Consider the following 72,089-nt stretch of genomic DNA (forward strand, 5'->3'; position numbering starts at 1 on the left):
CTGACGAGGAGTAAGAGAGATCAGACCAATTTGCAGCGTGGTAAGTGTCCATAACGTTACTTTATTTGCAAGAACACTAAACTACAAAATAACAACGTGAAAGAACGAAACAAACAAAACAGTCTGGTGTGGCACAAACACTAACACGGAAAACACAATCACCAACAACTCAAAAGTGAAAGCAGGCTACCTAAGTATGGTTCTCAATCAGGAACAATGATTGACAGCTGCCTCTGATTGAGAACCATACCAGGCCAAACACAGAAATCCCAAATCATAGAAAAAGGAACATAGACAACCCACCCAACTCACGCCCTGACCATACTAAAACAAAGACATAACAAAAGAACTAAGGTCAGAACATGACAAATAGATAATAAACAAAAGTGAAATAAACAGGAAAAAAATGACAGTAAACATTACACTCACAAAAGTTCCAAGCAATTTCAAATGTCATATTATGTCTATATACAGTGCTGCAACGATGTGCAAATAATTAAAGTACAAAATGGAAAATAAATAAACATAAATATGGGTTGTAATTTAGAATGGTATTTGTTCTTCACTGGTTGCCCTTTTCTTGTGGCAACAGGTCACAAATCTTGCTGATGTGATGGCACACTGGTATTTCACCAAATAGATATGGGATTTGTTTTCAAATTCTTTGTGGGTCTGTGTAACCTGAGGGAAATATGTGTCTAATATAGTCATACATTTGGCAGGAGGTTAAGAAGTGCAGCTCAGTTTCCACCTCTCTCTCTCTCTCTCTATCTCTAATGTTTCTCTCCAATTGAGTCCATGTAGTATTTTATCACGATTGTGGCAAATGGTCCATTCCAACATCCATTTGTCAAGAGTAACAACTTTTCTGGTGCCCCTGACCTTTTCAAAGCTAAAGCCTCCAATAACGGGGGCCGGCAGTATGGGAAACATATCACACTGTTAAGAGGTCATTCTTCAGACCAGAGTTTTTAGTGTTTATTTTAGCCTGGGATTTCAACCTCTGTATTTGTAGCTTATTGCCCTCGCTAGTCTCCTTACCCAAACAGAATGACCAGTTTGAGTCCCACATGTCCGTGATCGAGGCACTACAGACACTTCCAAACAAAGTAGAGCCAACAGAAGATACGTGTGTACACAGAATGAACACAGCCGTTTTTCAGACAGACACCCTTTCTATGGGGCTGTTTTTCATGCTCTGCTTTTGAACAGCACAGTGGTCCCTCCCTACAAAACACTTCTGGGTAACAATGAGTCAATTGGTTCCTGGTGGACTGGTGGGCTGGTGGGCTGGCCTGAAGGCTTAGGTCGTGGCTATAGTATGACTTGATTCAGCCTGCAGAACAGGTTTTCAGTAGTGAGGCCTAATGCAAGGACAAGTTCACCCAATTACTATGCATTAATAACTGTGGTAGTGACATAGTAGTTGCATAGGTGTTACTACGTAATTACATGGTAACAAGGTTGTAGCGCTATCAGTTAATATGAACCTTTGTCAAATCCATTAAAGGGAAGTCATACTGAAAAATATTATCCTGTCTCCTTATTTCTCCTGGTCAGCCTGATGTCTGCAAAGGTTGTTACATTGTAATTATAAAGGTTATACCCTACTGGGTTTCACTTCACATTAAGTTGCTTTCTCCTGGGTAGGTACATGATAACTACAAGTATATCCTATGCAACTACATTGTCCTTACATTGCACTTGATTCGGTATAGCATTTGAGCCAGGTCAGAACATAGAAATAAACCAATTGAAAATGACCGGTAGTTAATGACAGTGTGTGCCTTGTTGCAATTGTTCTTATTCTAGCCTACTTATCAAGCCTGGTATTACACCTGGATTCGATGGGAGTGGCACCTTGTGTAACAAGGTCAGATATTGGTTAGAGTTATTAACATGGTAATTCACAGGTGACCTTCAAACATTTAATTACAAAACATTAGTTACATAGTGGAACAAGAACATGTGTAATAACATCAGTAATTACACATGTGGAATAACCGTCAGCAAGTGGATGCGTAATTACACATGTGGAATAACCTTCAGCATTGGATGTGTAATTACACATTCCTTGTTCCAATTGTGCAACAACTGCAACCATATGACCATGTAATTACACAGTAACACCTGTGTAGTTACATAGCAATAGGAGCAACAATGTAAAGTGTTACCTAAAATATATCATTGTAAGTCGCTCTGGATAAGATGTAAATGTACTTAAATGTAAATGTAATATCAAAACCGGTTTTCCTACATCTATGAGCTGAAATGACCTTAGATTTGCTAATCTGTCTGTTGTACATGGCCTTCTAAATGCATTTAACTCTGCAACGCTGGTCATATTGAATTTCAAGGTTACCTAAGTGGCCCAGGCGTTGCAAAGGCCAACTTAGTAAGGGCTCAATGGTTCCAAAGGACCGGAAAATATTAACCCTTTGAGGTTGTTTGCCCCATGAGAAGAGAGTGAAGGAGCACACAGACATCCACTTAGAGAAAAGGGGGAAATGAGTAGGGGAAGTCTTTTCTGCTACTTGTTGTGTCCATGTGTCATCCATTGCACCGCTATGTCAAGCGCATAACGGGATTTCCGGACAGGAATTATCCTCACACGTTGTGCGGTAGTACTGGGGGTAATACTCTTTCAGCTGAACTCAAAGCCAGAAAATAAATAATAAATCAAAAACTAAACTGGGGGCATGTCTAGGTGTCTTTCCTTACTTCAAACTTACTTCAACAGGTTTCCGTGGATGGATTCTGAGGATGGAAAATGTCATTACTTTGAGATCCACTTGCTTTGTTTTGATTTAAAAGCAAAGAGACAGTTTTAACATAGATCGGTGACTGTGGGTTGCTACTCACCATGTAATTCTGGGTAGGGGATTTTTTAAAAGTTAAAACCTTTATTGAAATGGAAACAATTAGCCGACCACCGTGGCTCTACCTTGATATTTAAATACACATGAAGTAGCAAAATGGACAAGAGCCAGGAGACCAGTTTATTTAGTATATGCCGTTATATAGAGTATGTGTATATATATTCTTCTTACAGGCTCAGTTTTAGTATTCCACAAAGTCAAGCATCACAGATCTGGCCAGTTTGGGTGATGGAAACGAGAGGGAAATGCTTAATAGGAATGGAAATGCATGCAAACTATACCATATATTTGTGTATTTTTCACATGTACGGAAGAGAAGACCTTTTGCAATTCTACAACCGGCCTTTTTATCAATTTTTCAGAAACAAACTGTGATGTGGTAGTAATAATTAAAGGGATAGTACAGCGATTTTACATATTCCAATATGGATTGCATTCACTCCTTGTCGCTTAACTATGACTTTAGAAGTAAGGTAGAGTAAGTATGACATTACATTTTAACATTTGAATGTGGGAAAAGGAGGTGTGGTGCACTGAAGACGCGCTCCAGGCCTGTTTGTCAGACTCTTTGTTTCTCCCTGGCTGTACCATCACTACCCCCTTCACTCAAGGTACTGTATACTGCCTTTCTAGCCCACTGCCTCAACTCCCTTTCCATCGAACGGAACCAACTACCATCTCCATCAAATACTTTTCTATTGCCATTGTCACACCCTGATCTGTTTCACCTGTCTTTGTGCTTGTCTCCACCCCCTTCCAGGTGTCGCCTGTTGCCAGTTTGTTTTGTTCGTCAAGCCTACCAGCGTTTTCCCCTTGCTCCGGTCTGTTTCTAGTTTCTAGTTTTCCCGGTTTTGACCATTCTGCTTGCCCTGACCCTGAGCCTGCCTGCCGTTCTGTACTTTGTCACACAACACAGGATTATTGACCTCTGCCTGCCCTGACCCTGAGCCTGCCTGCCGTTCTGTACTTTGTCACACAACACAGGATTATTGACCTCTGCCTGCCCTGACCCTGAGACTGCCTGCCGTTCTATACCTTTTGGACTCTGATATGGATTAATGACCTCTGCCTGCCCTTCACCTGTTGTTTTGCCTGACCCCTGTTCTAGTAATAAACTTTCGTTACTTTGACACTGTCTGCATTTGGGTCTTCCCTCAAACGTGATAGACATTTTTTTTTAAACAATAAATACATCTCTGACTTTCTTGTGACATCTCTGTCACATTTTTTAAATGTATGTACTGTGTGTCGTGTTTAGGGTTTCTGCATTGCCAAGACTCGAGGGAGTTGTAAGGGTTGATATGTTAGCCGGGACCAGAACTATACGTTGTATAATTAAGCAATAAGGCCCGTGGCGGTGTGATATATGGCCTACAGTATATACCATGACTAAGGGTTGTTCTTACGCATGACACATCACGGAGTGCCTGGATACAGCCCTTGGTATATAGGCCATAAACAACTAACCCCTGAGGTGCCTTATTGCTTTTATAAACCGGTTGCCAACACAGTAAGGCAACGAGCTTCACATCTAAATAGAAAATGTTGCTTTAATAAATAAATTCAGAATAATTACATTCTGACAGAAAAAGTAGTCCGGACAAAAGTCTCATTGCTTGAATGGTTGCTATGCAACAACCACAGGCTATCTAGCAAGCTTACATTTAATGTATGCAAAAACAATACATTAGAGACACTTCTTGTGTGACTAACACATTCAAATGATTTATTAATGTTGATCTGAATGTTGCCATTTATTGTGCACAAATTATTTTTTCTCTCTCCATGTTATCATTTGTTGTTGGCTTGCCCAGGCTATGTTGTCATTTGTTGTTGGCTTGCCCAGGCCATGTTGTCATTTGTTGTTGGCTTGCCCAGGCCATGTTGTCATTTGTTGTTGGCTTGCCCAGGCCATGTTGTCATTTGTTGTTGGCTTGCCCAGGCCATTTTGTCATTTGTTGTTGGCTTGCCCAGGCCATGTTGTCATTTGTTGTTGGCTTGCCCAGGCCATTTTGTCATTTGTTGTCGGCTTGCCCAGGCCATATTGTCATTTGTTGTTGGCTTGCCCAGGCCATATTGTCATTTGTTGTTGGCTTGCCCAGGCCATGTTGTCATTTGTTGTTGGCCATGCCATTTTGTCATTTGTTGTCGGCTTGCCCAGGCCATATTGTCATTTGTTGTTGGCTTGCCCAGGCCATGTTGTCATTTGTTGTTGGCTTGCCCAGGCCATATTGTCATTTGTTGTCGGCTTGCCCAGGCCATTTTGTCATTTGTTGTTGGCTTGCCCAGGCCATGTTGTCATTTGTTGTTGGCTTGCCCAGGCCATGTTGTCATTTGTTGTTGGCTTGCCCAGGCCATTTTGTCATTTGTTGTCGGCTTGCCCAGGCCATATTGTCATTTGTTGTTGGCTTGCCCAGGCCATGTTGTCATTTGTTGTTGGCTTGCCCAGGCCATGTTGTCATTTGTTGTCGGCTTGCCCAGGCCATTTTGTTGTTTGTTGTTGGCTTGCCCATGCCATGTTGTCGTTTGTTGTTGGCTTGCCCATGCCATGTTGTCGTTTGTTGGTTCCATGCTGCTGGAAATGCATGCCGTTCTTTTAGCTTGGGGAGCTGCTGTGTTGTCAGAGAACAGTGCTCCACCGCTTCCAGATTTGGCCTCCAATAACTTTGAAGAGAGGTTTTGAATCTGTGTCCTGTGACAGACAGTATTTCTCGCCTCTAGTCCAGCATTCGACAGTTCTTCAGACACTTTGTTGCCTGTTGCGAATTCAGTGTCCTTCTGTATACTCCATGTCAGACTGAGAGGGGGGTCGTTGATATGTCGGTTCAAACCAGCTCTGAGTCCAGCGTAGGTGCTAATCCCATATTCTTCGCCATTCATGTTTCTCACTGAACAATAAAAGTCTCATAGAATGGTGTTCAGCTCCATTTTTGTTGTATTCCCAAACTCACAATGTGTCCCTTTTTCTGCACACCAGTCCGTGAAGCAGGTACGTGCCCACCTTGTTTGTTTCACAATGTTCTTTTCTTTTTGATTTCTCTCAAGTTCATCTAAACGCTTTTTTTCCTACATCGACATGTCAAACTATTGTTGATGTAGCCATTTTATTGAGGTGAAAAGGCGCAGTGACGTCAAGGTGAAAAGCCTGAACGCCATAGTCATGGTATACATTCTCACATACACACGGCTAAATTATGTTTTAGCCAATTAGCATCCAGTACCCAAACTACCCGGTTGATAATGACAACCAAATACATATGATAACATTTGTGAAAGTTACTCGGTCAGTGGTTTTGGGTAACGACAGTGGTCAGGACCTGTCGTAGGAAGTGTTCTCAAAATACCCAGCTGCCCCGATGCTCAGTGAGACCAAATTAATGTGGGAGACTGCCTAGCTCTCTCCAACAATAGGCGTGGATTACGCGGCATGATGTAGTGGGTCTGTGACTGTTATTTCAGGGAAGCCAGAACACTTGAATCAGCAAATTCCACAGTGACTGAATGAGGTGGATGTGTTGGAGATAGGCTGTGGTCGTGAGCCTCTTTGACTGCATCATCAGTTGGGGATCTAGACTGAAAAGCACAGCAGTTTGCGCCTCATCATGTTTATCTTTGGCATTCTAAACAGTTAAGTTCAAATCAAATCAAATTTTATTTGTCACATACACATGGTTAGCAGATGTTAATGCGAGTGTAGCGAAATGCTTGTGTTTCTAGTTCTGACAATGCAGTGATAACCAACAAGTAATCTAACTAACAATTCCAAAACTACTGTCTTATACACAGTGTAAGGGGATAAAGAATATGTACATAAGGATATATGAATGAGTGATGGTACAGTGCAGCATACAGTAGATGGTATCGAGTACAGTATATACATATGAGATGAGTATGTAGACAAAGTAAACAAAGTGGCATAGTTAAAGTGGCTAGTGATACATGTATTACATAAGGATGCAGTCGATGATGTAGAGTACAGTATATACGTATGCATATGAGATGAATAATGTAGGGTAAGTAACATTATATAAGGTAGCATTGTTTAAAGTGGCTAGTGATATATGTGTGTTGGCAGCAGCCACTCAATGTTAGTGGTGGCTGTTTAACAGTCTGATGGCCTTGAGATAGAAGCTGTTTTTCAGTCTCTCGGCCCCAGCTTTGATGCACCTGTACTGACCTCGCCTTCTGGATGATAGCGGGGTAAACAGGCAGTGGCTCGGGTGGTTGATGTCCTTGATGATCTTTATGGCCTTCCTGTAACATCGGGTGGTGTAGGTGTCCTGGAGGGCAGGTAGTTTGCCCCCGGTGATGCGTTGTGCAGACCTCACTACCCTCTGGAGAGCCTTACGGTTGAGGGTGGAGCAGTTGCCGTACCAGGCGGTGATACAGCCCGCCAGGATGCTCTCGATTGTGCATCTGTAGAAGTTTGTGAGTGCTTTTGGTGACAAGCCAAATTTCTTCAGCCTCCTCAGGGTCAGGGCAGGCAGAGGTCTTCACGACGCTGTCAGTGTGAGTGGACCAAAAAAGTTATTTAGTCTGCCTGGGAGCAAGACATCCTGGTCCGTGACTGGGCTGGGTTTCTTCTTGTAGTCCGTGATTGACTGTAGACCCTGCCACATGCCTCTTGTGTCTGAGCCGTTGAATTGAGATTCTACTTTGTCTCTGTACTGATGCTTAGCTTGTTTAATAGCCTTGCGGAGGGAATAGTTACACTGTTTGTATTCGGTCATGTTTCCGGTCACCTTGCCCTGATTAAAAGCAGTGGTTCGCGCTTTCAGTTTCACGCGAATGCTGCCATCAATCCACTGTTAAAGTGATAGCTCAGGGATTTTACATATTTAGATATGACTGCTTTCAAGGTAGGGAAACAAATATCTAAATGTGTAAAATTACTGAACTATCCCTTTAAGATTACTGAACTATCCCTTTAAGATAGTGGTCACAGTGTTATTACAGTTAAAGAGCCAACAACTTCCACGCATCTGTCAACTTTTTGCAGGCCTACATACAGTAGCTAGCCAGTAAACACATCACTACCACACAACATTGTTCAATGTTGACTCAAAGTTGTGGGCCTCAACATGCCATTGCTACTTTTTAATAACCCTTGGACAACTTTTGTGTTGCGCTGCATGAAAACTGGTCATTGGTTGCTACTGCTCCCTACTGTATGTAATTCCCGGAGAGGGAGAGTGTGAATCACTTGTCTCCACATCCCTGACATTAAACACACGTGATGAGAACACAAAGAACACAATATTCACGTGTTATTTATTTGTGCACAGATGAATGTATACATAGTATACAAATGCAGCGGATGAAAGAGCAAGTCTTTTGCTGTACATAATGCAAAAGAAAATGAAACAATTCCAATTCCAAAGAATACCGGAACCATCTTTTAGATGGAAGATGTGGTTCCTCCGAACCAAGACAAAATAAACAACAGAATGGTATCATGGGAGTGGATTCTGTGCTAGGAAAGTACCTTTTCATTGACAGTGGGTCTAAATGAAATATAGAGCAAAACAAAAAGCCTTTTGTCACTTTCTTATGCATTGTAATAAAACAATTATTACATAACAATGTAACACAGGCTTTATTAGAAAAGTCAGTAGAGAGGACAAAGTTTCAGAAATTGCATGGCTGATGATGTGACATGGTCTTGTAAAGTTCCTATGATAATTTACCAGCAGTGCATTGAAATAGCTGAACTGAACACACTGCAACTAATAGTATTTACTTGAAACTCAAATTCTCAAATGACCATCATGCAAAAGGGGGACAAGGAAGAATATCAGCATCCACTCTACTGCAAGAGGTAAGAAAGCTATGCTATGTCAAGTTCACGTAGTGAATCTGAGATGTGTCTCTTGCAGTACAAAGGCTTTCCTCATATTCAGTATCCTCATTTCTTTGGCGAAACATGACTGCAATTTGAGCGTTGTGAAATTTGCACTGTTCAAGACACAACGTTAAGAGGAAAATGATGCATTGCACAATATAAGTACATTATTTCTTGAAACAAATCATTAGTTATATAGTACATACAGTGCGTTTGATTCTCTATGTCTATATATACACATATTGTTTCTTTCTCTTAAAATGTTGAATAGTTTGTCCAAATTTGCACTGCTTTATTGCATCACTGGATGGATTCAAATCCGATTCATAATTGCTTTTATAATTGCCATTTGCTGATCATCTTTTCAAGTGTATAGGATATTTCATTAACAATGTTTAATTATCATATGAGAAATATTACTATCAACTGTTTAATCATGGAAACTGACAAAGGTATATTGTAGGGTTTTAACAAGACTTTAGCAAATAGTTCAGATTACAATTGTATTTTTTTTTAATTTAAAATGATATTTAATTTATGTCAATGTACCTAAATAGATGAACAATTTACAATGTTAATAAAATTCCATTGTAAATACAAAAATATCATTTGAAACTAGTGCATGGACCAAACAGGTCTTATATTTTGCAGATACAGTACTGCATTTCACATTTCAATAAGATTATTACAGGAAAAGATGGGGATGGTGAATCACAGATGAAAGATGTTCTCTGTTTCAGGTGTTTCAGATGTTTCAGATGTTTCAGATGTCAATAAATCAAAGATAGCTAACATACTGCTCCATAATCCAGTTGCTGATTTGAAGGTGATTGAGTGTCTGGTGTCAAATACAGCAAGTCTATAGACCTCCTGTATGTAGACCATACCTAGACCAGTGCTGTGTGTGCATTTGTGTTTTACTCTTTGTCTCACTAGAGGTAGAATGGCTGTGGCTGTGTCCAACATCGTTCTTGCCTACTAAAAGAACTAAAAGAATAAACGATGTATTAACCTTACCACATATGGTTCAGAACACACTGTTTGTTAAAAATATTTGCAGTAACCAACAGATATCAACATACTAGGCTCATCCATACTGAGAGGGTATCATCTAATGAGTAGGCGGGGTTGTTCCCTGCCTTTAGTTCATTTTGGTACAGCCCCTCCCCTTTTCTGTTTATCAGCTGTTGTCAAACTCACGTGGATCTAATAAACACGATCATCTTCCTCAATAGTGTACAGCGAACTAATATTAGATTAAAAGCCAAAAGAAGTCCTGGCATTAAAAACACTCAATATTAGAAATTTCCCATACAATAAAACATTATATTTTTCGCATACTCAAAAACCCTACTACTTAGGACACAAGTACGAGTATTCAGGCACTGCCAGTAACTCCAACTCAACTGAAATGGTCCCACATTTTGTATCTCTACCACTTTCTTTCCCTTCGCTGTTTCAAATACCAACAATGCCATGCACTACGGGAGTTTGTCAGAGCCCAATAGGACAGCGAATGGGTTTTCTTTTCAAGAGCATCACTGGAACAACACAAAGAATCAGCAGACATAGAACTTCTCTAACACAGCTGCGCTGTGCAGAAATCTAGTTCCTGTGGCTTCTTCATGCCAGAGCAGTGCTCTCTGGGTAGGTGCATGCCAGTCTGAGTGGTGCAACGCAGCGGCCGCCGCTTGAAGCCCCTCCCACATGTCTTGGAGCACGACGACCACTGGCCTATGTCCCACATGGGACAGGGGTCCCCACATACCCTGGTGGCAGCCGGCCTCTGTAAGCTGTCACAGTCCGTGGCTGTTTTGCCCTCTGGGTCTGTACACTGAACCAGTCTACTCTGGAGCCCGTTCCCACAGGTCACGGTGCACTCTTCCCATGCCCCCGTCGACCACATGTTCGGGGGCATGGACTTGTGCGACGACTCCTTTAGCTTCACCTTGTTGCGGTCCATCAGGACGCTGTTCTGCGAATGGCTCCTCTCCATTTTCTTCAGGATGTTCTCCTCCTTATGGTGCTCCCGGGCCAGGAAGAATGAATAGCGGACCCGGGGAGGGGTCATCTTCCCCACCGAGAGGACCTCTACGGTCAGGGCTTCCTGGAGAGGCCTGGTGGCCTGGAGGATCTCCACAGCACTAGTGGTGCCGCTGTAGCGCAGCAGGCTGCCCTTCACAATGATGTCCCGCTCCACCGCTGACACCACGTAGTTCCCATTCAGAAGGTATTTGCCATGTCGGTTCTTCACCGCTAGGTAGTTGTCGTCGTTAACCAAGCCTCTGTAGCCACGCTGCCGGATGTCGATGTTGGACGCTCCCACAGGCAACATCACCACAAAGTTGTAGCCATGTCTGAAAAAAGTATGGTGACATAAAGTATGGTGACATAAAGTATGGTGACATAAAGTATGGTGACATAAAGTATGATGACATAAAGTATGGTGACATAAAGTATGGTGACATAAAGTATGGTGACATAAAGTATGATGACATAAAGTATGGTGACATAAAGTATGATGACATAAAGTATGGTGACATAAAGTATGGTGACATAAAGTATGGTGACATAAGGTATGGTGACATAAAGTATGATGACATAAAGTATGATGACATAAAGTATGGTGACATAAAGTATGATGACATAAAGTATGGTGACATAAAGTATGGTGACATAAAGTATGGTGACATAAGGTATGGTGACATAAAGTATGGTGACATAAAGTATGATGACATAAAGTATGATGACATAAAGTATGGTACAAAAAAGTAGCAGATTCTTGCATGCACTGGGAACAGCATACTGTGTGCCGATCACTTACATGGGTTTGGTGAACAATCCGGACACTTTCTTGCATCTTTGGTTGTCCCCTCCACACACACCACACTTGTCATACCTCTTATTGGAGCTGAGCTTGCCGTCACAGCCCGCCTTGATACATTTCCCTTGGACACACACTGCAGAGGTGTCAGGAGAACAGGGTGTTCCATCAACAACCTGTGGGTTTGAATAGGGGAATATATTAGTGAGAGAGAGAAAGGAAGCGAGAGAAAGAGTGCTTGTGTGTGTGTGTGTGTGTGTGTGTGTGTGTGTGTGTGTGTGTGTGTGTGTGTGTGTGTGTGTGTGTGTGTGTGTGTGTGTGTGTGTGTGTGTGTGTGTGTGTGTGTGTGTGTGTGTGTGTGTGTGTGTGTGTGTGTGTGAGCTTGACACTAAAGTAGAACTGATTTTTTACTTCCGAAAGCTCAAGGCCCTTGGTCTGTAACACAATGCGCCAAAAAGGTAACTGGAAATATGTATGATGTGTATGATGCAAGGAACTCCTTTACAAAATTAAATGTATTATTATCATTACTGTGACTATTAGCATAAAATGTAGGCTACCCTCTGCCTATTGGTATCTTTGCAGATTCAAGACTGTCTCAAAATACAACATTGCCCCTTTAAAGGCCCAATGCAGCCATTTTATATCAATATCAAATCATTTCTGCGTAACAATTAAGGACCTTACTGTAATAGATTTCCATTAAAATTGGCAAAAGCTGCTTTTTAGCAATAAACAATATTTCAAGCAAGAATTCCGCTAGGACTATCTGGGAGTGCTCTAAATGGGGAGGGGAAAACTGAAAACTAGCTGTTATTGGCAGAGAGGTTTGGAACTCTTTGTTATTGTTCTATTAACCAATGAATCGCATGGTGATGTCACCATGGAAAGCCGGTACTCCCACCAAAGCAAACCTGCTGATTAGAATGTCCTGTGTTGAGTATTTTCAACCAGCAACTATCAGGAAATAATACTGATCAATTTTTTCACACTTTTACAGTGTTAGTTTCATCAGCAGTTGTACAATATGATATAAAGCACAGAAAAAAACGGAATTTGGACTGCACTCGGCCTTTACGTCTCTCCTTGAGGATGATTGCAACACTAGGCTTACATTTACAACCAAATACTTTTTATGGTTTCTAAAATAATTTCCTCATTCAATGAATCAGGTGGGAAATGGCTAAATTAGGCTACTTCAAAGCAAGGTAACTAACTGAGACATGTTTATCTATAACCTAAGGAAAAATATTCAGGTTTCAGGGGCTATCCATTGACTGCATTGGAGATATTTGTTAATTCTAAGAATATATTTTAAAATTGTCAGAATGACATGGCCAGTGTTGAATAGAGGGGAATCCCAGCTTTCCAATGGTGTCAGGTTTTGGGAGAACAGCAATACTTTGCATCCAGAGGACAATTATCCAATTCTGATCCAATTTGGATTGGAGTAATTGTTAGATATTGTAATTGATAGAGAGAGATTCCATTCTAAAAGACCCCAAATGGATCCACACTTTTCTATCCAGCAACTATCTGGACCATCTAAAGACAGAACAGCAAACAAGAAAGTCTAAATATCAGAGTGCTCAAAGGGAAAGAGAGGTCTGGTATGTATTGATATAAAAGCTTGTTTCAGTGCTTGGTTGGTTGGTTGGTTGTCTAAATACTTGCCGAGATACAACAGCTGTAAACAACACAGTCCATGCCTGCTGTCTCTCTCTCTCTCAATTCAATTCAGTTCAATTCAAAGGGCTTTATTGGCATGGGAAACATGTTCACATTGCCAATGCAAGTGAAATAGATAATAAACAAAAGTGAAATAATCAATCAAAAATTAACAGTAAACATTAAGTCACAAGTTTCAAAGGAATAGACACATTTCAAATGTCATATTATGGCTATGTACAGTGTTAAAATTATGTGCAAATAGTTAAAGTACAAAAGGGAAAATAAATCAAGATAAATATGGGTTGTATTTACAATGGTGTTTGTTCTTCACTGGTTCACCTTTACTTGTGGCAGCAGATCACAAATTTTGCTGCTTGATTGTACACTGTGATAAATCTTGATGGCACACCATGGTATTTCATCCAATATATATGAGATTTTATTTTAATTCTTTGTGGGTCTGTGTAAACTGAGGGAAATATGTGTTTCTAATATGGTCATACTGTACATTTGGCAGGAGGTTAGGAAGTGCAACTCAGGTTCCACCTCATTTTGTGGGCAGTGTGCACATAGCCTGATTTCTTTTGAGAGCCAGGTCTGCCTACGGCGGCCTTTCTCAATAGCAAGGCTTTTGTCACGAATATCACCGAAGGTGGCTCCCCTTCCGTCGTCGTCGCCGGTCTACTAGCTGCCATCGATCCCTTTTTCCATTTTTGTTTGGTTTTGTCTAATTGTTTTCACCTGTTCCTTGTTGGGGTTATTTAAGTTCGATTAGCCCGCTTGTGTTTGTGCGGTACTCACCTTTGGAGCAAGGACATAGAAGTAGCCTGTTCCATTGGCTCTGCAGATGAGCTTGCACTTGTCCTTGGGTGACACTCCAGAATATTTCGGGACCCACACCACAGACGCTGAGAGCCTGTTGGTGTTGAGGCTGAATCCGTTGAACGCCTCACACTGCTCCTCGCGGAAGCTTTTGCCTATGGATTGTATGCTTATTAGTAACGTGGATCCATACGAGTACACATCTGTAAAAAAAAATATGTGGGTCATCCTTTAATGAAGCAACTTATAAAGGCTTTAGGACATTCAAAAAGTCTTCATGAGCCCTACATTCATGCTTGACAAAAAAATAAAAATAATAATAAATAAAATATGGTTGGATAGGTGCAGTGAAACGTGTTGATTACATCTGGTGCATTGCCAAATGTGACATTACCTTTTACCACTGTTCATATAACATGACGTTTGCTTATGAATGATTTCTGAAGTTTCTGTATAAGCTTTACCATGGACTAATGGCTTTCTTTAACATTTCAAACTGTAATTTTAAAGTGGGACTGTTGTTTCACACGTATTTTTACATATTAGCATGTCAGCAAATCTTATTTCTTGTGGTAAGGAAGCAAAAAGCATTTTTCGAAAATAATGTCATTAAGGATTACTTAAAACTTCACAATGAGTTCTACCTGGTTCTGGGCAGGCGTCCAAATTGCAGGAGCGATGCTTCACACGGAGTCCTTGGCAGTATTTCCCCCCATATTCTGGAACAGGGTTGTTACAGTCTCTTTTGGCCAGCTGAACTCCTCCCCCACAGGTTCTGGAACATGACCCATACACACCCCACGTCCCCCATCCACCGTCCACCTGTAGGAGAACTACACACATTTAGAACCTGTACTCTAAATTACACGTAGAACCAATAGTAACATTTTAGTGTACATTCAGAAATATAGTTTACAGTACATATTATTACAAAGATATAGATGTTTCATTGTTGTTAGATTGTGAAATCATTGTATTCATTGTGAGATCAGTCTCTATCAACATCTAAATCAATAGTAATAACTAAGCAGATCAGAACACTGACAGTGAGTGTGCTCACCTTGGTCTTATTGGTATTGTTCTTGTCGGTGCACACCCCTCGGAAGCAGAGCTTACTGTTGCCACAGCTGGTGCCATCGGCCCAGGGGAAATGACGTGTCTGGCAGACCAGCTGGCCTCTGGCCTTGCCCGTGCACCACAGCTTGGAGCAGTGCTGCATGTAGGGACAGGGCTTGGAGCCCGTACCGAAGGCCAGCTCACACTGGCGGTGGAGGCTGTAGTTGGTGCCTGGGAGGCTCTCAGGCAGAGCCAGCAGTTTTTGGGGCTGATCCAGAAGACAGTCCCCTTTCGAAGAAAAACAACCACAGAGTCAAGATATCAGCTGTGCAAATCTTTTTGTAAACCATTACATAGTCATATTTTCCAGCCCAAATAAGTGCAAATACCTGTGCAAAAAAAAAACCATTAAACAAGCATTGAAGCTCGTTATATGTCACAGTCAGCTAATGCAGATGTTGAACAGGAACAGTATTTGACATGAGAGGCCCATGAACTCCAATGCTATTGCTTCTAATTGCATTGCCCCATTCAAGAACTCCAATAGTAAGAACTGTTTAGATTTGCTGCAAGAGTGAGAACAAAGTCTGATGTTTTTCAAAGGAGGGGGGGCATATATACATTTGTATGACAGCTATAATTTACACAAGCAGAACTCACACGCACATGCATGCACATTGTATGACAGCTCCAATTTACAGAGGCCAAGCTGAGTGGCTGACTGACCGTGGCCTCTGTCCAGGAAGTCTGTAATGATGGCTGCACTGCACACAGACCAGGGGTTGGCACGGTCAATCTGGATCAGCGTGGGGGACATCATGTGGTTGTCCTTGAGCTTCCCAAACACCTCCTTGCAGGCGTTCACATTGTCATGGGGCATGTTGAAGACATGGCCTGAAGGACAGAAGAGATAGCACAGGGAGGAAATATGACCAGAATGACTAGAAAATCTGAAAATACAGAACATTGGTTTGAGAATACCAGGTTATTTCATCTCATCATTGTCATTTTAATCAATGTCAATCATCATCAACAAATTCCAATAATGTTCTAATTCACGTGTCAAGCTCATTCCATGGAGGGCCGAGTGTCTGCGCCTTTTAGCACCTCCTTTGTATTTAATTGAGAAATTAAGGTCACTAATTACAAAGGAACTCCCCTCACCTGGTTGTCTAGGTCTTAATTGAAAGGATAAAACAAAGACCTGCAGACACTAGGCCCTCCATGGAATGAGTTTGACACCCATGTACTAATTAGAGGATGATTTTAAAAAGAGGAAAAATCCCATTCTCTGCTCAACAAGCCATTGAGACCTTGCTATTGTCAAGTGGTGGTTTGGTTGCAGATATTTTCCCCCTTTTATTAAGTTTGCAATGTCCATTTGTTTTGCTCAGCCTGCAGTAGCTCACGGCGCTAGCCTGGCCTGGTACCAGCTGCTTATGTTTGTAGCGAAGACCACTGACAGTGGAACATAATCACAGATTCATTGGGACGAGGACAATGAGAGTCAGGGTGATTTACTAGTCTTCTTCAATGCATCTGTTCACGGCAGGACTGAAGTTGGATCGCCATACTTCTCTTCTAAATCATAAAGCATACAATGCTACTATATGTTGTAGGGCTAGTATGTATTTTCACAATGCTGTCATATGAAGTTTAATAGTCACAGGCAGTGGAAGGAAAACTGTAAGATGGAACTGAGGACTTTGTTTCCAACAACAAGGCAAGTCATCTCATCCCACACGGAGATGACGACTTCACAAAGGGATGTCAAATATGACAGGGTCCTTTTTGAAGGAAATTCTATAATTAGTTCATAGAAGTGTGCACCTTAAACCAGTGCCTCTCAATGGGGCCTCACATCTGCTAGTACTTCCCCATCTGTTTTCAGGCTTTACTTCCTTCACAGCTCCACATGGATGATTGAAAACACTTGATGCAACTGTCACTTGTTGTCTCATTAATAATACCAGCCTTGACAAAAATGGCTTCAGTGGTAATGTACAGAATGACACCCATTTCACTTGATCAAAGGAAGAAGGTGAGAAAAGTTCTAGAATTTTCAATGGGGCCATGTTTTTTTCCACCACCAATGTCTGACAGATTAGAATTGGTAATCAAATTTTGCACGTGCACGTGGGGAGTCAAGGACCCCCTTGGGCAGTTCATACATTGAGGGATTATGTATGCTCTTTGGTCCAATTTACAACATCTCATTTCTATGGAGATTGATGAACTGTGCAGTACATCCGCAACAACAGACTGCAATTGAATTAGTTAACACCACATGACATCATCAACACCTATCATCTTTTGTGCAAGACGTGCATAACGCTTACATGTTCACTCTGGCAATAACATAACAACATACAAGTCTACTTGGGCATCGACATGTTATTAATTAGCTGTGAACATCGAAGACGACAAGATGCCCAATGAAGAGCTCCGTGGTCTGTTTGTCAGATGTTTCTACCTCCCTGCCTGGCTGTTCCATCCCTCCTTTCAAGATACAACTTTATGAACCTCCTGTCATCTAAAACTGTGGAAGACCATCACCCAAGTACTGCCAGATCCCTACATTTGTTTTGTAAACATTTTTGTTTTTTGTTGTTTTTATTTTTAATAATGACTTTGATTCTACCTGTAACGAAAAGCACGATATAAAATAAATATATTATTATTATTATTTAGTCTTCACATGCTATCTAGAACCTATAAGGGTTCTTCGGCTTTCCCCATAGATCAAATCACCACGATGTCACAATAGCCTGCACATTTTATTCTGGTTTGTAAATGCCGTGTTCTGTGTATGGTTGGTTCTCTGCATGGCTCTGGTCTGTATTTACAAAAAACTATCGTATAATGTAGATGACAGTATGGTAGGCGGCCGGCAAAATTGTCGCTATTTTCACAAACGGAACAATGATCAGATCTTAATACTTTTTGGTATTAAATTGCTTGGACCAATCTATCTATTTGCCTGGACCAATCTATCTATTTGAAAACAGGGGGGCAGGTAGCCTAGCGCTTTGAGTGTTGGGCCGGTTTGCTTGTTTGAATCCCCAAGCCGGCAAGGTGAACAATCTGTAGATCTGCCCTTGAACAAGGCACTTAACCGCCGTCAATAATGGCTGATCCCTGACCATGACCCCGCTCGTTGAGAGTGTCTCAGGGGTAGTTGGAATGTACAAGAAACACACTTGTACAAGGTACCCTCTTGTACATGCAGTGACACAGGACAAATATAAGCACCCCTATTTGAGTATACAGTGGGGCAAAAAAGTATTTAGTCAGCCACCAGTTGTGCAAGTTCTCCCACTTAAAAAGATGAGAGAGGCCTGTAATTTTCATCATAGGTACACTTCAACTATGACAGACAAAATTATATTTTTTTTCTAGAAAATCACATTGTAGGTTCCTCCTTTAAAAGTTGTGTCATACTGAGGCACACCTTGCGTGCTGCTGCAGCATTCTGTGGCATGTCATAATTGTCAGGCATTTTTTCTGTTAATGCAAACTAATTTGACCTCCAGAGGGCATCTTTGAGAAGCATTCGATTGTCTTCCATATTGGCATTACCAGAGACGGGGAGGTCACGCGGGAGACCGGGGTTCAATTCCCCGACGGGGAGGAAGGAGTAGGCTGTCCTTGTAAATATGTTTTAAAAAATAGTAAAAATAAAGAAAAATCCTGGAATAAGTAGGTGTGTCCAAACTTTTGATTGGTACTTGCTTAATTAATTAGATTAATATTATGGTGTTTCTATTCCATGAAAAAATGAAAAACCCTCTGGGTAGGATGAAACAGAAAATATGGCGCTGTACAATGTGACGGTCGGCAGTACAGTACTGGGCTATTTGGCTAAAGAATCCCTGTGTCGTGCGGATGGGAGACTGTGGTATGTGTGTACATGTGAGAGAGGGAGCTAAAGAATGCTGTAACATACCTCACTCTCCATTGTCTTACATTGGATTTGCTTATACTGTATAATCTACTCTAGGAATGTGTGTGAGAGTGTGTGGATTTCTTTAGATATTGTTTATATACAGTACCGGTCAAACGTTTGGACACACATACTCATTCAATGGTTTTTCTTTATTTTTAGTATTTTCTACATTGAAGAATAATAGTGAAGACATCAAAACTACGAAATAACACATATGGAATAATGTAGTAACCAAACAAATGTTAAACAAATCAAAATATATTTTATATTTGAGATTCTTCAAAGTAGCCACCCATTGCCTTGATGACAGCTTTGCACACTCTTGGCATCCTCTCAACCAGCTTCACCTGGAATGCTTTTCCAACAGTGTTGAAGGAGTTCCCACATATGCTGAGCACTTGTTGGCTGCTTTTCCTTCACTCTGCGGTCCAACTCATCCCAAACCATCTCAATTGGGTTGAGGTTGGGTGATTGTGGAGGCCAGGTCTTCTGATGCAGCCCTCCATCATGCTCCTTTTTGGTCAAATAGCCCTTACACAAGCTGTAGGTGTGTTGGGTCATTGTCCTGTTGAAAACAAATGATAGTCCCACTAAACACAAACCAGATGGGATGGCATATCGCTGCAGAATGCTGTGGTAGCCATGCTGGTTAAGTGTGCCTTGAGTTCTATTTAAATCAGAAACAGTGTCACCAGCAAAGCACTCCCACACCATCACACCTCCTCCATGCTTCACGGTGGGAACCAGACATGCAGAGATCATCCATTCACCTACTCTGCATCTCACAAAGACACGGCAGAATTCTCAATTTGGACTCATCAGACCAAAGGACAGATTTCCAACAGTCTAATCTCCATTGCTCGTGTTTCTTGCCCCAAGCAAGTCTCTTCTTATTATTGGTGTCCTTTAGTAATGGTTTCTTTGCAGCAATTCGAACATGAAGACCTGATTCACGCGGTCTCCTCTGAACAGTTGATGTTGAGATGTGTCTGTTACTTGAACTCTGTCAAGCATGTATTTGGGCTGCAATTTCTGAGGCTGGTAACTCTAATGAACTTATCCTCTGCAGCAGAGGTAACTCTGGGTCTTCCTTTCCTGTGGAGGTCCTCATGAGAGCCAGTTTCATCATAGCTCTTAATGGTTTTTGCGACTGCACTTGAAGAAACTTTCTAATGTTCTTGAAGTTTTCCACATTGACTGACCTTCATGTCTTAAAGTAATGATGGACTGTTGTTTCTCTTTGCTTATTTGAGCTATCTTCTGTATACCACCCCTACCTTGTCACAACACAACTGATTGGCTCAAACGCATTAAGGAAAGAACTTTAACCAGGCATACCTGCTAATTGAAATGCATTCCAGGTGACCATCTCATGAAGCTGGTTGAGAGAATGCCAAGAGTTTGCAACGTTGTCATCAAGGCAAAGGATGGCTACTGAAGAATCTCAAATTCAAAATATATTTAGATTCGTTTTTTCACTTTTTTTGGTTACTATATGATTCCATGTGTGTCATTTAATAGTTTAGATGTGTATACACACCTTCCTAATATTGAGTTGCACCCCATTTTGCCCTCCGAACAGCCACAATTCATCGAGGCACGGACTTTACAAGGTGTTGAAAACATTCCACAGGGATGCTGGCCCATGTTGACTCCAATACGTCCCACAATTGTGTCAAATTGGCTGGATGTTCTTTGGGTAGTGGACCATTCTTGATACACACGGGAAACTGTTGAGCATGAGAAACTCAGCATCGTTGCAGTTCTTGACTCAAACCGGTGCAACTGGCATATACTACTATACCCCATTCAATGTCACTTAAATTATGTGTCTTGCACATTCACCTTCTGAATGGCACCCATACACAATCCATGACTCAGTGGTCTCAAGGCATAAAAATCCTTCTGTAACCCTTTTCCTCTACACAGATTTAACTAAAAATGGTTCTTCTAAGGGTTCTCCTATACACCAAATCAGAACGTTGTTTATAAACATTTGATTTGGTGTATAGGAGAACCCTTAGAATAACCATTTTTTGTTCAAGGTAAAAACCCTTTTGGTTCTAGGTAGAACACTTTTGGGATCCATGTAGAACCCTTTCCATAGAGGGTTCTACATGGAACCCCAAAGGGTTCTACCTGGAACCAAAAGGGTTATCCTATGGGGACAGCCGGAGAACCCCTTTGGAACCCTTTTTACTTAGAGTGTTCTGGTAGATCTGATCTGAATGATACCGATAATCCACAATAAGAGTGATCTTCACTCACCCAGTTCGTGAGCAGTGGTGAAGGCTGAAGGGAGACCGTCATCCTCGATGACAGAGCAGCTTCTCTTGGGATCACACATAGTTCCCACATCTGCCATGCCTAAGGTGTCACAGGTTGTGGCTCCACACAAGTCCTGTTGCAGAAGACAAATGAAATGTGATCATCTGGTCAATGTGATGAGATGGGGAGATGTGTAGGTGTGTAATGTAATTTGTCTTACGCGTATAAGTGTGTTGTTATTTCATTGCATGTCCACCATCTTTTGGTAGATATTAAAGCAGAAACCACTTACAATCTGGTCCATTGTTCTGGTTGGGCCCATTTCTCTATCTCTCTCTCTCCCTGTCTCTCTCTCTGATGTGCAAACAATCTGGCCCAGTGAGCTAACCCTTTAATCCGCAAGATGCTTAGGGAATGTTATAGCTGTCAGAGAAGAACAATTCCACTGCCATGTGCCAAGGGGTCTGTCTGACATTGGAACTGATAAAAATGTATTGTACTTGACCATTGTACAACACTTTCAAATACAAGTTTATTTGATTTGAGTGTGAGAATTCTTATCCGATACAACTGCATTGTTCATACAAGTACATTACCACCATGCCTCTAGCCTACAATGTTCAATTCAATAACCCCCTCCCCAATAGAGTCAATAAACACTCTTTATCCCCACAGGGTAACTGTATACGTCAAGGCATCTTCGCCATGTAAGTGGGATCATTTTACACCACTTTGATCACAGTTGGACAGAATCAGTCTCAGAATGAAATGTTATGCATTTTGCTATGCACTCAAAGAGAACCAGTGCATCAGATTGCTTCCAGCCAAGCTAGGCTTAATGGAAAACAGACAGACTGGCTGAGTCCAGGCTGAGAGGCAGGACTAAAGGCTCACAGCTGGAAGTGAGTGGATCATCACAGAGAAATGGATACTTCCCATTCCACCATATGAGTGTGTAAAATCCTAGCTCTGGTCCAGGGCGTTAGTGCTAATACTGAGAATTCTGTTAGCAAGCTGCACTGAAGCCCTGTACCAGAGCTAGTGAAAACCCTGCCTGGCCTGTTCTACCTGTGGCATTTCTCAACTCAGGTTGGGATCATAGAGAATGATAGAGGCATCTAGTGACCAAAAGGCAGTTTTAGCATGGGCAGCGCCATTGAGGGCTTCTACCATGCTTCCGCCAATTTAAAGTAGTCAAAGTAGTGACTGGGGATTCCTATGCGTTGTAGCCTCAATGGTGCTGCCCATGCTTTCACAGATGCTATAATGGCACAGATATAAAGATGAGTCCTCTATCTATCTCTATGGTCAGGATGGGAAAATAGGTGACCGGCTATACCCACTTTCCTGAAAGATGTGAAACAATATTTGTTCATACGGTTCAATCTTGTTCCATGAGCATGTTTTTTGGCTCAGTGATCCTAATAGTGTGGACCGTTATGCTAAATCTTCTGCAACGTGATTCATGATAGGAAAAAGGAGGGGTGACTTTTAAGATGTCAAGACAGATGTGATGCTTGTTAGCTGTGCAATTGCAAGCAATGTTTTCATTTTTTTGCATTGAGTAAAAATGTTTAATTTGGAAGTGCAATTTTAGTTGATTTCCTTAATAGACGAGGAATTGACACCCAAACCCACCTTGTCTCAGCATTATCAGGCTGCATGCATACACACAGGGATGTGTCTATAAAAGAACACTTAGTATTGCATTTGCAGATAGTGTATTGGTTTACATAATGAGATAATTATCCCAAATGGAAATAATTGATGATTGCATGGACGCAAACATCAAAAAGAGTTGACACCGTGTTACCACTCCTTACCTGTTTGGTGAATAGGACTGCAGTGTCCCAATATTCAGGGTGCTTATCATTGTATTTGTTTAAATGTTTCTGCCAAGAACAGAAACTGCGTAGAGTGAGGGCAGCATTGGTGGAAACCTTGGGTCCTTTCTCTGCTTCGTTGATCACCATGAAGCCCACTACCACTATGTTTATGTAGTTCATGATGCTGGGGTGCTTGTACAGCTTCGCAGCAACAGACATCAGGGTCAACAGGTAATGTTTCAAGTCATCCCCGTGAAATTTGGCCATAGACTCATCAGCCACGACAAGAACCTCCACAAACCTAGGGATGGAGGCAAACCTTTTTGATCTACCCAAGCTCTTCAATACAGTTTCAGTCAGGCTGTCCATCTCCAGTCCTTTCATGTGTTTATATTTCTCAAAAGAGCCTGAAATGCTTTGGGTCAAACCAGGTCCTACTCCACACCTGTTCGTGGTGGAATTGCCGCTGGAGTCCCGGTCGCGTCCCCGGCGGCGTATGACGTGGGTTCTTCTCGCCCTCTCGTTCGAAAGCTGATTAATGAAATATTCCATGCCCTGGTAAGAAAAGGCGCCTTGTAAGCCTTTGCAGAGGCTCAGTGCAGCATACGATTCCTGGTCTGCATTGACATCGCCAGAGTAGAAGCAGTGGCTCAGGTCTGTGGCTGCAGAGGAATTTGATGCTAAGGAGCCGCTGTGAGGAGGGATGTTGGGCGAAATAAATGTAGAATCCGGTAAAAGGTTGAGATAAAATTCTTGACTGAATGCCGTTATTTTAAAAACAACTAGTTGGTCATTCTTTCTCTCCTCCGTCTGGCGAATAGTATGTCTTTCTAAATGTTTATGGTCTAATCGAACAGGTACGCAAAAATCTATTTCGATGCAATAGTTCAATTTTGCATATAATAGGACATCCATAAAAATAAACAGAGAGCCAATAAACGTAGTCATATTTGCAATGCAAAAACTATTACTTATCGATTAATCCGCCACTGTCCTTGGTGGTACCACGTCTGCATGTGATCCAGTGCGCTGTGTCACAGAGCCGCAGTTGAGCGTCCTCAAAGGATGAAAGACCAAAAGATGTGATCGATTCCCATCTTGAACCAGACTATTGAGGCCAGCCTGCTCTTTGGACTTGGTGAGTTTGACTCTCAGTCTAGAGTCATGTTTATAAACATCGGGAACTGTCAACGGAAATGTGGGGAGGTCCTTGGAAAAGCTCATTGGACATGGTCTAACCCCTTGGTTTATGCTTTGAACCGCAGCCACTTGTAGCGCTCTAAATATTATTATCACATATTATTATCACATGTGGCACAAGCTGAACTGTCTCCTCCCACTATCGGAACCAAAAGTGCGTCTCTGACGCAATGGGTTGAACACTCATCGCCAACCACAAAGTATCCTACTAAAGTAACACTTTTGGTACAGTGCCAATTGTACAGTGTGAGTTATAGATTCAGGTGAAACTAATATGACTTAATCCGGCATAACTAATCGATTGATTAAACTATAATCTTATACAAACTAATTATCGTACAAGGTAACTAGGCTTTAATGACCTAACAGTTCAAACTCCATGCGTAATGCAAATACACCCAAGAAATATTGAGAAATAGCCTAATAATATTTCCAACAATGTCTAACCTGCTCTAGGCTATAGTTTAAAAAAAGAACGACACCTGTTGCGCCTGCAGTAGAGTGCGCATCTCTGGTCATTCCCGCGCGTAAATGACATCTAATTATTTTGTGGTCCAATACTACCGCCTTGTGGTTGAAATGTTTACTCAGAACCTAACCTTTATATAGCGCTAACATGTGTCCTTTTGCCAATGCCACTTCGAAGCTAATAAGCAGCGTTCATTTGTTACATTATATGACATTGGTTGCTCTCTTATGATGAAGGGCAAAAGGGACACGTGTTGGCGCTTTATAAAAAGATGGTTAGTTTAGGTAAGGGTAGCATAGTGGTTAGAGCGTTGGACTAGTAAAGGAAAAGTTGCAAGGTCGGAACCCCGAGCTGACAAGGTAAAAAATATGTCGTTCTTCCACTGAACAAGGCAATTACCCCACTGTTCCTTGGCCGTCATTGAAAATGAGAATGTGTTCTTAACTGACTTGCCTAGTTTAATGAAGGTAAAACAAAAAAAGTTTAGATAAGGTTCTATGGAAGCTTTTCAACCACAAGGTGGTAGTATTGGATTACAAAATAATGAGATTCCCTTTACGCGCGGGAATGACCAGTGATGCGCAAGATAAGTCTTATCTCTTTAACACAATTCTCTCATGTATTCCATGACATCTCTTTATCATTGATTTATTCGACTGACGGGGACCATGGCCGTGGTGGGGTGGGTATGCTATAGCCTACTTATGGGAGTCGCTTGGGGGCCACTGCACTGGCAGTCACTCAAAGTTTAAAATAACTGACCGAGCCCTTAAATTACAGTATGGGTATCCATGTTGCAGCGTCCTGTGCTGTAGGCCTATGCCGAGTTCATGTTCGTTGCAGGGTTGTCAAGATGCAGCTATTTCAGAAGGGGGGAGTGTCGCTTACTTTCCATTGGATCCGTTTTATCCAATAGTTTCTCATGAGGTACGAGTGGGAGGAGAATTTGAGGCAACGAGTGGTATACAAGAAAGTATAAATACCTCCGCTACTCCTAGTATTCAGTGGTGCTGCCGAGTGGTAGAACAGTATTTGAACTCCGCTATAATAGCATGAAGATCACACAATTAAACTAAAAATATCAAACATTCTCGACACAGACTGACTATACAGCAGTGGGTTTTTGTCACATTATACTGATGAAAAAAAATATTTTAGTTGTGAGGTCCCTAAGACTAAAAATAGTTTAGTGACTCGAGATTTTCTACCGACTACAGACACTAACTATTGACGAGTACAGCTGCGTATGGGCTTGGTCCGGAATTTTGGTTGAAAAGTTGTTTTTGTTTTATTTTTTATTTTGTTGTGCAATTTCCATTGCAGAATATGTGTTCAAATAGGTGTTTCGTTTTACTAGTCCTGTGCGTAATCGACAAATCACTTTCTAAATTGTTTGATTCCGAGGAAATTGTACCTGTCAGGTTAAATGGAAGAAGCAGTGGTCGTTTTTGGAAACGAAGTGAAGAACAGCCGAGATTTAGACTCAGTGCCTTTGGCCGAGATTTCACTTTGAATTTAAATCCGGATAACAGTTTCTTATCTACTACACTGACAATTCAACGCATCAAAGCAAACGATCTCCACACTTTACGCAGCGCCTCAGGTGCCCATGGCAGAGAAACTTCTGAGACTGAAACGGACTTTCACAACTTGATAAACAAGACTGAAGAGATGGAAAGACATTTGAGAAGCTGTTTTTACTCGGGGACTGTGAACTCCAACCAAGATTCTGTTGTTGCGGTCAGTCTCTGTTATGGCATCCTTGGATCGTTTGTTACAGACGGGGATGAGTATTTAATTGAGCCCAAAGTGCTCGGCTCAGGGAGAAGGGAGAGGTCCACTGAACAGTTACATTGTATCAAAAGGACGACACCCACAGAAGCACCACATGACACTCAAACTGCATTTGATCAACTGAGTGAGGAGAGTCGTGTAAAAGCTGACATGAACAGTTTTATTCACGATGAAAAAGATCCCGAGAGACAATTACGAGGGAAACGCTTTGTATCAGCACCACGATTTATTGAGACGCTGGTGGTTGCAGACTCGTCCATGACACATTTCTATGGAGATGAGATACAGGTAGGATATATTCGATTCATATAGCGCTACGTTGACTAATTAATTTTATTGCATTTAATCCAACCCCCAATGCGAAAACACCCACAGCCAAAATGTTTTATGGAAAAACTAGTTTCTGTTTCAATTGAAAATAATTATAGCCTATATTTTGGGTGCAGAAACAATGTTTCTGATCTGCTCTGTCATGCAAGACTAGGCTCTCCACACTTTCTGATTAGCTGATATGCATGGCGGTAACTAAGTTGAAGTAATGAGATCATTTTAAAAGGAAGAGTGCGTAGAGAGTAATGATGGGACTGGGAAACCTCTGATAAGGTCAGGCAGGAGACTGATGCTTTGGCAGTAATTTCGTTCCGCATTCATTATGACTTAGCATCTAAATGATCACCATTAAACAATTTTGGGGTCATGCAAGTGATAAAGAGCATGAGCATTAGACATTTCTAAAGATACTTACTTTTTTATTTTTTTAAACGGGGGAAAAACATGTGTGTTTACTTCGTTATTTCACTCACTTAGTCCCCCCCCCCCCCCCCCCCCCCAGTTTTAGCCTAAATCATCACCACCAGTGTTGCCTTGTAAGCCTCCCTAATGCCGGTTGTCCTCCCTTGCTCCAGCACTATATCCTGACCTTGGTCTCAATGGCTGCCCAGCTTTACAAACATCCCAGTATCAAGAACTCTGTCCACATGGTGGTGGTGAAGATGGTGGTGGTGGAAGACGAGGAGGTTGGACCGTCACTCTCCAATAACGGGGGAGTCGCTCTGCGCAATTTCTGTGCCTGGCAACAACAGTTCAACCCAGCCAGCCAGAGGCATCCTGAGCACTACGACACTGCTCTACTTTTCACCCGAGAGGTGAGCACTGCCTGTCCCATATGTATACTGTCACACATTACATCAATGTCACAGGATCTCCCTAACCCCTTATTCCATAATGATGTTACCATATGGTTTGGAGAGTTAATGAAATAATGTAAGCAAACAGTGATATATTTGATTATGTATCCTCCAATGAAATACAATTGGCTGAATCAGATTGGATGAGCTTCAAAACACACAGCATAGGGCAGAATGGTCTCATATGAGGTATTTTTTAAAGAATTGCTACAAATCAGCCTTGAGTGATGATGACATCCCTTAAAATGGCCAGAGTGTAATGTCGCTGCCCTGAATTTGACCTGCCGAAGAATGTGTGCCACATGCCTCGCCATAAGAGAAACCCCAAAACTTGAGACTTAAATTGGAAGTAGTTTGCACACGCGGTCTCCAGTGAGCTATGCTTCTGCAAAACAAGGTGTACACGCGCTGAGTTGAATTCAGCATGTCACTCTGAGTCCAGATGTCCTTTGAATCATGTACGGTTATGTCTTGTGGTTTGGGTCATAGGCCCCAGGAAACATTTATCTCAGTCGCAGAGAGTGAGCCTGACATGTGAAGGGAAAATGTTGAGGCATGTCGTTGAAATATATATCTAATACCACACTATTAATTTCCCCACATCATAGATCTGCTTCTGTCTGCCAGGAATATTTATTTGCTTCATTTTATGACGGAAACATTGACAAACACGTTTTTTTTGGCATTAGCTCTCAAGTGAAAAGAGAAAAAAAACAACCAGGGACAAATAGAAATGCTGTCTAAAGATTCACTGTTTGAAACCGCTGCTGTCTGTCTTCCAGGATATTTGTGGACATCAGAGTTGTGACACCCTAGGGGTTGCTGATGTGGGAACTGCGTGCGATCCAAAAAGGAGTTGCTCTGTCATTGAGGACAATGGACTTCAAGCAGCTTTCACTGCTGCCCATGAACTTGGTATGACTTGTGCATTAAACAATTTGAACTTTCTCAAACTTCCATATTGACCATATATAAAGCTACTATAGGTCTACATACATTTAGCCTCTTGTCGAAAAGGGTCTGCTAAATGTACAGAAATATTGTCCACAAATAACTTCATTTGTACAGAAAGGGGCACACCCTTGAGCCGAAAGCTTATGCAAAAGTGGGTTAGCCTACAACTAATAATTGTGTGGTTTAATGAGATACGAACTTGATATGAACCATACAGTCGACCCCCAAACCTAAAGTAGATGTAAACTATTAGCAACTTTACTTCCATAGCATACCTTAAATAGTATTAATTTAATTTGAATGGTATTGTTCTGCTTTAGGCCACGTGCTGAGTATGCCACACGACGACTCCAAGAATTGCGAGAGGATGTTTGGGAATCTGGGCGGCCATCACATGATGGCCCCTCTGTTCATTCACCTCAACAAAACCTTCCCCTGGTCCCCTTGCAGCGCTCTCTACATCACAGAGTTCTTTGACAACGGACACGGTATGTCATGCTGATAAACAACACTGACAACTCTGATGTAGGCAAAGGAAACATATTTGGTAGCACTTTCTATGAGGAAAGTGTTAAAGTGTTTATTTTTATTAAAAGCTTTTAAATGATTTGATATTACAGTCATTTTTTTACAACTATTATACTTTTTTTTTTTAATTAAAATTTTAAATTCTACTGCATGTATATCACAACATATGAACACTGTGTGTTGAGGTCAGTAGGCTGGACCTGAATGAAATCACATACATTGTTTTAAAACTCAGCAGTTGCTGGTAGATCCATTTTTACAAAAGCCTTCTAGGTCTCTTTTTACTAGAGCCTTCTAGTTCAAACCACTCTGTAATGAGGGCCCAGTTTTCACTTCTGTATTTTCTTTGATAACATCTACCCGCTTAAAGAAATGATGGCCTCTGACAAGGACAATGAATACTTCCAGTAGAAGTTACTTATTGTAAGCCATTCCAAAGGCTCATAATGCTTATAACAAGTTACAAAGCATTATACCTGCAGGCTTCACACGTGTTCACAATGTTAACTCCACCTGTAGTTTCTCACCGCAGGTTTGCTTATATGCAAAAGAGTCACTAAAATATGCACTAATATATCTCAAAATGGAGATAAATTGGAGACATCCTAAGGAATTTAGAAATTGTCTGACAAATTGTTTGTGGTTACTACTTACAGTGCCTTGCGAAAGTATTCGGCCCCCTTGAACTTTGTGACCTTTTGCCACATTTCAGGCTTCAAACATAAAGATATAAAACTGTATTTTTTTGTGAAGAATCAACAACAAGTGGGACACAATCATGAAATGGAACGACATTTATTAGATATTTCAAACTTTTTAAACAAATCAAAAACTGAAAAATTGGGCATGCAAAATTATTCAGCCCCTTAAGTTAATACTTTGTAGCGCCACCTTTTGCTGTGATTACAGCTGTAAGTCGCTTGGGGTATGTCTCTATCAGTTTTGCACATCGAGAGACTGACATTTTTTCCCATTCCTCCTTGCAAAACAGCTCGAGCTCAGTGAGGTTGGATGGAGAGCATTTGTGAACAGCAGTTTTCAGTTCTTTCCACAGATTCTCGATTGGATTCAGGTCTGGACTTTGACTTGGCCATTCTAACACCTGGATATGTTTATTTTTGAACCATTCCATTGTAGATTTTGCTTTATGTTTTGGATCATTGTCTTGTTGGAAGACAAATCTCCGTCCCAGTCTCAGGTCTTTTGCAGACTCCATCAGGTTTTCTTCCAGAATGGTCCAGTATTTGGCTCCATCCATCTTCCCATCAATTTTAACCATCTTCCCTGTCCCTGCTGAAGAAAAGCAGGCCCAAACCATGATGCTGCCACCACCATGTTTGACAGTGGGGATGGTGTGTTCAGGGTGATGAGCTGTGTTGCTTTTACGCCAAACATAACGTTTTGCATTGTTGCCAAAAAGTTCAATTTTGGTTTCATCTGACCAGAGCCCCTTCTTCCACATGTTTGGTATGTCTCCCAGGTGGCTTGTGGCAAACTTTAAACAACACTTTTTATGGATATGTTTAAGAAATGGCTTTCTTCTTGCCACTCTTCCATAAAGGCCAGATTTGTGCAATATACGACTGATTGTCGTCCTATGGACAGAGTGTCCCACCTCAGCTGTAGATCTCTGCAGTTCATCCAGAGTGATCATGGGCTTCTTGGCTGCATCTCTGATCAGTCTTCTCCTTGTATGAGCTGAAAGTTTAGAGGGATGGCCAGGTCTTGGTAGATTTGCAGTGGTCTGATACTCTTTCCATTTCAATATTATCGCTTGCCCAGTGCTCCTTGTTTAAAGCTTGGGAAATCTTTTTGTATCCAAATCCGGCTTTAAACTTCTTCACAACAGTATCTCAGACCTGCCTGGTGTGTTCCTTGTTCTTCATGATGCTCTCTGCACTTTTAACGGACCTCTGAGACTATCACAGTGCAGGTGCATTTATACAGACACTTGATTACACACAGGTGGATTGTATTTATCATCATTAGTCATTTAGGTCAACATTGAATCATTCAGAGATCCTCACTGAACTTCTGGAGAGAGTTTGCTGCACTGAAAGTAAAGGGGCTGAATAATTTTGTGGGCTGAATAATTTTGCACGCCCAATTTTTCAGTTTTTGATTTGTTACAAAAGTTTGAAATATCCAATAAATGTCGTTCCACTTCATGATTGTGTCCCACTTGTTGTTGATTCTTCACAAAAAATACAGTTTTATACCTTTATGTTTGAAACCTGAAATGTGGCAAAAGGTCACAAAGTTCAAGGGGGCCGAATACTTTCGCAAGGCACTGTATATCTGAAATTGGGCGTGAATGGCACTGTTTGTTATTTGAAGAGATTCATATTATTTTGTAACATTTAATCAAGACCTTCCGTTCCTCTGAGTCATACATACAGAGAAGGTTTCGGTTCTCACAAGCCAAAAGTAACAGCTGGTGTGAGCAAATAATATGTTCTTTATCAGTTAGTCAGTGATTCCAAAGAGAGTGTATGTGGCTAAGAAAGTGGTCTGATCACCGGGTCAAGAGCAACATCAAACTAAAGCTCATTGAATATCTATCCAAATAAGAGATCATGGGTCTGAGAAGCTTCACCAACTGTCCAAAATGTGATTGTGTGAGGACTCCCAACAAAGTCAGCTTCTGTCACTGTCAAGTCTCCACATTATACAACCTGTTGATTTAAAACATTTAAAAAACAGAACTCTCGTGTGTTCAATCACAGGCGACTGCCTCTTGGATCCACCGGAGAGCATCTTACCGTTACCCAGTGAACTCCCAGGCACCACATACAGCCTCGACCGCCAGTGTCAGCAGATGTTTGGGGAGGAGTTTGTGCACTGCCCCAACACCTCTGACAGTGATGTCTGCAGCCAGCTGTGGTGCAGGGAGGAGGGCAAGCCCCACTGCACCACCAATAATGGCAGCCTTCACTGGGCGGATGGCACCACGTGCGCCACCAACAGGAGCTGTCTGCACGGTGCATGCATGGCAGCCCACGAGGTCATGCAGCCAAAGGTAAGCCCTAGTTTTTCTTAGAAAAGGGGAGAAAGAAATATCTATATTTGGTCTTGTAGTATTGCATTTTGACAAACTCTGTCTCAGAATGCCTTGTTAGTTAAATCAAAATCAAATCAAATCAAATTTTATTTGTCACATACACATGGTTAGCAGATGTTAATGCGAGTGTAGCGAAATGCTTGTGCTTCTAGTTCCGACAATGCAGTGATAACCAACAAGTAATCTAACTAACAATTCCAAAACTGTCTTATACACAGTATAAGGGGATAAGGAACATGTACATAAGGATATATGAATGAGTGATGGTACAGAGCAGCATACAGTAGATGGTATCGAGTACAGTATATACATATGAGATGAGTGTGTAGACAAAGTAAACAAAGTGGCATAGTTAAAGTGGCTAGTGATACATGTGTTACATAAGGATGCAGTCGATGATGTAGAGTACAGTATATACATATGCATATGAGATGAATAATGTAGGGTAAGTAACATTATATAAGGTAGCATTGTTTAAAGTGGCTAGTGATATATTTACATCATTTCCCATCAATTCCCATTATTATATGTTACTATATGTGGATTCATTTCTCTGTGACAGTATTTCCTTCCTGCTTTGTAAGGAAGACCGTACTTCTGAGAGTACAAGCTCTGTAGCATGTGTCAATAAACTTGATTTATAAATTGACATGCTGGCAGTTAATATACTTTTTGCTCACCCACTAGTAAAAGCTTGTGAAAACACACACACACACACACACACACACACACACACACACACACACACACACACACACACACACACACACACACACACACACACACACACACACACACACACACACACACACACACACACACACACACACACACACACACACACACACTTTAGTCTTGCCAAGTGTGCCACGGGTTCTGCAAGTGGTGACACATAGAACAGGAATGTGGGAGACAGCAGAAGCGTGCCACACTGACGGACAGATTTACCCAGGTCATGACATGCCAAGAGACGCCTCAGCCTAGACTGTGGTTGAGTTGGACGGCTGATGTTATCATGGCACTCAGTACTCACTCTGTTTCGTTTTGGCTTTACCACAGGTGGTTGTGGATGGCGGCTGGGGTGCTTGGGGACCATGGCAACAGTGCTCCAGGACATGTGGAGGGGGTGTGGAGTTCTCCTACAGGGAGTGCACAGATCCCGTGCCCCAGAAGGGCGGCAAGTACTGTGAGGGCCAGAGAGTCCAGTACCAATCCTGCAACCCCCAGACGTGTGAGGAAAATGGTGAGCCATATTTTGTCTAGGCACTTGCACTACAGAATTTCCTTTCATTCATATAGTGGTGAGCTATAGTGGTGTTTTTAAACCTAGATTTTTCAATAAATGTCTCTGCTTTGATATTAGTTTGATGGATAATTTTTTCCCCCTTTGTCATTTCTCCAACCTTAGGGAAGAGTTTTAGAGAGGAGCAGTGTGAGAAGTACAACAGCTTCAACTATCTGGACATTCTTGGGAACATGAAGCAATGGATTCCAAAGTACGCTGGTGTGTCGCCCCGGGACAGATGTAAACTCTTCTGCCGGGCCAAAGGCAGCAGTGAATTCAAAGTCTTTGAAGCCAAGGTACGTTCACTAAAAATCATCTGTAGAATGTTGGCCACTGTAAATAAATATTTTACAGCTTGCCTTCACTGTTTGTGGTGAATCACAGTGTTAAGTCAATTGAGACCTTAAGTTTGCATTTGTGGTCCATAGGTTATCGACGGCACGACATGTGGTCCCGACACTACGTCTCTCTGTGTACAAGGCCAATGTGTCAAGGCGGGCTGTGACCAAGAGATCGGCTCAAACAAGAGGCTTGACAAGTGTGGCTTGTGTGGTGGGGATGGCCTCAGTTGCAGGAAGATCACTGGTTCATACAACAAAGTCACGTGAGTACACCTAAATATTCCAATTGCAATTATGGTAACAATCATTTATGACCCTAATGTCTTAGCCATTATCATCTTATTATGAGCCAGAAAAAATAACATTCATATTTAGAAAGCATTATTGGTTGATTCTCTTTTGTGCTGCTGATGTGATTACAGCTGTAATGAGACATTTAGCTTCTTTCTTTCAGTTACGGATACAGCGACATTGTGACCATTCCTGTCGGGGCTACCAATATTGACATCAAACAGCGTAGCCATAGAAACATCACACACGATGGAAACTACCTGGCGGTCAAGCGAGAGAGCGGTGGCTACATACTGAATGGTAACTTCTCTGTGTCCACGGTGGAGCAGGATATCCCTGTTCTCGGGGCTGTGCTGAAGTACAGTGGCTCGTCCACCACCTTGGAGAGAATCCAGAGCTTCAGACAACTGAGGGAGGCCATCACCATCCAGTTGCTGGCCACTGCTGGGGAGGCATTTCCACCCAAGGTCAAATACACATTCTTTATCCCCAAAGATGTGTCTTTCACTAAATCCAAAGAGAAAAAGGCTTCGTTGCATATGATCCAGGCTTTCGGTGTGCCCCAGTGGCATTTGGGAAAATGGTCAGAGTGCTCCAAGAGTTGCAGCTCCGGGTGGTCCCGAAGGAACGTTGAATGCAGAGACAACGCTGGTTTCCATTCCAATACCTGCGATAAGGACCTGAAACCCACAGATATCAGACCCTGTGCTGATCTGCCATGCCCCATCTGGCAAATGGGGCCTTGGTCATCCTGTTCACGAACTTGTGGCCAGGGGGAACGCCGACGCAGTGTTGTCTGTATAGACTACACCGGCAAGACTGTCGAGTCGGAGAAGTGTGACGCTAACAAGCAACCTGCGCCAGTGTCGGGAGAGTGTGTTTACCAAGAGTGCTAGCGAGGAGACATGAAGACAGAGAAAACTTTGGGAGGGGTAGTGTAGTGGATTCTTAACCGACCCGACCGTGCTTTAGAGAAAAGCAGGGAAACCCTAGTTTGGAAATTAAGAGTGCACTAACTAACCCAGACAAGTCATAGGACATAGGACAACCACTAGAGAAGTTTGAACCAATAGAGATCTAGCTACCTCAGGATGTACATGTGTTTTTTTTAAATAGACAAAGGTACTGTGTGCAAAATATTATTCTCTCCTAAAAGCAATTACTTGGCATAAAACCTACTGACAAACACCATTGCTGTTAAATATACCTCAATTTTCCAGCATATAACCCAGAACTATACAGTCAGAGACTCAGAGCCAATAAATGAACTGGGCTAATAAAGTTATAATATAATAATAATAGTTAGTCTAAAGGCATACTATTCCTACCATAACATGTGACATTATCATTGCAAGACAATGACTTACAGTGCGTATTATTTTTGAGTAAAAAGGGTTTGTGTAAAACAGTTGATTAGGTGGACAAGATGGAAAACTTTGTAAAATACCTTGCTTGTGAATACCTTGCTTATGGATACCTTGCTTGTAAATACCTTGCTTATAGATACCTTGCTTATGGATACCTTGCTTGTGAATACCTTGCTTATGGATACCTTGCTTGTGGATACCTTGCTTGTGGTTTGCTCTTTTGTTTAATTTCCTTGGGAAAAACAAGTATTTTTCTAAATGTGAGATTATGTTAACTGCCTGTAAAAAATGTGTCAAAGAATCTATCTGCTATCTTATTGCTGATTAATGATTTGTGGAACTGATATGCTTAAAGATGAAAATGTAAATTCACCCATAATCATTCAAATGGTACAGGTGATTAGGTCTGCCATTGACTAATCTCTGGTGGGCAGACAACGTAACAATCTGATGCAATTAAGCAACATTTTAGTTTTGGGTTTTCGAGATTAGACATTGACAGACATTAAATCAAATAATATACTTTGTAACAAAAAAGCAACCAGCATTAATTAGTGGTAAGAATGAAACAGACATTTTAGGGTTCCTAAAATGAGTGTACACACTCTTTGTGTAAAATTTAGTTTTAGCAGACCATGGTCAGGAATCTGATCTGAGGCAAATCAGTGTAACGGGGATTTTTTTTCCACTGTTCTGTACTTTTTATGTAGTGTTTTTAAAGGAATTGTAAGTACAACCAAATTCAATATAAACACATGTGTGAAATGGTATATTATGGTGCATCAAAAATAATTTGCATAAAGAACAAGTCCTTTGTTTGTAATAATTTCATAGTTGATTTAAAAATATATATTATTCATAATGGGATGAATGCTCTATTGTTTGCCAGATGTCTGTATATGTTTGATTTCTCATTCCAGTTTGTATGTCATAAAACAAAAAGGCTAAATATGTTATACCTTCAGTGAAGGACCATACTATATTATTATTATTGTAGCTTCCTTTTAAAGCTATTTATTTGTAAGTTTTTACCTTGGACCTGAAATTATAACATTTTCAAATGCTGCTGTCTTTGAGATTTATGTCTACAATAAAATGGTCAAATACATCACATTTTACTATATGCAGTAAACATTGAGTTGTCTCTTTTGTTACCCGTTTTGGAAAGTTAAAGACCCACTTTAGCTATGTTTGACCTACAACGGGTCTGCTTCTCCTTCCACTGCAGTCTTCTGGTTTAAACACAGAGAATAAAAATACAAATATGTGCACACTACACACATTGTTCAATCTTACTATTAGATGGACATACACACCAGACAATGAAAGTGTGTTTTAAATGATCCTTGGTCCATAATTTGTGTTCTTCTGGCTAGCATTTATGGGATTATTGTATTACATGCAAATAGTTGATCAGCTAGCTTTCAGAGGTACCGTAGCCTATATGAAAGGAGCTTTTTGACAGCATGATCCTCATCCAAACAAAAAAATTCAGAGGCTATCTCCAGTATCATCTAATAGAATGGTCCAGAACTGTGTGTGCAGACTCTTGATTACAGTTTAACAATAAAATATTCAGAGATGAACCTGCAGCTGTGCCTGCAGAAATTATAGCTAATTCATATTTTTTTTCCATTGTCATTTCCAAACAAAATATTTTGGGGCACAGCTCATGGATTCTGCTCATGCATTCTTAGGGCAATTCAACTCGATGCCAGTAGGCTTCCCGCTGGGCACACTGGTTGAATCAATGTTGTTTTCACGTCATTTCAATGAAATGACGTTGAACCAATGTGAAATAGATGTTGAATTGACGGTTGTGCCCAGTGGGTTGGCTACATAATATGATAGGCTAAGAAAACTAGTGTTACTAGAGGCCTAGTAGACTACAAAGCAACCTTGTCAACGGGTTTGGACCTCTTGGTGTTACGGTTAAGGTGTTAGACTGACAGAGATCCGTGTTCAAGTCCCAGTTGGACTATGTGTTAAGGGCCTTACACGCAGGGAGCTGCAAAACCTGGCGAAGCCCCCTACAGTTTATGAAAAGTCTTAAACTCTTGCGGCAACACGGGCGGCGAGCAGCAAGTTCAAATGTGTGTGGCAGAGAAAAATGACCCGAACAAAGAGGTGTATTGGGTTCTCACTCAAAAATATGTTGCATAAAGCTTGCATAATATTCAATTATTTTATTTTTGTTGTTTCCGTGATAACATTTGACAATCCTGTATGTAATCATCTTCCATCCTTCACCATGCAGTCTTTCATAGGCCTTGTGCTGTATGTTTAACTATCCTTGATGTTTTATGAACACTTTTTATGCTGTTATTTAGCTGATTATATCACTTTTTGCTACCTCAAAAAGATTGTTGGCCAAAATGGTCTTAGCCGTTATCCGTTTTAATAGAAATGTAAATGTAAAGTATTAGCCTAGCTGTTTTTTAGCTCCATTGAAATGTAGCTATGTAGCCTCTGTTTTCGTCATGCTAGCTAATAAGTATGTGCTTGTATACAAATGGGACAATACAAATTGGGGACAAATCATTCACTAAACCTTAAACCTCAACTAAATCTTGTAATAAATCATGTGGAAATTGGGCAAATTGAGATGACTAAACTGCTTGAAATTACCCTGGATTGTAAACTGTCATTGTCAAAACATATTGATACAATAGTAGCTATGATGGGGAGAAGTATGTCCATGATAAGGCAATGCTCTATCTTCTTGACAGCCCTGTCAACAATGCAGGTCCTACAAGCCCTAGTTTTCTCTTACCTGGACTACTGTTCAGTCGTGTGGTCAGTTGGCACAAAAAAGGACTTAGGAAAATTGCAATTGGTTCAGAACAGGGCAGCACGGCTGGCCCCTGGATGTACACAGAGAGCTAATATTAATAATATGCATGTCAATCTCTCCTGGCTCAAAGTGGAGGAGAGATTGACTTCATCCCTGCTTGTATTCATGAGAGGTGTTGAGACATGTTGAATACCCCGAGCTGTCTGTTTGCACTACTGGCGCACAGCTCGGACACCCATGACTGCCCCACAAGACATGCCACAAGAGGTCTCTTCACAGTCCCCAAGTCCAGAACAGACAATGGAAGGCGCACAGTACTACATAGAGCCATGACTACATGGAACTCTATTCCACATCAAGTAACTCATTCAGTAAAATCAGATTTAAAAAAACAGATTTAAAAAACACCTTATGGAACAGCGGGGACTGTGAAGCAACACAAACATAGGCACAGACACATACATACATACGCACACACACGATAACATACGCATTATACACACGTATACATGGATTTTGTACTGTAGATATGTGGTGGTTGTGAAGTAGGGGATTGTGAATGTATTGCACAGTGGCTTGTGAAAGTATTCATCCCCATGCCATTTTTCCTATTTTGTTGCCTTACAACTTGGAATTCAAATAGATTTTTGGGAGGTTTGTATAATTTAATTTACACAACATGCCTACCATTTTGAACAATCAAGAAATAAGACAAAAAAACAAAAAACTTGAGCATGCCTAACTATTCACCCCCAAAGTCAATACTTTGTAGAGCCACCTTTTGCAGCAATTACAACTGCAAGTCTCTTGGGGTATGTCTCTATAAGCTTGGCACATCTAGCCACTGGGATTTTTGCCCATTCTTCAAGACAAAACTGCTCCAGCTCCTTCAAGTTGGATGGGTTCTGGTACAGCAATATTTATGTCTTACCACATATTTTCAATTGATTGAGGTCTAGGCTTTGACTAGGCCATTCCAAGACATTTAAATGTTTCCCCTTAAATCACTTGAGTGTTGCTTTAGCAATATGCTTAGGGTCATTGTCCTGCTGGAAGGTGAATCTCCATCCCAGTCTCAAATTTACTGAAGAGTGAAAACAGGTTCCCCTCAAGAATTTCCCTGTATTGTATTTAGCACCATCCATCATTCCTTCAATTCTGACCAGTTTCCCAGTCCCTGCCGATGAAAAACATACCCACAGCATGATGCTGCCACCACCATGCTTCACTGTGGGGATGAGATTCTGGGGTGATGCGAGGTGCTGGGTTTGCACCAGACATAGCGTTTTCCTTGATTGCCAAAAAGCTAAATTTTAGTCTCATCTAACCAGAGAACCTTCTTCCATATGTTTGGGGAGTTTCCCACATGCCTTTTGGCAGACACCATACGTGTTTGCTTATTTTTTTCTTTAAGCAATGGCATTTTTCTGGACACTCTTCTGTAAAGCCCAGCTCTGTGGAGTGTACGGCTTAAAGTGGTCCTATGGACAGATACTCCAATCTCTGCTGTTGTCACGCCCTGACCTTGGAGAGCTTTTTATGTCTCTATTTTGGTTTGGTCAGGGTATGATTTGGGGTGGGCATTCTATGTTATTTTTTCTATGTTTTGTATTTCTTTATTTTGGCCGGGTATGGTTCTCAGTCAGGGACAGCTGACTATCGTTGTCTCTGATTGGGAACCATACTTGGGTAGCTTTTTCCCACCTATGTTTTGTGGGTAGTTGTTTTCTGTTTAGTGTTATGCACCTGACAGGACGGTTTCGTTTATTCACTTTGTTATTTTGTTCTAGTGTTCAGTTTTAAAAAATCATGAACACTTACCACTCTGCGCTTTGGTCTGATTCTTCCTCATCAGACGACGACCGTTACAGCTGTGGAGTTTTACAGCTCCTTCAGGATTATCTTTGGTCTCTTTGTTGCCTCTCTGACTAATACCCTCCTTGCCTGGTCTGTGAGATTTGGTGGGCGGCCCTCTCTTGGCAGGTATGTTGTGGTGCCTGACCTGTTTGGAGAGCTCCTTGGACTTCATGGTGCCACTTGCTTGGTTGTGCCCCTTGCTTAGTGGGGTTGCAAACTTGGGGGCCTTTCAGAACAGGTGTATACAGTGGGGCAAAAAAAGTATTTAGTCAGCCACCAATTGTGCAAGTTCTCCCACTTAAAAAGACGAGAGACCTGTAATTTTCATCATAGGTACACTTCAACTATGACAGACAAAATGAGAAAAGAAATCCAGAAAATCACATTGTAGGATTTCTAATGAATTTATTTGCAAATTATGGTGGAAAATAAGTATTTGGTCAATAACAAAAGTTTATCTCAATACCCTTTGTTGGCAATGACAGAGGTCAAACGTTTTCCGTAAGTCTTCACAAGGTTTTCACACACTGTTGCTGGTATTTTGGCCCATTCCTCCATGCAGATCTCCTCTAGAGCAGTGATGTTTTGGGGCTGTTGCTGGGCAACACGGACTTTCAACTCCCTCCAAAGATTTTCTATGGGGTTGAGATCTGGAGACTGGCTAGGCCACTCCACAATACATGGTTACTCCAAGCAGTTTAGTCATCTTAATTTGCTCTATTTAAATTACAGGTTGTAATGCAACAAAGTAGGAAAAATGCCAAGGGGGGGAATACTTTTGCAAGGCACTGTAATATTTTTTTGTAATTGTACAAACTGCCTTAGTTTTAATGGATCACAGGAAGAGTAGCTGCTACCTTGGCAGCAGCTAATGGGGATCCATAATGAATACAAATACAACGGGATTAATAAAAATGTATAAATATGTAATTCATTTGATAAAATATAAAATTTTTAATTAAGTTTATAAGCTTATTATTTATGGTTTAATTATATAACTACAGTTAGAAACTTGAGGGGTATAACATGTGCACTAGTCTTGTAGTGACACAAGATGTCAATAGTACATTTTTATTAGGCAAAAAGTAATAAATGTGTCATTTTTCAATATTAATACAAAAGGGTTTACAGCGCATTCGGAAAGTATTCAGATCCCTTAACTTTTTCACATTTTGTTCCTTAACAGCTTTACTCTAAAATTGATAAAATATTTTTTCCCCCCATCAATCTACACACAATACCCCATAATGACATAGCAAAAACAGGTTTTTAGAAAATTGAGCAAATGTATAAAGAAAAACAAACTACTACGTAAGTATTCAGACCCTTCACTCAGTACTTTGTTGAAGCATCTTTGGCAGTGATTACAGCCTCCAGACTTCTTGGGTATGATGCCACAAGTTTGGCACACCTGTATTTGGGAAGTTTCTCCCATTCTTCTCTGTAGATCCTCTCAAGCTCTGTCAGATTGGATGGGAAGCGTTGCTGGACAGCTATTTCAGGTCTCTCCAGAGATGTTCGATCGATCGGGTTCAAGTCAGTGCTCTGGCTGGGCTTCACAAGGACATTCAGAGACTTGTCCTGAAGCCACTATTATCTTGTCTTGGCTGTGTGCTTAAGGTCCTTGTCCTGTTGGAAAGTGAACCTTCACCCCAGTCTTGAGGTCCTGAGCGCTCTGGAGCAGGTTTTCATCAAGGATCTCTCTGTATTTTTCTCCGTTCATCTTTGCCTCGATCCTGAGTAGCGTCCGAGTCCCTGCCGCTGAAAAACTTTCCCACATCATGATGCTGCCACCACCATGCTTCACCGTAGGGATGGTGCCTGGTTTCCTCCAGATGTGACGCTCGGCATTCAGGCCAAATAGTTTAATCTTGGACCAGGGAATCTTGTTTCTCGTGGTCTGAGAGTCCTTTAGGTGCCTTTTGACAAACTTCAAGTGGACTGTGCCTTTTACTGAGGAGAGGCTTCCGCCTGGCTTCTCTACCATAATGGCCTGATTGGTGGATTGCTGCAGAGATGGTTGTCCTTCTGGAAGGTTCTCCCAGCTCCACAGAGGAACTCTGGAGCTCTGTCAGAGTGACCATCGGGTTCTTGGTCACCTCCCTGACCAAGGTCCTTCTCCCTCAATAGCTCAGTTTGGCCTGGGCGGCCAGCTCTAGAAAGAGTCTTGGTAGTTCCAAACTTCATCCATTTAAGAGTGATGGAGGCTACTGTTCTTGGGGACGTTCAAGACTGAGGAATTGTTTTGCTCTGACATGAACTGTAAACTGTGGGACCTTATATAGACAGGTGTGTGCCTTTCCAAATCATGTCCTTAGAATAAGGCTCTAACGTAACAAAATGTGGAAAAAGTCAAGGGGTCTGAATACTTTCCAAATGCACTGTATGTAGAAAATGAAAAAGGATCCGAAGCAATTTGGTAGTGATCAGCAGTGGCACAACACTGCACACACAGATAGCAATAGTAATTCAATCGGGATTGAGTAGGCATATGGCAGTAATGTGTAGGCATTGTGTAGTAATTCAATAGAGAATGTGGGTTACACAGTGGTCATTAAGGAAGAATTATGTAGTGATTTGAGTGGGAAATATGTAGTGTTCACCAGTAGTGAAATGTCCCAATTTGTCACTCATTACTACTTAAAGTACAGGTGTCAATAATATGGGCATGTGGCAGCAGTGTGTAGGAGGGAGGTTTCTAGGTGTGGGAAGTATGCAGAAGGGCATGAGACAAAGGAATGTAGTATGAAGTAGTAGTATGTGTTAATTGCAGGGGTGCCAATGGGGTTGAGGATCAGAAATGTCCTGTGCAGAGAGGCAGGTTGAGATTTCCAGGGTTAGAGTAGTGCAGAAGTTGTCAAATGCTGAGGCAGTGAAGAAAGTAGAGGAAGATGGGTCAAGGGGGAGGGATCCTGAGAGGAGTGTTGTGAGTACTAGATATGTACTAGTACAGAGCGCTAGGCAAACAAGTGATATATGTTTCAGTAAGATTGAACTTTATAGCATTTATGGTTATCAACTGTACTGCAGAGATGGAACGTAAGTCGCAGAAAATTGAGGTTGTGGTGGCAGCGGAGAGGTATTTGGGTGTACGAGACTTGACATCAGAAGAGTTACAGGGTATGTTAAGTGGTGGTGTCCCACCCTTTCAGGTTGATGGCCTGAGGTAGTACTAAATAGATTTAAATAGTGGGTTAGGGTGGTTAGTTATTTTGTATTATTACTTTTTTTGTGATTGTAGTGTTAGATAGTAGGGTATATGTTTATAAAAATATATATATATATATATTTTTTCAAGCAAAGTAAAAGGGAGTTGTACTCCAGTCCAGCAGGTGACGGTAATGCAACATTTATTGGATGCCGACCGCTGCTAAACATCATTGAAGAATAAGAATGTATTTCAGGAGGCAGCACACAGGAAGTGAAGCAGTAGTACACCACAGGGGAGAGTAATTCGTCCTCTGTTCTCAATCATGATCAATGATGTTTACCCTCCGGTACAGCCGGTTATTGGGAAGTCTTTATTTGCAGATGATGGGGCCGTATGGAAGAGGGGAAGCAATGTACCATACATAGCCAGAAAGGTACAGGAAGCAATGTGCCATACATAGCCAGGAAGATACAGGAAGCAATGTGCCATACATAGCCAGGAAGGCACAGGAAGCAATGTGCCATACATAGCCAGGAAGGTACAGGAAGCAATGTACCATACATAGCCAGGAAGGTACAGGAAGCAATGTGCCATACATAGCCAGGAAGGTACAGGAAGCAATGTGCCATACATAGCCAGGAAGGTACAGGAAGCAATGTGCCATACATAGCCAGGAAGGTACAGGAAGCAATTGATGAGGTAGAGTGGTGGGCATTAATGTGGGGATTCAGGTTCTCTGTAGAGAACTCAGACAGTGTTCTTTACCAGGTGGAAGGTATGCTTGAGGTTATATGGGAGAAACTTAGAGAGGGTAGGGATCTTTCAGGTTTCTTGGGGTATACTTTGACACTAGACTGACTTGGGCAGAACACATAGAGAGAGTGGTGGGAAAGTGTAAGAAGGTGCTAAATGTGATGTGCTGTCTGACGGGGAAGGAGTGGGGGGGCTGGGCATTCCTCATTGAGGACCAGGTATGTTGTATTGATTCGATCTGTAATAGACTATGGCAGTATAGTGTATGGTTCGGCAGCCCGGACATCATTGGAAAGGCTAGATGCCATACAGGGACAAGGACTCAGCATATGAAGTGGGGCCTTTCGGATATCTCCCAGAGGCTACATTACAGGTGGAGATGGAGGATATATGCTATTGCAGATTAGGAGACAGCAGCTGGCAATGAATTATTGGGTCAACCTAACAGGGACATGGGGTGTCTCATCCTGCAAAAGGGATTTTACCGGCATGCTGGGAACATGAGCGAAGACAGAACACAAGCTTTGGGTGAGTGGGTAATACCCAGGCGAAGGTGATGGGACTGTATGGAAGGGAGTTTAGTCCAACGGTGGCTATTCCTGTAAATCCACCGTGGCTACTCCCGCCTCCAGTAGTTGATCTAGAAGCGTTGGAGAGATTACAGAAAGATGGGGAGGCTGTTGATCCATCTGATTTGTTTAATAGACGTCTGAACACTGTTTAACAGGATTTTGTGGCCATTTTCACAGATGGTTCAAAAGATCCAAGGACAGGATGTACTGGGTCAGCATTTGTAGTTCAGGAATGTGGGGTGGAAGTCAGGAAACATATTACAGATCATCTGGCTGTATAAACGGAAGAGCTGATGGCCATACTGTTGGCCTTGCAGTGGGTGAAAGTCAAGCCAGACAGAGTAGTTATTTTCTCTGATTCGTGTGCAGTGTTAATGAGTCTCCAGTCATTTAGGTCACGTAGCAGACAAGACCTGCTTTATGCAGGAATTTGTTCTTAACTGACTTGCCTAGTTAAATAAAGGTTAAATAAAATAAAAATGTGGGGGTGGAGGGGAATGAGGCGTTTGATGTACTGGCTTAACAAGCACTTAGAAGTGGGGTTGTTGATGTTGTAGTTTCAATGAGCAAGGCAGAGGCAAAAAGCCTGATATGGACAGTGATGGTACAAAGATGGCAGGAATAGAGATACTAAGGGTAGGCATTTATTTCAAGTACAGAGGGAGGGCAGGAAGGGACAGAAGAGAGAATACTATTTTGTACAATATTAAGGATGGGACACAGACAGTTGAATACGTCCTTAAATGTGATAGGAAAGCATCCAACAGGAAAGTGTGATTATTGCCAGGAAACAGGGACTGCGGAGCATATATTGCAACAGCGTGAGCAGTATCAGTATCAGAGGGAAAGAGATGACGAGATTTAGTATGAGGGAGAAGGGGCTACAGGAAATTAGTTTAAATAGTATTTTGAGTAGAACGTCATTAAATATAGTCTCATATATTTTTAAAGATAAACGGGGCTGGGAGGTAGGATTTAGTTTTTCCGTATCTGGCACACACTCCAGTACAGTAGGTGGCGGTCATGCACCATAACGTTGGATGCCAACCGCCGATAAACCCCACCGAAGAAGAAGTGAAGCAGCCTAGACTGGCATGGCGGAGCACTGGATGTCGAGTGCATGGAGCAACATTTGGTCAAACCACATGGCTACTGAGGCGTGTGAGAAGAACTGTTTAAAGAAAATGGACACTTGCCTTCCAGGGTGCATCACGTCCTGTGTCTCATTTTTGGTCTATTGATAAATGTTTTACTTGTATTGGTTTCAAACGTGTTCATGAGCGCTACTGAAATGAGGAAAAGTGCATTCTGAACTGAATTTAACCATGCCTTATATGTATTAAATGTTGGTAAATTGCCTGTGCTTGGTCGGTACTTCACACTGCCTGCTCAACCAAGCTCGAAAATAACCTGCCACTTTTCCACCCTGTGATTACTACAACCATATTTAGCTACATAAATTGCTTTCGAGAGCCGTCAGACATGATCTTTACCAAATCAGATCTTGCCTACTGTAATTGGAGTTGCGCGTTGCATTATGGGACACGAATAAAGTGCAAAAAGGATTTGCACAGAGAGGCTAGCTAAAATTATCTCAACGAAACGCTAAAAAAAAACATTTTGTAAACCTTTAAAAACAATTTGTGCTATCGACAGCTCCAAGTATTAATGAAAATCTCAAATGTATCCGTCTTTGGCCAACGAATGCTTCCCAAGGAATTCAAAAGAACGGGCTAAATAGGCAAGGATAACAACCAGACAGTTTGCAAGTTAGGCTGCTGCACGCCCAGCTGTGGTGTGTTTACATCGGCCTCATTTGACTAGACAACCCGAGGCCGATCAAGTCGAACAACAGACGGAATCACACACTGTTCTTTCGACTGAAGGTATATTTATATCTAGCTATAAGGTGTGGAAGCTTGGTGTGTATTTGTAGTTTACTTGCCAGTCAAATAAACGTCATATTAGATAACTAGCTAGCTAGCTGGTGGCTTGTACAAGGCTCTGTAATTGTTCATAACCAGCTAACTAGCTATTTTTTTAAACTTGTTTTACCAAGCTTTCTTTTGTTAGCTAACTAGCTTGTAGTTAGCTAGCCAACTAGCTAGATTGCAACTTGTTGTTGCTTGCGGTATGCAAAGCACTGTTAATGTTTACAAGTGAAAATGCTAGCTAGGTTCAGTTGAGCCTACGCCCCCTTCGTCTGTAAACATAATGCCTGTCCCAATTTTGGAGGAGATCCATTGGCTATTTGTGTCGCACCTGATTTGATTAGTAAGAACTAACAACTTCATTGCAGCAGCTAACGTAACTTAGTAAGTTATTTTCGTCAGTTATGATGATGAAATCCCAAGAACGTTAGTGGAGGCTGTTCAAGAAGGGATAACCTAGAAATAATGTTTTATTTCATAATGCAGGCTATTAGGCCTAGTTACTCGTCAATAGGTTTTTAGCTTGAGACTTAAATTTGTTATGTTTCTACAGTGAATTATCTAGGCCTATTTATGGACCCTTCACCTATAAAAACTTTAGGCCAGTTTCTTGAAAGTTCAAGCCTGGCAATGTTTGAGTCTGGTTTTGGATTAGGTTAGCCAAAATTTAGAATTAAGAGAATATGATATTGAAAGGTAGACAACAACCCACACTCCTCCACTGCAGCTAAAATCAGTGGCATAAGCCTAATTTGCGATGTCTCTATTGGGCCAACAGCCTGGGAGTATTTTCCCTTTTTTTCTTAGTGAGAACAGACAAGCTCTCCCAAAGAGAGCCCCTTCAGGAGAGTTTTGTTTGATGGAAAATCTCATGCCTCAGAGCAGCCACATGTCTGAGAGGGGCAGCTGCACTTGTAGTGTGGACTCCACATGAATTTGGATTTCACCATGATGCATCTGCTTTGTTTGTTGTTACATAACTTGCAGTCGACCTCTCTCTTCCACCCTCTCACTGCCCCGCTCTCTTTCACCCTCTCACTGCCCTATCTCTTTCATAGTAACTTATTGGAAGAAACCAAGCAGGACCTTTTAGGTTAATTTGATAGGCTTTTACACAATTACATCATTTGTTTGAACAATTTGGCTGTATGGTTTCATTGGATTGTAGGATAATGTAAGCAGAATTTCAGTTGTCCTCAACCATCAACAATACAAAAACTTGTAGCAGAAATAAAATGCAGATTGTTTGGTGTTAGGTTAAGTTTGTTTTGAGATTTGTTTATCTTCTTTCTAAACCATTGCAAGAGCTGTAAATACATTGTCTCTGGCTTTGAACATCCACATTTATTTTCTCCTAGTAGCACATTTCTATGTTAGATTTTTGGGAGATTAAATCAGAGTTTCAGTGCGTAAACAAATGTCAAGAGGGATGTTTCTCTTGGCTCTGCACTCCTTCATCGCCATTTGTTTCTGCATTTCTTCCGCCACCCTGTTAAGACCATGTCGTGAGGCCAAATTAAATTCACCCCAGACAATACAGACTGTTCTCTGTTAACACTTCATTTGTTAAATTGTCATTCTGTGTGGTTACGTAGGCTTAACTGAGCTCCTCTAATCCCATCATCTGACAGAGTAGATTTACTATAGTATGTGGTATTTTCTTTTTTAATACCATGACTGGGTTTATATTTAGGTTGTTTTTGTTTGTTTGCTATAGCCATTGTTTAACATCCATCAAAAGAATGAAATACAAACATTACATTGACTTTATAGCCAAGGCCCAATGTAGGCCAACATTGTAGGATAATTTTCCATTCTTCCTGTAGGTACACTAAGACAAAGATGGGGGTCAAAACCTTTACCCACAGTTCCCCCACGCACAGTCAAGAGATGCTGGAAAAACTAAATGCCTTGCGCAACGAGGGCCACCTCTGCGACGTCACCATCCGTGTGCAGGACAAGTTGTTTCTGGCGCACAAGGTGGTGCTGGCCTGCTGCAGCGAGTTCTTCCGCTCCAAACTAGTGGGCAGGCCAGATGAAGAGGATAAGTTTGTGTTGGACTTGCACCACGTCACGGTGAGCGGCTTCACCCCTCTGCTGGAGTACGCCTACACCTCCACCCTCTCCATCAGCACGGAGAACATCATCGACGTTTTAGCCGCCGCCAGTTACATGCAGATGTTCGCCGTGGCGAGCACATGCTCAGAATTCATGAAGTCCAGCATCCTCTGGAGTGCTGGGAGCATGGGGCAGGAGAAACCGCAGGAGTCGGCTCTCGGCGAGAGTGCTTCCTCCCACTGCGCCTTGACCCCATTGGACAGCAGCCTGTCACCTGTATCGTCTGACTGCAGCGTGATGGAGAGGAACATCCCTGTGTGTCGCGAGTCGCGCCGCAAACGTAAGAGCTTTATCATGATGTCCCCAGAGAGCCCACTCAAATGCACCTCGCAGATCACCTCGCCGCAGATGCCCAACCCATCGCCCTCCTCCTTTTCGGAGACCGCCACCCAGCCAGTGGACTCTTCCCTGGCCTTCCCATGGACCTTCCCGTTCGGTATCGACCGGAGGTTCCACCCAGATAAGCAGCCCAAGCTTCCCGAGAGCCCACGCTGTCTGGACCAGGCAGGGCCCTCGGAGGTGAGCCGCAGGCTGAGTGACTTCCTGGCCTGTGAAAGCTCCATTAAGGCGCCGCTGTCGCTAGCGGGCCCTGAGGAGGACGTGCGTGTAAAGGTGGAGAGGCTGAGTGACGAGGAGGTCCAGGAGACGTCGTCGCAGCCCGTCAGTGCTTCCCAGAGTTCCCTGAGTGACCAGCAGACGGTACCCTGCAGGGAACAGGTCCAGGAGGACCTCCTCATCAGCCCACAGTCCTCCTCCATAGGTATGGGTCTCTCAAACTGACAACACTCAGATGTTTTCAGACCTCAACAGTAGTCTTATGTCAAGGTGAGATCACATCCCACGCCTATGGTTGTGTGTTTTTAGTTAAATGCTTCGTCCCCAAATTAATGGAAGAGCTAGGCCTAACCACATAGTCTGGTGTGCATATCTTTTCCATTTCTTTTGAATTGCGGCATGTAGCTGGGTCTACATAATGGAGGACCTAGGATGTGGACTTCTCTATACAAGACCACCAACTTTTTTTCCTCTTTACACTTTTTGGGAGTGTAATTTCCCTCAATTTAAAGGGCTAATTTGCAGTTGCTACATACTTTTTTTTGTTTTAGAAATTCATTATATTTAGGCCTACCCATTGATTCTTGAACAATATAACTTATAAAGTCCTCATGAACTTTGTTCAACTCTCTGCTAAATGACTTAAATGTAAATGTAAATGTCATACCCAATCAGAACCCAAAATATCATCTTGTTTTACTTAAAGTAACAAAGTAGGCTTAAATATAAACAAACACTGTATAGTCTCAAAACTATAATTTTGATATCATGGATGGTCAATCCTTGGATCGATAGCTCTGTCTATGAATTTGAGTGGCTGCATTTCGCCAGCCCCATTCCTCAACTGTTTTCCCAAACAGTGGTGGGAAGGACACTTTATTGCTTCAACTGTGGATTGCCACTTTAAAGTTATTCATTTTTTGCATTACATCTGTGTATGGGTTCGATCCCGACCCATGTCTTATGGAAATCAGACTGAGAAAGAGCTAGTAACTGGGGGAAATTATATTTCATCTTTGTTTTGGCATAGGTTCGATAGATGATGGAGTCACAGAAGGGTTGCCCTCAATGCAAAGTACATCCAATGCTGGAGGTCATGCTGAGGATGATGAAAGGTAACAATATGGTTGGTTGAAGCCTTAGTAGAACGGATGGTACGGAAAAAGTAGATGGATATATACAGTTGAAGTCGGAAGTTTACATACACTTATGTTGGAGTCATTAAAACTCGTTTTTCAACCACTCCACAATTTTCTTGTTAACAAACTATAGTTTTGGCAAGTCGGTTAGGACATCTACTTTTTGCATGACACAAGTAATTGTTCCATAAATTGTTGACAGACAGATTATTTAACTTATAATTCACTGTATCACAATTCCAGGGGGTCAGAAGTGTACATACACTAAGTTGACTGCCTTTTAAACAGCTTGGAATTACAGAGACTGATGTCCTGGCTTTAGAATCTTCTGATATGCTAATTGACATAATTTGAGTCAATTGGAGGTGTACCTGTAGATGTATTTCAAGGCCTACCTTCAAACTCCGTGCCTCTTTGCTTGACATCATGGAAAAATCAAAAGAAATCAGCCAAGACCTCAGAAAAAACATTGTAGACCTCCACAAGTCTGGTTCATCCTTGGGAGAAATCTCCAAATGCTTGAAGGTACCACATTCATCTGTACAAACAATAGTATGCAAGTATAAACGCCATGGGACCACGCAACCGTCACACCACTCAGGAAGGAGACGCGTTCTGTTCGGTCTCCTAGAAATAAATGTACTTTGGTGCAAAAAGTGCAAATCAATCCCAGAACAACAGCAAAGTACCTTGTGAAGATGTTTGAGGAAACGGGTACAAAAGTATCTATATCCACACTAAAATGAGTCCTATATCGACATAACATGAAAGGCCGCTCAGCAAGGAAGAAGCCACTGCTCCAAAACCACCATAAAAAAGCCAGACTATGGTTTGCAACTGCACATGGAGACAAAGATTGTACTTTGTGGGGAAATGTCCTCTGGTCTGATGAAACAAAATAGAACTGTTTGGCCATAATGACCATCGTTATGTTTGGAGGAAAAAGGGGGATGCTTGCAAGCCGAAGAACACCCTCCCAACCGTGAAGCACAGGGGTGGCAGCATAATGTAGGGGTGCTTTGCTGCAGAAGGGGCAGGTGCTCTTCACAAAATAGATTGCCGCATGAGGTTGGAAAATGATGTGGATATATTGAAGCAACATCTCAAGACATCAGTCAGGAAGTTAAAGCTTGGTTGCAAATGGGTCTTCCAAATGGACAATGACCCCAAGCATACTTCCAAAGTTGTGGCAAAATGGCTTAAGAATAACAAAGCCATGGTATTGGAGTGGCCATCGCAAAGCCCTAACCTCAATCCTATAGGACATTTGTGGGCAGAACTGAAAAAGCGTGTGCGAGCAAGGAGGCCTACAAACCTGACCCAGTTACACCAGCTCTATCAGGAGGAATGGGCCAAAATTCCTCCAACTTATTGTGGGGAGTTTGTGGAAGGCTACCTGAAACGTTTGACCCAAGTTAAACAATTTAAAGGTAATGCTACCAAATACTAATTGAGTGTATGTAAACTTCTGACCCACTGGGAATGTGATGAACGAACTTAAAGCTGAAATAAATCACTCAACTATTATTCTGACATTTCACATTCTTAAAATAAAGTGGTGATCCTAACTGACCTAAAACAGGGAATTTGTACTTGGATTAAATGTCAGGAATTGTGAAAAACTGAGTTTAAATGTTTTTGGCTCACGTGTATGTAAACTTCTGACTTCAACTGTATACACAATACCACTCGTAAGTTTGGACACACCTACTTATTCCAGGGTTTTTCTTTGTTTTGATTTTTTTCTACATTGTAGAATAATAGTGAAGACATCAAAACTATTAAATAACACAAGGTCCATCAATACGGAAAATATAAAGAACTTTCAAAGTTTCTTCAAGTGCAGTCGCATAAACCATCAAGCGCTTTGATGAAACTGGCTCTCATGAGGACCGCCACAGGAAAGGAAGGCCCAGATTTACCTCTGATGCAGAGAGGTAGTTCATTGGAGTTACCAGCCTCAGAAATTGCAGTCCAATAAATGCTTCACAGAGTTCAAGTAACAGACACATCTCAACATCAACTGTTCAGAGGAGACTGCGTGAATCAGGCCTTCCTGATCGAATTGCTGCAAAGAAACCACTACTAAAGGACACCAATAACAGAGGAGACTTGCTTGGGCCAAGAAACTTCAGCAATGGTAGAACAGTGGAAATCTGTCCTTTGGTCTGATGAGTCAAATTTGAGATTTTTGGTTCCAGACTCCGAGTAGGTAAACAGATAATCTCCATATGTGTGGTTCCCACCGTGAAGCATGGAGGAGGAGATGTGGGAGTGCTTTGCTGGTGACACTCGGTTTATTTCGAAATTAAGGCACACTCAGCATGGCTGCAGCAATACGCCATCCCATCTGGTTTGCGCTTAGTGGGACTATGACCCAAAACAAACCTCCAGGCTGTGTAAGGGCTATTTTACCAAGAAGGAGAGTGATGGAATGCTGCATCAGATGACTTGGCCTCCACAATCACCGGACCTCAACCCAATTGAGATGGTTTGGGATCAGTTGGACCGCAGAGTGAAGGAAAAGCAGCCAACAAGTGCTCAGCATATGTGGGAACTCCTTCAAGACTGTTGGAAAAGCATTCCATGTGAAGCTGGTTGAAAGAATGCCAAGAGTGTGCAACGCTGACATCAAGGCAAAGGGTGGCTACTTTGAAGAATATAAAATATGTTTTGATTAATTTAACTCTTAAGTAACGTTTTTGGTTACTACATTATTTCATTGTTTTGGTGTCTTCGCTATTATTCTACAATGTAGAAAAGTTACAAAAAATTTGAAAACCTTTGAATGAGTATGCTCTTTCAAATTTTTGACTGATACTGTGTGTGTATCTATATATACAGTTGGGCAAAAAAGTATTTAGTCAGCCACCAATTGTGCAAGTTCTCCCACTTAAAAAGATGAGAGGCCTGTAATTTTCATCATAGGTACACTTCAACTATGACAGACAAAATGAGAAGAAAAAAAATCCAGAAAATCACATTGTAGGATTTTTAATGAATTTATTTGCAAATTATGGTGGAAAATAAGTATTTGGTCAATAACAAAAGTTTATCTCAATACTTTGTCATTGCCAACAGGGTATATAACAGAGGTCAAACGTTTTCTGTAAGTCTTCACAAGGTTTTCACACACTGTTGCTGGTATTTTGGCCCATTCCTCCATGTAGATCTCCTCTAGAGCAGTGATGTTTTGGGGCTGTTGCTGGGCAACACGGACTTTCAACTCCCTCCAAAGATTTTCTATGGGGTTGAGATCTGGAGACTGGCTAGGCCACTCCAGGACCTTGAAATGCATCTTACGAAGCCACTCCTTCGTTGCCCGGGCGGTGTGTTTGGGATCATTGTCATGCTGAAAGACCCAGCCACGTTTCATCTTCAATGCCTTTGCTGATGGAAGGAGGTTTTCAATCAAAATCTCACGATACATGGCCCCATTTATTCTTTCCTTTACACGGATCAGTCGTCCTGGTCCCTTTGCAGAAAAACAGCATTCTTAGTCCTCCAAACAGGACGAGTTGAATTTTTACCAAAAAGTTATATTTTGGTATGATCTGACCATATGACATTCTCCCAATCTTCTTCTGGATCATCCAAATGCTCTCTAGCAAACTTCAGACGGGCCTGGACATGTACTGGCTTAAGCAGGGGGACACGTCTGGCACTGCAGGATTTGAGTCCCTGGCAGCGTAGTGTGTTACTGATTGTAGGCTTTGTTACTTTGGTCCCAGCTCTCTGCAGGTCATTCACTAGGTCCCCCCGTGTGGTTCTGGGATTTTTGCTCAACGTTCTTGTGATAATTTTGACCCCACGGGGTGAGATCTTGCGTGGAGCCCCAGATCGAGGGAGATTATCAGTTGTCTAGTATGTCTTCTATTTTCTAATAATTGCTCCCACAGTTGATTTCTTCAAACCAAGCTGCTTACCTATTGCAGATTCAGTCTTCCCAGCCTGGTGCAGGTCTACAATTTTGTTTGTCATAGTTGAAGTGTACCTATGATGAAAATTACAGGCCTCTCTCATATTTTTAAGTGGGAGAACTTGCACAATTGGTGGCTGACTAAATACTTTTTTGCCCCACTGTGTGTGTGTGTGTGTGTGTGTGTGTGTGTGTGTGTGTGTGTGTGTGTGTGTGTGTGTGTGTGTGTGTGTGTGTGTGTGTGTGTGTGTGTGTGTGTGTGTGTGTGTGTGTCAAGATCCCCCTTCCCTGGCTTTCAACCCCACTCGTTTGGAAGGTTTCATACCCTTGATTTTATTTTGTTCAAGATCCCCCTTCCCTGGCTTTCAACCCCACTCGTTTGGAAGGTTTCATACCCTTGATTTTATTTTGTTCAATCTAATCTTGCATTTATGTAATATGTTCCATTTTGCCTTTAAGCTGGTATGGAATCCTTGGGTCTTGATGTTTTTATGATGAAGCCTAACAAAGGTTTTGATCTGGCACCACACGCTTTACCAAATTTGTGCATACCTCACTGAAGCACCACATCCTCTTTCTTGATTTTCAGATTAGAAAGCCTCCAGTACCCTTACCACTTGTACATAAGCCCTTCCATCCGCCCTGGCACTAACGGGCCTGACAGACCTTTCCAGTGCCCCACGTGTGGCGTCCGATTCACCCGCATACAGAACTTGAAGCAACATATGCTCATCCACTCTGGTAGGTTTTTCCACACATCCACTATGCAGTTGGAGAAATCTGTGTAGACTAACTACTGCTCTGCGGCCTGTTATGTCCTATCTGTTATGTTATAGGTACCCATCTGGAAAGTAGCTCATGTGACTTGTACCATATTTACATTGCCCCCTACAGTAGTTCCATGCGTCCTATATCCACCCGACGATAGGAGTCGGAGATCAATGGTATGAATGGCTATTTAATGGTTTGACTCATGGCACACTGTGGAGAAGGATGAAGGGCATTCCAGGGAACATTGATTTTGGAAACACTTGAGGCTTGGTGTCTCCCGCCTCGGTTGACATCGGAAAAACACACTCATCAAGCGCACACATACCCAAACTCATGCTTGATGACAGTGGAACATTATAACAGGAAATGTCAACCAAATATCTACACTAATTTCAACTTGACTCTTAACCACAAACAAGCAGTGCTACATTCAATGAGATCAAGTGTTGTTGTTTCAACGTTTCCAGCCCTTGATACAACAAGTTTGATTTTTGGAGTAATAATGTCCTATTTAACGTCTTCTCTAAGCTTGAAGCATGAATTTGTCCAAAAGTAATCAGACTTGCATGTGAACAGTCCCATTTGTTCAGCCATGCACAGTTACAGCATGTGGAAAGTAACTAACTATAGGCTGCAGGCAAGGACTCCATATTGTGTCCCAACAAATAATGGGATAATTGTCTCTGGTACTCCAAACATCAGACACACTGCTCACATTCATCAAGAAGATCACCAAGGTATTCATCAGGGTTCTATCCCCCACCCAACACGCACATCTACTAGACCAAATTATGAAATATATAGTGGAGTATTCCATCAAAGCAAGAAGGGGGGTGCTCTGCCCTGTAGCTGTGTCCAGAGGTTTTTCACTACTGTAGCTCCTATGTGGTATTATTATTCTAAACTGGTCAGTCAAGTATACCGTAGAGTAGAGGTTGACTATCTGGTTAAATACTTCATGGAGCTCAAGTATTTTTCTTCAGGGTCATTTAAGCTCGATCCATAGTGTTGTATGCAGTTAAAATTAATGCAGTTCACGTCTGCTTAAATGATCCTTCTCTGGCTCTGCGCAATGGGCTTCATTGTAAATTCTCGTAAACGTATGCCCCAAAAAAGAGCCGTTGATGTATTTTTATATTTCTCATTGAAAAAAGTCAGGCTTATTCTTAGTCGAGGCATGTTTACGAGGGCCATAAATAACTGAGTCAACGGAAGCTCTTTTTGTTGTATTCCATGGCCACAGAGTTCTATGGAAATAATGACTCGTGTGCCAATCTCCCTTCATATTGTTCCCCTGGTCCGTTCGGCACAGAACTGGGAGTTACGACCCGTGTGTGTCAATGAACCATGAGTGACATTGGAGACTGGATGCCTTTGTCACAGAAGACAGACAGCTGATGTTCTGAAAGAGCTGCAAATTCTGGATTCTTACAAATCAGCTGGGCTAGACAATCTGGACCCTCTTTCTAAAATTATCTGTCAATTGTTGCAACCCCTATTACTAGCCTGTTCAACCTCTCTTTCGTATCGTCTGAGATCCCCAAAGATTGGAAAGCTGCCGCGGTCATCCCTCCCTCTTCAAAGGGGGAGACACTCTAGACCCAATCTGTTATGGACCTATATCTATCCTGCCCTGCCTTTCAACAAATCTTTGAAAGCCAAGTTAACCTCCCTTGGGTAGGGGCAGTTACTCAGGCCAAGAACCTAGGATATGCATATAATTGGTAGATTTGATAGAAAACACTCTAAAGTTTCTAAAACTGTTAAAATTATGTATGCGAGTATAACATAACTGATATGGCAGGTGAAACCCCTAGGACAAACTATCCCAAAAAATAAACAAATTCAGCCTACCACTGTTTTCAATGGCTGTCACTTTGTTTATAAGGCGAAATCCTCTCAGATTGCAGTTCCTAGGGCTTCCACCAGATGTCAACAGTCTTTAGAAAGAGTTTCAGGCTGGTTTTTGGACAAATTAGCCAGAAATTGTAGTTTTTCTAAGTGGCTCCCATTTTGGCTGTAGTGTTTCCAAGCGCGTGGAAGAGAGCACGATTTTCCGTCTTACATTTTATAATTTATTTACGTATTCGGGTACCTACGGTTTGATTATAAACGTTGTTTGCCTTGTTTGGAAAAGTTTATTAGAAACGTTTGCGATTCATTTTGTATGCATTTTGATGGAGGGAAACAGGGTGGATTATTGACTGAAGTGCGCCAGCTAAACTGAGTTTTTATGGATATAAAGGAGGACATTATCGAATAAAAGAACCATTTGTGATGTATCTGGGATCTTTTGGAGTACCAACAGAAGAAGATCATCAAAGGTAAGGCATTTATTATATCGCTATTTCTGACTTTCGTGGCGCACCTGCCTGGTTGAAATATGTTTTTCATGCTTTTGTATGTGGGGTGCTAACCACCACCTGCCGCCCCCAGCTCCACCTTATCTCAGCTCACTGGTCACCATGGCAACACCCACCTGAAGCACACGCTCCAGCAGTTATATTTCACTGGTCATCCCCAAAGCCAACACTTCCTTTGACCGCCTTTGCTTCCAGTTCTCTGTGGCCAATAACTGGAACAAATTGCAAAAATCACTGAAGCTGGAGACTTATCTCCCTCTCTAACTTTAAGCATCAGCTGTCAGAGCTGTATCTGTACATAGACAATCTATTGTTATTTATCTTTTTGTTCTTTTGCACAACAGTATCTAAATCAAATCCAATCTTCTTACATCAGCTGATATCTCAAATTGCTGTACAGAATCCCAGCCTAAAACCCCAAATAGCAAGCAATGCATGTGTAGAAGCACGGTGTCTAGGAAAAACTCCCTAGAAAGGCCAAAACCTAGGAAGAACCCTAGAGAGGAACCAGGCTATGTGGGGTGGCCAGTCCTCTTCTGGCTGTGCCAGGTGGAGATTATAACAGAACATTGCCAAGATGTTCAAATGTTCATAAATGACCAGCATGGTCAAATAATAATAATCACAGTAGTTGTTGAGGGTGCAGCAAGTCAGCACCTTAGGAGTAAATGTCAGTTGGCTTTTCATAGCCGATCATTAAGAGTATCCCTACCGCTCCTGCTGTCTCTAGAGAGTTGAAAACAGCAGGTCTGGGACAGGTAGCACGTCCGGTGAATAGGTTAATTGTCCATAGCTGCAGGCAGAACAGTTAACTGGAGCAGCAGCATGGCCAGGTGGACTGGGGAAAGCAAAGAGTCATCATGCCAGGTAATCCTGAGGCATGGTCCTAGGGCTCAGGTCCTCCGGTAGAGAGAAAGAAAGAGAATTAGAGAGAGCATACTTAAATTCACAGAGGACACCAGATAAGACAGGAGAAGTACTCCAGATGTAACAAACTGACCCTAGCCCCCCGACACATAAATACTGGAGGCTGAGACAGTAGGGGTCAGGAGACAAAGTGGCCCCATCCGATGATACCCCCGGACAGGGCCAAACAGGCAGGATATAACCCCACCCACTTTGCCAAAGCACAGCCCCCACACCACTAGAGGGATATCTTCATCCACCAACTTACCATCCTGAGACAAGGCCGAGTATAGCCCACAAAGATCTCCGCCGCGGCACAACCCAAGGGGGGACGCCAACCCAGACAGGAAGATCACGTCAGGGACTCAACCCACTCAAGTGACGCACCCCTTCTAGGGACGGCATGGAAGAGCACCAGTAAGCCAGTGACTCAGCCCCTGTAATAGGGTGAGAGGCAGAGAATCTCAGTGGAGTGAGGGGAACTTTCCTGGCAGAGACAGCAAGGTTGGATCGTTGCTCCAGAGCCTTTCCGTTCACCTTCACACTCCTGGGCCAGACTACACTCAATCATAGGACCTACTGAAGAGATGAGTCTTCAGTAAAGAAAGATTGAGACCGAGTTTGTGTCTCTCACATGGATAGGCAGACCATTCCATAAAAATGGAGCTCAAAAGGAGAAAGCCCTCCCTCCAGCTGTTTGCTTCGAAATTCTAGGGACAATTAGGAGGCCTGCGTCTTGTGAGCGTAGCGTACGTGTAGGTATGTACGGCAGGACCAAATCGGAAAGATAGGTAGGCACAAGCCCATGTAATTATTTGTAGGTTAGCAGTAAAACCTTGAAATCAGCCCTTACCTTAACAGGAAGCCAGTGTAGAGAGGCTAGCCCTGAGTAATATGATCAAATTTGTTGGTTCTAGTCAGGATTCTAGCAGCCGTATTTAGCACTAACTGAAGTTTATTTAGTGCTTTATCCGGTTAGCCGGAAAGTAGAGCATTGCAGTAGTCTAGAAGTAGAAGTAACTAGAAGTAACAAAAGCATGGATTCATTTTTCTGCATCATTTTTGGACAGAAAGTTTCTGATTTTTGCAATGTTACATAGATGTAAAAACGCTGTCCTTGAAACAGTCTTGATATGTTCGTCAAAGGAGAGATCAGGGTCCAGAGTAACGCTGAGGTCTTCCACAGATTTATTAGAGACGACGACAACCATCAAGATTAATTGTCAGATTCAACAGAAGATATCGTTGTTTCTTGGGACCTAGAACAAGCATCTCTGTTTTGTCCGAGTTTAAAAGTAGAAAGTTTGCAGCTATCCACTTCCTTATGTCTGAAACACAGGCTTCTAGCGAGAACAATTTTGGGGCTTCACCTTGTTTCATTGAAATGTACAGAGGTGTGTCATCCGCATAGCAGTGAAAGTTAACCTTATGTTTTCGAATGACATCCCCAAGAGGTCAAATATAGTGAAAACAATAGGAGGAACACCGACATTTACAGTTGATTTGTCAGAGGACAAACCATTCACAGAGACAAACTGATATCTTTTCGACAGATAAGATCTAAACCAGGCCAGAATTTGTCCGTGTAGACCAATTTGGGTTTCCAATCTCTCCAAAAGAGTGTGGTGATCGATGGTATCAAAAGCAACACTAAGGTCTAGGAGCACGAGGACAAATGCAGAGCCTCGGTCTGATGCCAATAAAAGGTAATTTACCACATTCACAAGTGCAGTCTGTGCTATGTTGTCTAAAACCAGACTGAATAATTTCGTATACATTGTTTGTCTTCAGGAAGGCAGTGAGTTACTGCGCAACAGCTTTTTCTAACATATTTGAGAGGAATGGAAGTTACGATATATGCTGAGTTTTTTTTTTTCCTTTGTCAAGATTTGTTTTTTTTTCATGTGGCTTTATTATTGCCACTTTTAGTGAGTCTGGTACACATCCGGTGGATAGAGAGCCGTTTATTATGTTCAACATAGGAGGGCCAAGCACAGGAAGCAGCTCTTTCAGTAGTTTAGTTGGAATAGGGTCCAGTATGCAGCTTGAAGGTTTAGAGGCCATGATTATTTTCATCATTGCCTCTAGTGATATCGTACTAAAACACTTTAGTTTCTCTCTTGATCCTAGGTCCTGGCAGAGTTGTGCAGACTCAGGACAACTGAGCTTTGGAAGAATACGCAGATTTAAAGTCCCGTAATTTGCTTTCTAATGATCATAATCTTTCCATGAATTTATTACTGCTGAAGTGAAAGCCATCCTCTCTTGGGGAATGCTGCTTTTTAGTTAGCTTTGCGACAGTATCAAAAAGAAATTTCAGATTGTTCTTATTTTCCTCAATTAGTTGGAAAAATAGGACGATCGATCAGCAGTAAGGGCTCTTCGATACTGCACGGTACTGTCTTTCCAAGCTGGTCGGAAGACTTCCAGTTTGGTGTAGCAGCAGTAAGGGCTCTTCGATACTGCACGGTACTGTCTTTCCAAGCTGGTCGGAAGACTTCCAGTTTGGTGTGATGCCATTTCCGTTCCAATTTTCTGGAAGCTTGCTTCAGAGCTCGGGTATTTTCTGTATACCAGAGAGCTAGTTTCTTATGACAAATGTTTTTTGTTTTTACGGGTGCAACTGCATCTAGGGTATTGTGCAAGGTTAGATTGAGTTCCTTCGTTAGGTGGTTAACTGATTTTTGTCCGTTGATGCCCTTGGGTAGGCAGAGGTAGTCTGGAAGGGCATCAAGGAATCTTTGGGTTTTCTGAGAATTTATAGCACGACTTTTGATGCTCCTTGGTGGGGGTCTGAGCAGATTATTTGTTGCGATTGCAAACATAATAAAATTCTGGTCCGATAGTCCAGGATTATGAGGAAAAACATTAAGATCCACAACATTTATTCCATGGGACAACACTAGGTCCAGAGTATGACTGACAGTGAGTAGGTCCAGAGACATGTTGGACAAAACCCACTGAGTCGATGATGGTTCCGATAGCCTTTTGGAGTGGGTCTGTGGATTTTTCCATGTGAATATTAAAATCACCAAAAATTAGAATATTATCTGCTATGACTACAAGGTCCGATAGGAACTCAGTGAGGAACGCTGTATATTTCCCAGGAGGCCTGTAAACAGTAGCTATAAAAAGTGATTGAGTAGGCTGCATAGATTTCATGACTAGAATCTCAAAATACGAAAACTTTTTTTTGTAAATTGAAATTTGCTATCATAAATGTTAGCAACACCTCCGCCTTTGCAGGATGCACGGGGGATATGGTCACTAGTGTAACCAGGAGATGAGGCCTCATTTAACACAGTAAATTCATCAGGCTTAAGCCACGTTTCAGTCAGGCCAATCACATCAAGATTATGATCAGTGATTAGTTCATTGATTTTAACTGCCTTTGAAGTGAGGGATCTAACATTAAGTAGCCCTATTTTGAGATGTGAGGTATCACGATCTCTTTCAATAATGGCAGGAATGGAGGAGGTCATTATCCTAGTGAGATTGCTCAGGCGAATACCGCCATGTTTAGTTTTGCCAACCTAGGTCGAGGCACAGACACGGTTTCTACTTGTATGTCTCACTCCAGTGTTAATTTGCTAAATTGTAATTATTTTGCCTCTAGGGGCTATTTATTGCCCTATCTCCCTAATCTTCTACATTTGCACACACTGTACATAGATTTTTCTATTTTGTTATTGACTGTACATTTGTTTATGTGTAACTGTTGTTTTTGTCGCACTGCTTTGCTTTATCTTGGCCAGGTCACAGTTGTAAATGAGAACATGTTCTCAACTGGCCTACCTGGTTAAATAAAGGTGAAATAAAAATAAAAACCAGTTTCTTTAGTGTGCATGCATACTATACTGTAGGTCATGCAATGATGATTTCTACCCATTTCTGTAGCTATTATGCTGACAAATTTTATACACCTATTTTTAACACTCACATTTTACTTTTTTTGTGATACATTTTTAACACCATTTGTTTTTGGTTTTGTGATAGTTTTAATATTAACAGTTCTAAAAAATCAATGTCATAATGCAGAATTCATAGTTAATCTATTGTAGTGATTCTAATGTGTAACAGAAGTAATCTTTCTCTTTTGTTCATCCCTTTCTCAACAGGCATTAAGCCCTTCCAGTGTGATCGCTGTGGGAAAAAGTTCACACGGGCCTACTCCCTGAAGATGCACCGGCTGAAGCACGAAGGTAAACGCTGTTTCCGGTGCCAGATTTGTAGTGCAACATTCACGTCCTTCGGCGAATACAAGCACCACATGAGGGTGTCCCGCCACATAATCCGCAAGCCCCGGATTTACGAGTGCAAAACGTGCGGCGCCATGTTTACCAACTCTGGCAATTTAATTGTTCACCTGCGGAGTCTGAACCATGAGGCATCTGAACTAGCAAACTACTTCCAGAGCAGGTGAGGAGTCCAGGGGTGTCGTCCCTTCATTTACTCAGCTTAACGTAACACAGGAAATTAGCAAAAAATACAAATTAATCTCCCATAGTGGCCGTGTTCAGGGAGAAATACTATTTCAAGCTTTTCAGAATTGGTTCATTACACAGGCCCAACTAACTGTTGCACACTAAGCATACTGTACAATTTACAGTACAACACATCTCAGTCATGCTGAATATGTGGTTCAAAGCAGTCTTTGGCCACTTTCCTCATCCCTATATAGTGGGATATATATATATATATATATATATATATATTTAATGTAGAATAGACTATTACATTAGTTACTATTGTGTATTTTGTTGTCCAATTTCTTAATTGAACCATCCCAATGCTGTTATCTTAGTTGCTAGCCTTTGAGAAACATGCAGTATCAAATGATGCGTGCTAGGGTCTTTAAATCCTTTCGTCTTGCTTGCAACATTTTGGATACATTACATAACCTATTTCTGTCAATGCATTTTGCTTTTCCATATAGGAATTTCACTGCGTTTAATGGCTTTCATTCAAATGTATTACTCATAGAACTTAAAGTACTTCTACATAAAGCAGACATGGACTCATATATTCTAGACTTTTCCACTTCTTAATCAACTCAAGCCCTCACAGGTTTTTTAGGGCTCAAATGGGCCACTGACTTTTTAAAATGTTATAGTATAGTATGTCTATGCCTGAGATCATAACACTGTATGGAAAATTCTTTGGCGATCCAGTTTAATTCTCAAAAAACAGATCACAGGCCTCACACAGCCCTCACATAAAATATCTGTCACCGTATTATTTTTCAAGAAAATGGGCTGATTTCCATCCGTTTTTCAAATTGCTTTCAAACTTACACCATATTTACTGTGTAGTCTACTTTATATAGGAGGTTTAGAGACACTTTTATCAACAGGCTTTTCTCGTCTGTTATGTCTCCACGTGGTCCCAGTGATTTCCTCATGCCCGACTACCTGAGCCAAGTGCAGGAGGAGGAGACTCTGGGGCAGTACGAGCTGGTGGAGCACGGCTTCGAAGGCAACAACTCGTCTGTCCAGATGCCGGTCATCTCCCAGGTCTCCTCCACCCAGAATTGCGAGAGAGCAGCACCTTCCCCCTGGACCCCTTATCCCTGAAGGACGAAAAGGTGTCAGAGGAGCCAAAGACAAACGGCAGTAGCAGCTCCCCGGACGGCTCTGAGGAGGAGAACGCCCATATCAAAGAGCTGGCTTCCATTTCGATTGAGTGACCGTCACCTAATTGTCCCCCTCCTCCCCCCCCCCCCCCCCTTCCAATCCAAAGCCCTGACTTTGGAAAGTGCCTGAGATTGCCCTTCTTAACATTCACCTCTAGAATGGGAGGTCTTAACTTTGCTAACAGTGACAAGTAGTTTCTTTCCTTCCTTATTGGATTATTGTTTTTGCATAATGAAGTTCATATGATAAACGCCGTATTACTTCTTGAGTGCCGTCGCTTTGGGCAAACTTAGTGTTACTAAATATCGTTTGATAATCGAATGATACATTGGATTTTGTCGTGAACTATGTCAGAGGTGTGTATGCATTCCTTTGTGAGGAGGAGCACAGTACATTTGAAACCTTTTCACACACAAAAAGTTTGACTGTGAATTTGCATCGTAGACCTCTTTGTCTCTCACTTTCGTTAGGAAATTAACTGTAGCTACTACACTTGACTTGTATTGGGTGTTAATGTAGGTGTCTACTGGTGGCTTACACCCTCAAAGGCATGGCAGCATTTTATTTCATACGCTAAGTCAGTCGTTAAACCATCAAGAGAGACACACTGCAGCGGCTGCCCTTTCCGATATCTGGAACAGCTAGGCTAAGTTCAAATGTGAAGGTGAAGTGGAGTAAATTTGTCATTTCATTAATACTTGTCCCTAACATTTCTTGTGTGGTGGAAGTTTCTATACTGAGATATTTGTAATATGTCAGCTGTGTGACAAAAAAACGAGTCTCACTATAACAACAATTTGTTAAACGTCAAAAACAATTGTCACCAATTATAGAAGTAATATATCACCACCATAAGTGATGTATTACTAATATGTCAACTCTGGTGACATAAGTACTATACTTTAATTAATGTCACTATTTTGACATAATGAGACCATGTTGCATTTGGTGGAGAATGTGTTGGTCAATGTACACTGAATGTTTACTTTGGACATGACATTTCAGAAGCTAGTGTCATGACTGTGGGTGACATTTGGACTAACGTTGTACTAAACAAGTGGTCAGCACATTAGAATCTGTAGCTGGGTGCCTTGCTTTTACTGTGAGTTGAGTTGTGTAATTCAATGTATATGGAGCCAGGAAAGGTCTTCAATAACATGGCAAACATGACATTGCTTTGTATCATGAAGTGTGATCGATAGGTATTTTAGTCTTCATGGTGTTCTAGGTTCACCTTGCAATTTTCCAGTTTCAAGTACAGGTACAATTTTGAACAGAAATCTTGCCCTAGCTTGGACACCTGTTACTGTACATTGCTTGGACACCTGTTACATTGAGCTATCACTAGTCAGTTGCATATCACCATGCCTTTATAATAAGGTGGTGATACTCCATTGATTTAAATGCTACTGGTATTTCATTTTTCATTGTGTTCCATGCCTTTAAGTGTTGTCCTTATTCACTTAATCTTGGTAGTCCTGCAAAAAAACGAAATGACTTTTGCATGCCAATGAAATGCAAATTAGATTAGAAACTTTGAACATTTGTTGGTATTTAATTATTGACCCCTCAACCAGGAATTTCTGGAATTTGACATTGGAGCAGTAGATTCTAAAAATATTACCAGGAAAATAAGAATTTGATGACTATTAACATGTTGAATCTGTTATCTTGGGTTCAGAGAAGTAACAGTTTGTTCTACTATCATAGAATGGGTGCTCAGAAATTTGTTTTATGATTATGTATGGTGCCATCCAATCAACCGTTCCTAAAAGATGTGGCATTTAGCCTAACTACCCTATGTCTGGGTAACAATCGAGCTCTCCTATTGCACCAAATGTTCCCAATCCTTTTGGGGTTGACGTATCTACCATTTGAATCTATCGTTGCTGTTGACATTATAAAGTAATGAGCTAATCATGCTTGGTTTCCCCATGCTATTGAAACAGGAAATGTCATTTTTGCTCCGATAGAGTATAGCCTTATATTGGCCCTTGCATAGATTCAACCTGCACAATTTAAAATCTTGAGACATTTTCTTTTTTTCTCACGTTTGAGCATTTTATCGCTTAAGTAAGCTTGTGTTTTGCCTGTGTTTGTTTCTGTGTGTATTCATATACCTTTTTAATAAAGAAATGCTGCTGTTTTGTTAACTTAAAGTGCCCAAATGTTTTTTGTGAACCTAATGTGTGCAATAAATGGACAAGCTGTTTATATTTTGTCTGAATAATGAAAGAAAAGAATGTACTGTTTTTGTGTTGTGTACTTCCAATGTGACAAATTTAACCTGAAGAAAAATAACTGAGAATCCACTCATCTGTGAAAATCGTGAAACAAAACTTAAATTTTGATATTTAAAATTTGTATTTTTGCATTTCGCCTAGGATTGTGAAATGCGCATCCATTTAAAAGTCCTGTGAATCCGAGAACGTGCTTTCTGCTGTTTCCTATTCAATAAGGTCTTGTTGAGGCATTACACCTCAGCGCATATCAGCTTTTTGTTCTTGATTTTACCCCATCAAAAGTTTTTACAGATATTAGCATGTCTTTTCTTTGTTCCCCAGATGTAGCTTCTCTTTTGTGCAATGTTTAAAACATGTATTGATTACATATGCCTTTTTAACGTATACATGATATATACATTTCCTGGTTCATATTGTTTGTTGAAAATATGAAAAAAAAATAGTAGCTCTTAGTTATACATGATATATTTTTGTGACTTTTTGTATTATGTTTGCCGTTTTATGAATATGCCATCTTTTGGATATTCTCGTTTAAATGTGAATAAAACAAAATGGTTAAGGAGTATGGGCCTTTTTGTGTTCACTTTGTCTGCAAACACATCTGTATTGTGTGTGTATGTGTGTTTTCTTTATGATGTAGATTAATTTCCAACTTAGTTTGGATGATTGAAAAATATCTATTTGACTTTCATTTAATGGTTTTAAACATCCCCACAATGCAATTCGCATATGGTGCAAGAGCAAAAATGTTTGGTTTCATAAGCAAGTATTTACTTGGACAGACAAAATAAATAAAAACTTGCATCGATTCCCACCCCCTTGGCCAAGTTATTTATTTTTGCGGACATGAAAGGACAACCTATCTGGTATACATCACCTACACAGTCTTCTGACTGGAGCACATGCCTATAAATGAATTTTCTTAGCTCTATGCCAAAACGATAAAACCCACCAACCTCAAAAACAATTCTGAATCATTATGCTTTCACACTTGCCTAATGATGGTGTTTGTTTTTCCTGCTCATAACCCTGTTGACTACTGCCTATTGCTATGAAAAGCACTGTAGGCAACAAATTAAGTTAATCAAATATACTTGTTCTTGATTATTCTGATTAATTTTATGTACATTTTTTTTTTCATGGCATTTATCTATTAAGACAATTCTAAGATGCATTATGTGGTTGGTAAATCAAAGTGAAAAAAAACATTCATTGTTTTAATTAATAGGGTTTTGCATGTGTTGTAAAATAACTACACGCCCCTCATATCCAGACTTCTCCCTACAGTTCTGCCCAAATCTCTGTAATTACTGATGCATGTTTTGATTAAAATGTGGAAAACAACGATACAAAAGATAACCTTCTGTGAAAGTGTGTTTACTTTAAATAGTGAAAGCCCACAGAGTGAGGTCTGGAGCATTAATGGAGATTTATGATATATGTGAGATGATCCCAACCACCTGCGTATAATTCCCTGTCTCTTTGTTTGTGAATTGATCTTCAGATATAGAGGAATTAGGCCAGCATCAGTGAAGCTTATGTTATCAGTCATTACCGTGGATGGATTACCATATAAACCAGCTCTAAGTATTACAGCTTTTATTACCTTTTAGACTCAAGGAAAGGAAAACTCTGGATCCTCGGAGATCCAATATAACATTTATCACAAATAATGTCCTTATTAGAAACATATTTCCCTTGTAAAAAAATAAAAATACACAAAATAAGCCTTTCATGAACGATCACTCGCACTTGACTCTTTCTCGCCTTAAAATAAATACATGACTTATTTTTCGAAATACAAACTTGAGCCTAAGTTTTTTCACAAGACCTTCTATGCTGGGTTGAAAGGTGAGACAATCATTTATTAAGAAACCCAGGTTCTTGTAATTGATACCCTTTCTATCGGTTCGACTCCCCCCCCCCCCTTAGTAGCTCTGACTTTGCTGATAGCTACTGTATTGAAGAAGAATGTACTTTCTATGATGGGGATATATGGTTGTCTCACCTAGCTATCTTAAGATGAATGCACTAACTGTAAATTGCTCTGGATAAGATGTAAATGTAATGAACTCAGAATAAACAACAGGTTATTTTTAAAACGTTCTGAAAAGACTGACCTATGGGTTCATCCACACCCTGTTGTGAACAAAAAGCCCACATAAGTGTGGGCATATAAAGGTGAATGACTTAGTGAAACCCATAGTATTTTCTCCTGCTGTGGGCCTCATTAAAATGTTACATAAGACTGGGCTGTCACTTTATTACTTGTAAAGTTTTACTAGAGAGCCAGGAATGTGTTTGCAGATGCATTTATGACTTGTTTACATCCTTGACTTATCTGTAGACATGCAATCCCCGAGGGGATTCGAAGGGATAGCGCCAAACTGTTTTGCCACGAAAACAACATACAGTGTCGAACACAGCTGTATCTCCAATCAATTCTGTCTAAACCATGTCTAAACCATCAATTTTACTATGACTTGGATAATTGTATCCGATGCGAACTTAGAGCCTCAGAATCTCTACAGGGATTTCAAGGCTGCATATGAGAATGTTCAGATATTCTTAGCGCTTCATAATAAACTTCATGAACAAGCATTTATAATAAAGTTGTCATTTGAAATTCAAAAGAGGCATTTCACGGTTGCACCCCCCCACACACTTTCCCTCGGTCCTTTTGATAATCCTGCCGACCTCTATGTGGGTGACCCCGGAATGATGTGTTGTGAGACAATGATTTGACTCAACTTCAACCTTCTCTCAATTTAAATAACTAAATCAACCCGAGTCTCATTGGGGTTTTCTTCCAATAAAAGGAAACTATTTTGTGGACCTTTCTCTTTTTTAATGAGACATATTGTTAATACCATTTCAGAATCATAAGCTACTCAGCAATGCAACTCTCAACTCTGACCTCAATACATAGGTAATAAGCTTGTTTTCTAGTCTATCTAGTCTAGTCTGTCTAGTAGTTTGTCCAACCAAAAATGTAAATACCTTGATAATAACGGCAACTGAAATAAACAAGAGATCAGTTCCAAACAATGTGTTTCATCTCAAAAGCATTGCCCGAGTCATTTCATCTGACAGTACTAAACATTGGGTATTAAGTGGATGCATGCACTTAAGCTTGTTTCCAGCAATTTTTGGACGACCTCATAATTTAATTAGCTATTTCATTCTTTCCACTACGGCTCCGAATGTAATCCTCTGCCCTTTTGGAAAACCTTCCCTTTCAGCCAGACGTGTAAAATAGAGCCTTTATTCCAGTTATGATTCCATTGCATACACGTGACCCCTAGAGATAGGAGGAAGCCGGGGTAAACATGTGAGTGGAATGTCTACTAGTTGGATAATAATGAACAAGTGACGACATCTTACAGCTCGATACATCGTTTCAACATGAGATGTTACACCTCAGTAAAACTCAGTGTTCAGCCTGCTTTAAATATTACTGATACATCTACTTATTGTGCAAAACCATATGTCATCAACACCTGCTGTGACCTACCAAATCAGGGCAATAGGTCTCTTTAATGTTATACCTGTCATCGAACCATAACTTGTCTCCAGGGGTTACATATGCATTCAATGAGAACAACCATGAGTTCTTTCACAGTGGCTCACCAATGGACCTTCAAAGCACTTCTGTGGTGGAAGCGAAGCGTTTGTCTGAACTCACCATCATGCCTGCCTGCTGTGTGTCATTGGCCCTCTGCCAGGCATGCCAGACATGTTTCATTTTACATTGTGATAGAGATTTGTCTTTGAACAATCATTTGTAAACTGTTGTGCTTCGTCGTAATGGGCCAGCGTCACTCCCGCCGAAGCACCTAAGCTGAGGTCCATTATTATAAATGATTATTTTCAGTTGTTTAGCATGTACTGTTGGGATATAATTCTTTTCAGGATTTCCCTACTCCTATTGTATGATTAACCTGCGTTTAGAAAATGTCATCTTTATATTCCATGTGCATTGAATACACAACTGAACTTACATAGCATACCGTTATGTTGGGAATGAATTCACTACACCTGTGTGGCACCGACCTGTTGGGAATAGGGTGATGTTCCTTCATATGACATGTTTTATGTGGCTGGCCAATACAACTCTTAAACACACCTTTATAACCCTGAAGATTTACTTTCCTGATGGGGTATGGATTGTTTTGTTTGAAGACTAATGTCGACCTTACAAATCAATCTGTTATTGTCGGGCTAGCACAGTCTGGAGTTCCAGAGACAAACCCAAGTTCAGCACAGGGACACATACATACTGTACATTTAAATGCAACCATCTTTGAATGAGAATATAAGGCATTATTACACTGTTACAAAAAGAAGGGCCCCCAAAAGGGTTCCTCGGCTGTCCCCATAGGAGAACACTTTTTGCTTTCAGGTAGATGTCACATTGTATAAATGATTGGAGACAGGCGCAGCAATACGTAATAGGGGGTTTTAATACTCCACCCAAATTACACAACATGCCATGAAAATGCACGTATAGAAAATACACAGGGATGTAAACACAAACAAAAGACCGAGGTTAAACCTCTAATAAATACATGGGACGAGACCCATAATAACGATGCACGAAAGCACTGCTCGAAAGCCGAAACAACAACACGGGTACTCACAGAACCAATGAACATGGTCACGATAACTGACAAGACACTGGTGAACAGAGGGCACATACAGTTGAAGTCGAAAGTTTACATACACTTAGGTTGGAGTCATTAAAACTCGTTTTTCAACCACTCCACAAATTTCTTGATAACAAACTATAGTTTTTCAAGTCGGTATTGACATCTACTTTGTGCATGACAGAAGTAATTTTTCCAACGATTGTTTACAGACAGATTATTTCACTTATAATTCACTGTATCACAATTCCAGTGGGTCAGAAGTTTACATACACTAAATTGACTGTGCCTTTAAACAGCTTGGAAAATTCCCGAAAATTATGTCATGGCTTTAAATGCTTCTGATAGGCTAATTGACATAATTTGAGTCAATTGGAGGTGTACCTGTGGATGTATTTCAAGACCTACCTTCAAACTCAGTACCTCTTTGCTTAACATCATGGAAAAATTGAAAGAAATCAGCCAAGACTTCAGAAAAAACATTGTAGACGTCCACATGTCTGGTTCATCCTTGGGAGCAATTTCCAAACTTTTGAAGGTACCACATTCATCTGTACAAACTATAGTATGCAAGTATAAACACCATGGGACCATGCAGCCGTAATACCGCTCAGGAAGAAAACACGTTCTGTCTCCTAGGGATGAAAATACTTTGGTGAGAAAAGTGCAAATCAATCCCAGAACAACAGCAAAGGACCTTGTGAAGATGCTGGAGGAAACACGTACCAAAGTATCAATATCCACAGTAAAACGAGTCCTATATCGACATAACCTGAAAGGCCGCTCAGCAAGGAAGAAACCACTGCTCCAAAACCGTCTTAAAAAAGACAGACTACGGTTTACTGCACATGGGGTCAAAGATCGTACTTTTTGGGGAAATGTCCTCTGTTCTGATGAAACAAAAATAGAACTGTAAGGCCATAATGACCATCGTTATGTTTCGAGGAAAAAGGGGGAACACCATCCCAACCGTGAAGCACGGGGGTGGCAGCATTATGTTGTGCACTTCACAAAATAGATGGCCGCATGAGGTTGGAAAATGATGTGGATATGTTGATGCAACATCTCAAGACATCAGTCAGGAAGTTAAAGCTTGGTTGCAAATGGGTCTTCCAAATGGACAATGA

At 41.4% G+C, this 72,089-nt stretch overlaps 3 protein-coding genes across 4 annotated transcripts; 2 read left to right on the plus strand and 1 right to left on the minus strand.

Moving 5' to 3' along the window:
• Positions 1-8,133: 8,133 nt before the first annotated feature.
• On the minus strand, positions 8,134-24,350 carry LOC124004786 (A disintegrin and metalloproteinase with thrombospondin motifs 15-like). 2 transcript variants are annotated; one of them, XM_046313582.1, is made up of 8 exons: positions 23,132-24,350; positions 21,309-21,441; positions 15,821-15,988; positions 15,099-15,382; positions 14,683-14,860; positions 14,018-14,193; positions 11,546-11,721; positions 8,134-11,078 (listed from the first exon to the last, which is right to left on the minus strand). In XM_046313582.1, the coding sequence occupies exons 1-8, from the start codon at positions 24,080-24,082 to the stop codon at positions 10,301-10,303; spliced, it is 2,844 nt and encodes a 947-aa protein (XP_046169538.1). In that variant the 5' UTR covers positions 24,083-24,350; the 3' UTR covers positions 8,134-10,300. The 2 variants fall into 2 exon arrangements, with proteins under 2 accessions (XP_046169538.1, XP_046169536.1); XM_046313580.1 differs by having other exon boundaries at positions 14,018-14,241.
• Positions 24,351-25,822: 1,472 nt separating this feature from the next.
• LOC124004787 (A disintegrin and metalloproteinase with thrombospondin motifs 8-like) lies at positions 25,823-36,734 on the plus strand. Its single transcript, XM_046313583.1, has 9 exons — positions 25,823-26,885; positions 27,503-27,742; positions 28,567-28,699; positions 29,059-29,226; positions 31,993-32,285; positions 33,387-33,570; positions 33,736-33,908; positions 34,041-34,216; positions 34,408-36,734. The coding sequence occupies exons 1-9, from the start codon at positions 26,130-26,132 to the stop codon at positions 35,138-35,140; spliced, it is 2,856 nt and encodes a 951-aa protein (XP_046169539.1). The 5' UTR covers positions 25,823-26,129; the 3' UTR covers positions 35,141-36,734.
• Positions 36,735-46,181: 9,447 nt separating this feature from the next.
• On the plus strand, positions 46,182-66,879 carry LOC124004790 (zinc finger and BTB domain-containing protein 44-like). Its single transcript, XM_046313586.1, is given in 7 exon segments — positions 46,182-46,624; positions 48,496-49,547; positions 50,373-50,457; positions 54,990-55,141; positions 62,559-62,859; positions 63,830-63,977; positions 63,980-66,879. Coding segments are annotated over 6 exon segments (1,869 nt in total). The 5' UTR covers positions 46,182-46,624; positions 48,496-48,511; the 3' UTR covers positions 64,127-66,879.
• Positions 66,880-72,089: the final 5,210 nt, after the last annotated feature.

The sequence above is a fragment of the Oncorhynchus gorbuscha genome, linkage group LG19 (assembly GCF_021184085.1).
Source record: "Oncorhynchus gorbuscha isolate QuinsamMale2020 ecotype Even-year linkage group LG19, OgorEven_v1.0, whole genome shotgun sequence".
In the NCBI taxonomy this organism is placed as follows: Eukaryota; Metazoa; Chordata; class Actinopteri; order Salmoniformes; family Salmonidae; genus Oncorhynchus; species Oncorhynchus gorbuscha.

What these genes read in the sequence shown, in the direction of transcription:
- LOC124004786 (XM_046313580.1), bottom strand. Translation starts at nt 24,082, where the DNA reads ATGACTACGTTTATTGGCTCTCTGTTTATTTTTATGGATGTCCTATTA. An exon ending in ACAATACCAATAAGACCAAG is followed by an intron (nt 14,861 to 15,098) that starts GTGAGCACACTC and finishes GTTCTCCTACAG; the next exon opens with GTGGACGGTGGATGGGGGAC. An exon ending in GGATTGTTCACCAAACCCAT is followed by an intron (nt 11,079 to 11,545) that starts GTAAGTGATCGG and finishes TACTTTTTTCAG; the next exon opens with ACATGGCTACAACTTTGTGG.
- LOC124004787 (XM_046313583.1), top strand. Translation starts at nt 26,130, where the DNA reads ATGTGTTCAAATAGGTGTTTCGTTTTACTAGTCCTGTGCGTAATCGAC. An exon ending in CTCTACTTTTCACCCGAGAG is followed by an intron (nt 27,743 to 28,566) that starts GTGAGCACTGCC and finishes TCTGTCTTCCAG; the next exon opens with GATATTTGTGGACATCAGAG. An exon ending in CACTGCTGCCCATGAACTTG is followed by an intron (nt 28,700 to 29,058) that starts GTATGACTTGTG and finishes GTTCTGCTTTAG; the next exon opens with GCCACGTGCTGAGTATGCCA.